General features: G+C 47.0%; 1 protein-coding gene and 1 long non-coding RNA gene across 4 annotated transcripts; one reads left to right on the forward strand and one right to left on the reverse strand.

Annotated features, from left to right (window-relative positions):
• Nucleotides 1-21,425: 21,425 nt before the first annotated feature.
• LOC114591729 (uncharacterized) lies at nt 21,426-28,106 on the reverse strand. Its single transcript, XR_013391988.1, has 3 exons — nt 27,971-28,106; nt 27,633-27,697; nt 21,426-21,547 (listed from the first exon to the last, which is right to left on the reverse strand). It is a non-coding gene; the product is annotated as an uncharacterized LOC114591729 (long non-coding RNA).
• Nucleotides 27,692-44,532, forward strand: GATA2 (GATA binding protein 2). 3 transcript variants are annotated; one of them, XM_077924955.1, is made up of 5 exons: nt 27,692-28,078; nt 29,324-29,941; nt 33,230-33,408; nt 39,687-39,812; nt 40,680-44,532. In XM_077924955.1, exons 1-5 carry the CDS (start codon nt 27,850-27,852, stop codon nt 40,977-40,979), a joined length of 1,452 nt encoding a protein of 483 aa, XP_077781081.1. In that variant the 5' UTR covers nt 27,692-27,849; the 3' UTR covers nt 40,980-44,532. The 3 variants fall into 3 exon arrangements, with proteins under 3 accessions (XP_077781081.1, XP_028575008.1, XP_077781082.1); XM_028719175.2 differs by having other exon boundaries at nt 27,850-28,078; nt 33,263-33,408; XM_077924956.1 differs by having other exon boundaries at nt 27,850-28,078; nt 40,688-40,879.
• Nucleotides 44,533-71,326: the final 26,794 nt, after the last annotated feature.

The following is a 71,326-nucleotide window of genomic DNA, read 5'->3' on the forward strand; positions in this document are numbered from 1 at the left end:
AGTCCAGCATCCTGTTCCCCACACTAGCCGTCCAGATGTCCTTAAGCAAGACATGAGGCCAATAAACCTTTCCAGTGGTTGTTCCCCGGGTGAATCTACAATTCTCTGATTCTATCAGAAAGAGGGAGAGAAGTGCCCTGCCAGTCACTTCCCCTCTCCATTCTCCTGCTGCTTCCCTTTTCTCCACGGACTTTTTAAAAACTCCAGGGTGAATGAAAAATGTGCTTGGGGGCAAATGTGACTTAAGTTGGGGGAAGCAGATTGTTCTATCAATATCATCCCACCCAAGCTGAAGGAGATGATGTGGGGGCACAGAATTTTCTATCTGCTGGCTGGAATCAACCTTAGAGTAGCAATTTTGAGCAGACCGATGGCTGTCAAGGGAAGGGCGAAATTGTCAACCACTGCCCCCAACTAAACCTGAGGGTACCTGTAGCAGAGGAATGCCACTGATCTGTGGAATTCCTTCCCACTGAGAATTGCTAATATCTGAGCACTTCCTGAACGCAGTATAAGGCTTTGATGGCCAGGAACAGGGTAGTATGATGAGAGTTCATGAAGAGATTTTTTTTATACATAATGGCTGCCGCAAGGTTATTGATTGCTAAAAATTGGAAATCAGAAGAAGTACCATCAGTGACAGATTGACAACATCATTTTTTTTTTAAATGATTGAATTAGCAAAAATGACGGCAACAATTAGAATGCAATCTAACCAAAATCTCAAACAGGAATGGAAGTGTGTAGAAGAACACATGACCAAAAGATGCTCCAACAAAAATTTATTGATATGCATAGATTGATTTCACAAAGTTAAGTTAAACAGATATACAAGAATGTATGTTTAATTAAGATACAAAAATACAATCACAATAATAAAGTTATAAAATAAAAACAAGGAAGTCACGCATGGGTGGAGGGAAGACATAGGGCAAGAAATAAGAAGCAAATAAGAAATGACTAAATGTTGGTACATAATGAAATGGGAAAATGTGAATTTACAAATATAATGAATATGTAATACTATGTAAATATTTCAAATACGTATTGCGACATCAATAAATAAATAAATAAGAGTTCAGCTTTATTATTCATGCAAGTTCTGTGTTTTAAACATCTCCATCCTGAGCCTTTGGAACAATCGTGCTACAAATCAAAGGCTGAAACATACACAGAGGCTACTATGGGCCCTGAGACTTGTGGAGATCAGATGCCCTGAATTACTGCATCACATCCTTGACCAGAAAGGTTCTGCAGTTGTGTTCACATAGAACCCTCTTTTCTTTTAGCATTCAGGCCTCTCCTTCCAAGTAAGGCCATCTCAACAGCCAGCAGCCAGCAGCACTAACCTGTTGTCCATTAAGTGGGTCTGTAGAGATTCTCCCACCCATGCATGCACCCTACTCACCAAGTAGAAGCATCTATGGATTAGGAGAAATGATATTTCTTTAGCAGGAATGAACCACCCCAGCCTCATCACTCTCCGTCTCTTATCTGGGCACCAGTCCACTCAATCGCTCATTACACATCAAGCCAGTTGGGATTGGCTACTGGATTGGGGTGATCCAGTAGTCAATGTTTACTGAGACACTTGAAGTCCTGCTTCAAAGACTCCTGTGCAAATATAGCTGTCATGAGATAAGAGAAGCCCTCTTATGGGCTGGTGGAAACTGCTTAAAGGAGAGCAAACAGGATTGGTGGGTGGTTCACATGATGGAGTATAACCAATAGGGTCCCCCAATGCTTTTACATTTATTCATAAGGGATCTGGAAATAGGGGTGAGCAGTGTGGTGGGGGTCAGGTTTCCTGATGACACCAATTTAAATTTAGTGCTGTGAAAGCAAAAAAGGATAGCAAAGAGCTCCAAACAGATGTCTCCAAAGGGCAATAAAGGGCCAAATGTGGTTTGGTGCTATCTGATCGGCCACTGTAGGAAACCATGTGGTGGGGGGTGCTGATGGACCAAATAGCACTTTGATCTTTCTGCATCATAGGGGGTTGGACTAGATGACCCTCTGGAGACCTTCCAACTCTGTAGTTCTACGATTCTATGCTCCGGTGGGGCTCTTATGTGTCTGTATCCGTTGCATTTAACAGCACCCAAAATCTGCCTGCTAAGGCATGTTCTGAAACCTAAGAACCCTTTGAGGCAGTGGTTTTCATCCAGTGTGCCATGGCACTCTGGGGTGCCTTGAATGAAGGTCAGGAGTACTGCAGGCAACACTGGACTCTGTCCCTTGTTCCTTCCCTCCCTCCTCTGATGCCCTCTCGCATCTCTGCCTCCCAAAAGCTTGCATAGCTGCTTGTTGCAGCAGCCGTGGCTACAAACTCCCCAGGCGAACGGTGCCTCTGGGCCTGGCCAGGGGGTGCTTGTTGCCAGGAGCTAAGGTGGCCTTGGAGCAATCAGGCAAGGGGGCCCAGCCAGACAGTCCACCAGCACTTGCTGTTGCGGATGGACAGACAAGTCCCAGGCCCCTGTGGGGCAGTGCGAGAAGGCACCTCTCTTTGGGGCAGGGGAAGCAGCTCAAAGACCGGGGGCATCAGCTGTGGCTGCCCAGAGGGCTCCCAAGGAGAGGGGAGAGGAGAGGAGGCTGAGGGGAGACTCCATAAGGGAAGGTGTTCAAAAAAGGGTGAGAGGCTGCCAGCTCCGCAGGCAAGGGGTGACACAACTGGGCTTCTGAGTCCCACAGGGGTGCCGCAGAAAGAATGCAGTTGGTCAAGGGAGCCATGGACTCAAAAATGTTGAAGACCTTTGCTTTAAGGATACAAAGATGCCACATAACTCATCTTTCAAACCAAGACTGCAGAGCACACACTTCCATCGAGCTTCAGCGAGCAAGTGATGTTTCAGCAGCAACTTGCTGTCATCGTTTGTTGTCTTTTTGCAAGTGAGTAAATTGCAGCTCGGGTGGTGCTGTGGGTTAAACCACAGAGCCTAGGACTTGCCGATCAGAAGGTCGGCGGTTCGAATCCCCGCGACGGGGTGAGCTCCCGTTGCTCGGTCCCTGCTCCTGCCAACCTAGCAGTTCAAAAGCACGTCAAAGTGCAAGTAGATAAATAGGTACCGCTCCAGCAGAAAGGTAAACGGCGTTTCCGTGTGCTGCTCTGGTTTGCCAGAAGTGGCTTAGTCATGCTGGTCACACAACACGGAAGCTGTACGCCGGCTCCCTCGGCCAATAAAGCGAGATGAGCGCCGCAACCCCAGAGTGGGTCACGACTGGACCTAATGGTCAGGGGTCACTTTACCTGTACCTTTAACCCAGATTACCTTTGTTATCTTAGCTCCATATTAAAACTAAAACAAAACAACAAACAAATGAAAACCCACCCCAAACAAACCCCATGTTTTGGAAAACGCCAGTATCTTTTCCAAAGACTGACCAGTAGGTGGCGCTCCCCACCAGGAAATCAAACTGAAACCAATTATATGTTCAATATCACTAGAAATCATTGCTGTTGATAGAGATAAATGGGTAATGCACTACCTGTGTAACAATAGTTTCGTTTTTTTTTAAGGAAAAAGAAAAAAGAAAAATTGAACTTTTCATCAGCTGCTAATCATGATTTTTTAATGCTTTGCTTTGCATTTTCTGGGGAATAAAACCTCCAGGGAGCCCACTCTTTTGTGGGAAATGAAAGGGCATTACAAAAAATGAATGTACACGGATTCTAAATATTTCAGGTTGTATGACTTTGTGTTTGACCTTAGCAGAAGATGAACTAATCCTGCAATATAATAGACTTTCATAGAGATATGGAAAATGGCTGCTTTTTTATCTCAGTTGCCATGGGAACCATCAGGGAGAAGGCCTAGCTGAGATGCAATAGAAGGTTATTAAATGTGCGCTTGTGTATATTGGAAAAATACAGCTTTTTGTCATCCTGTGTCACTCATAGGTCTTTAATACGTAATGTTTAGGTTATTAATAAACGAACACAGGTCCATTTTTAGAGGGAACAACTGTGAATGTAGCTGTAAAAAAAAAGTACAAGTTGAACATTTGCAAAAAAGAAAAAAGAAAACCTCTTTAATAGAGGCAGAAGTGTGCAGTTGGCTCCCCCCCCACCTCCTTTTTTTTTTTTTTTTTTAGCTGTTGCAATTTTACTCCCCCTGAAGTTTTTATGCTTCTCTGTAACTAAAGTAAAGAAAGATGCCACAGCAAGCCAGCCCCACTATTTAAAATAAAACTAAAACCTTTCTTTATTTCTTTTTTGGGGGGAGGGGGTTAAGATCTACAATGGACTGATTTTACACCTCTCCTTCCCTGTCTTTGAACTTGCCACCGGTATTATTTGCATAACACTTTTATCCGGCCTTGATGCATTTGTGTGTGCTTGAGCTTTGCTGGAAAATGGAGGAAGAAAACTTCTCTGGGAATATTTTTCAGCGCCAATGTTCCGTATTACAGCTTAGCTTTTCTTTCTATCCCTTCCTCATTTTCTTTTCTCTTCTTGTAAGCACCAGATCAAGCTGATCCAAATAGTGATACATTCTTGGGGGGTGTGGGGTTTGGCATAAAACGTCTCTCTCCAGAAGACGCAAGGGTTGCCATAATCTTCACCTTTCCTCTAAAATCGTGACTGTGTAGAAGGGACAAGCAAAATCCGGGTCCGTCCATCCCTGATTTGTGAACAGCAGTGATGAATCTCCAACTTTAAACATGGGTTACTGAAACTTCTAGAGAAGGACTCCATTCAACCTTAAAGGAATTTTATGTTTCTTTGCTCAGGAGCAACAACGTGCAGATAAAGATGCTAGGCCTCCAATGTATACACATTTCGACACAGCTAGTATACAAGGAATATAATATTGCTTGTTGGGCTGAACCGGGAGCCTGAGTGAAAAGAGCGAGGAAGCATCGAAAGCCCAGCATACTGCAACAACAGATCTCGTGCAATGAATAGCTCGCCTTCCACCACTGGGAGAGAAAGAGCAGCGAAGGAAACTGGGCAAGAGGACTCAGATGCACACTATGTGCATCGCTCCCCTCTGTTAAAAGACCAAAACATTGAAAGCAAATAAAAACAACAACGGGGATAATGAAAAGTGAGGAAAGCCAAGCAGGGTTCCTTCCTGTCCCCCAGGTCTGACTCTTGGTCCGGCGCCAGGGTTAATCCTGATGCAAAGCGAGCTCCGCAGGTCCCAGCAAAGAGAGGCAGCCTTGAGAGATCAAGGGGGGGACGAGTTTCGAGCCCCAGCTCCCCAAGTGGCGTCTGCGAAAGAGTGAGCTGGAAAGGGATCGAGTGACCCCTTCCTGGGAGATCTCCCCAACCTGCAGACCTCTTCGCTTCCCGCTACCAAACCTGCTCTTCGCCGTGCGCCTGTATGAAACCAGAAAGGGGCTTGCCACGGATTTGGTATCCGCACCGGCCTCCTGCGAATTTGGATTCTCACCGGCTTGCTAGCTTTTCCCTCCCAGGGGCTCATCAGATCCCATCACCTAAGCAGCCCGGGGGGGGGGGGTGAACTCTTCTGCTTCCAAAATGACCGGGGGGAGGGGCTAGGGATAAATTTGGGGCTTCTCTGCCAACTCGGACAAGAGGAGATGAAGAGAAGAGGCTTAAGGTGGGGGTAGAAGGTGACCCACAGCAGAGTCGAGGGTTAGTAAGGCTGTCTCCTTGGAGGGAAAGATGGCCCTGGGGACTCACCCAGCCCCCTCCCTCCGCTCAACTCCAAACACCCCACCCAGGTACCCACTGCTGAAGAAGTGCCAGCTTGGTCCCGCGACCCTGGGTGCCAATGCAGCGTGCATGGCTCTGGCGTCAAAATGTGTGGGTGCTCAGACCCTTTATGGAGAATTTTGTTGGTGCTCGGGCACCCAGGGAGCCGGTACCTATGCACTGCTGAAAGACCAAAAGGAAAAAGCTCTGCGCGCTTTATGGAGCTTCCTGGTGTCCCGTCCACAAATCTCTGGCCGGGCAGACCCCCCCCCCCACCGGGCACCGTCTGGCTGCTGACCAGGAGCCGAGCAGTCCCTTGCAAAGAGTGCAGGATCCATTTTTATTCCCGGGTCTTTTTTTCCTCCCCCCTTTCCCTGCACGACCCAGCAAGCAGCAAACGCCGCCTCTCCCCAGGCGATCCATCACTGCTCGGATTTCTATGAACACCCAGGAGCGGTCCAGATCAATATTTCCTGGCGAGGTTTCCTAAGAAGATCGACCTTACGGGTCTTGGGGGCAGTTCGGTGTGTGGTTTGGTTTTTTTAAAAAAATTCTGCTTTACAAAAAATAAAGATAAAAAAATCCCTCATCTTCCTCCTTTCGTTCTCTGAGAAAACTGCCTGTCGGCCTCGCCTCATCCAGCCCAGGAACCCATAGCAGTTAAGAGGAGATCTATGTATATAATATAAATAAATATACGTGGCTATCCCCTCCGGAGCGCAACGAGGAGGAGACTCCGATGGAGAAGGCGGCTGAAACTGTCAGCCTCACATGGCGCGTCTCCACGGCAGGATCCCCGCAATGCCACTCCGCACGTGTGCACGCGCTGTCCCGCGGAATAGGTGCACACGCGCACTTCTTTGAAAAAGAATGCGATTAGGGGGGGGGGGAATCAGGCATCCACCCTGAGATTTTTTTATTTTTGGCTGTTGCTTATTCCCGCTGCACCCCCCCTCCTTATTTCTCTCTCTCTTTTTCTCAAACCCCCCCCCCACACACACTTTTTTTTTGCCTATCTGCCGATCAAACGCGCGGGGATCTGCTCTGGTAAATGATGCATTAGATGCGGTGGCTGTATTTGTTGTGCGAGTTTTGAAAGGGTCCCGATAATCTGGAAGCGAGAGATAAGGAACAGCATTTATTCAGCAGCACTTTGGAACCAATTTTCAACCCTGTTCAACCCCATTCTCCTGCAGCCTCCAGGAGCCCAGGAGATAAGGATTGGACTATTCATTATCTTCACAAGGAACAAAGATTAGCTAGCAGAGATGAAAAATTACTCCTGGATAGTAATAATAAGGGAGAGAACCTCGGGAGCTGCTGAGCCCAGAGTCTCCAGGCTTTGGGAATACACACACACACACACTTACACAAATACGTTTTAAAAAATCAGTTTCGAAAATATTGGGCTGCCCATAATAATAATAAAAAACCTGGCAGCATTATCATCATCATCATCATCATCATCATCATCATCATCATTAAGCAACTTAATGTTTATCATGTTTTCATATGTAGAATAAGATTGTTGCCGCGCGAGGAGAGGGAGAAAGAGGTGGGGGTTTTCTTTTCTATTCCCTTTACCAATACCCCACGTCTTCTTCTCTCTCTTTTTCTTTTCATAGTTTAAAGACTACATCTTCAGTAGGAAATCTAACCAGGGCAGCCCAGAGAGAGCGAAACACCATCATTTCATAATCATGGGAGAATCGTGGCGGGTGGGGATGAAATGCAGGCGGAGGGAAGACAGGGGCGGCGTGGAAAGTTGGGCGATTGTTGAATTTTGAGGAGTAAAGTTGTGTGTGTGTGTGTGTGTGTGTGTGTGTGTTTACTGACCCCTATAAACTTCCATACCGCTCAGAAAGTACAGACTATTACGATGGGGCAGAATATCAATAACAGCAGGGTATTAGTACTGGTATTGTTACACCACAACACATTAACCCACCCCCCATAAGCCACTGTATCTCCCCGCAAGGTCTCCAGGCTCCAGTCCCACTATGAATTGGCAACACACACACACACGTCCGACTTAACCCTTTCCCCGCCCAAGCTTTGCAAGTGATTCCATTTCACACCAGTTTGTTCAGTGGAGAAGCATTTGCTGTTCTTTCCATGCCTCAGATTCCCAGTACTGTACCTGGAACTGCAAAAAACATGGCGGGGGGGGGGAGAGAGAGAGGGAGGGAGGAGATTTAAAACATACTTGAATAAATCTAGTTATGTATCTCATCTCCTAGAATGAAGAGTGATACAGGAGGGTAATTAAACCAGTTACTTTGGCAATGGGCTGCTTCGGACTGATAAGAATTATCTGCAGCATATCAAGGGGCCCTTTCCCCTCCTGAACCATATCACAAAGACAGACAGAAAATGCCAGCAAAATAGGATTCCACCCCCTTCTCCTTGCTATTGCTCTGGGGTGTGTGAGTGTGTGTGTGTATATATATATCCCACATACCATTATGATGATAATTCTTTTCCATTGAAACTCTTACACACACACACACACACACACACACACACACACACACACCCCTCCTTTTTTTACCATACATGTGAAGTTTTCCTGTTCCTTACTATGAGCATAAAAATATTAAGCGGCGGTGGTGGCGGTTTTTAACTTGTGGGGACCTCGGATTTGAGACCGTAGGCGCAAACCCGAGACATCCAAGGCGTCGTCCCTTAAGCCCCATTGAAAGAAAGGGGAGTTAAGACTACAAGCTATACAGCCGGTCGTCAATCGCACCGTGGTCACGGAAGAAACCCGGCCAGGAAAGGACTGGGGTGCTGGGCATTTGACTTTCTCTTATGGCTGCTTCAAGTTGTTCACACACGCACGCACACACGCGCGCGCGCGCACACACACACACACACACACACACACACTCCTTTTGCTTTGTCCATCCCTCATACTCTTTTTTTCACCCTCATCCTCTGCCGCGCAAAGAACAGAAGTGCCCTTTTTTGCGAAAGGGACAAAACAAATTATTTGATTGGCTGCGATCTGGCAAGGTGATGGAGGAGTGTGTGTGTGTGTGTGTGTGTGTGTGTGTTAGCTAGTAAATGTGGAACAACAAACAAACAAACAAGCCAACAAACCAGAAGAAGATCCCTAGCTAGCCCAAGATATTTGTAGGCCAAACAAGGAAATAAAAAGCTTACGATTTCGCCATCCCTTAAAAGCGGTGGCGTCTTTGACTTCCAACCATTTCCCAACCTATTAGTTCCGGCTGACTAGCCTAATAGGCCAAGAATTTATGAATTTCAAGATCTTTTCTTCCTTTCCTTTCCTCTTCCTGCAACAATGGCTGAAGGGCGGCTCTCGCTGCCTTTTCCAAGCGTCCTTGCGCGCTCTCACACACCTAGACACAAACACTTTCCCAGCTAGGTCTATGAAGTCCAGTTTAGAAGAAGTTAGGACCAAAAGCTTGGGCGATGGGCGGAGGGGGGGAGCAGAGAGAGAAGACAACGTGATAAAACAGGTGAGAGGGTTCAATCGAAGACTTTTCTCCCCAGCCCATGTAAGACCAAGGAGCTGTGAACTGCGGGGAGGGAGGTTGGCAACCCCGCTCCTCCCCGCACCCACCCCCGGTTTAAATCAATAGGAATAATTTTTAAAAGAGGTCTGGGATGCGGGTGATGGGCTGGGGATGTTGGTGGCTTTTTTTGCGGGGGGCTACAGACTTTTGAGCTCCGACCACCCCCCTCTCGCCCCTCTTCCTTGGGACCGGGAGACTTTCTTTTGTGCGACTCCCTGCGCCCCGGAGTGGGTTTGGGGGGGGCGTGCAGAGAGGTGGCGACGGCGGCGGGTGCGCGTCTCTGGAATAATATCAGTTCATTGGGAAATATGAAAGTCAAGTCGCGTCGCCTGTGACAGGGAAGGCAACAAAAGGTGCAAGCCGCAGACAATGCGAGGCGCTTGTACAGATATTGTAATGATGCAAATGAAGGCGAGGGGCCGAGCTGGCTGATTATGTACATAAATGCGCGCAGAGGACGCGCGCACGGGCTCGCCGTGCCATCTCTGAGCGCGGGAGGAGGAGCGGAGGGGGAAGCCGGAGGAGGAGAGAAATTCGCTGCCAGGTTTTGAGCTGACTTCTCTCTCTCTCCCCCCCCCCTCCCCACACCCACCCCAATTCCTGGCAACCGATCTCGCTCGCCTTGCCTCCTGCCCATTCATCAGCCGCTCCTTGCCCCCTGGCGCTCCTTCTTTATTCAGATCCGCCGAGGGGAGCGCCGGGGCAGAGGCGAAAGGGTGGTCGCCGTCGTCGCTCTTTGCGCGCGCTCTCCCCGCCTGTCTCTCTCAGCGAATCCAGATGTGCCAGCTGCGGAGCCCAAGTCCTCCTCGGGAAGGGAGCCTCGGTTAAAGCTGCTCTCCTCCACCCACCCCAACGGCAGAGAAAGTGTGGGGGGCGAAAGGCAAGAGACAGACAGACAGACAGACAGACAGACAGACAGACAGACAGACAGACAGAGACTGGGTGGTGGTGGTGGGGAACCCACACAATCCTAAGGAGGAGAAAGAAAAGGAGCTCAGGAGCTACAGGAGCGCGCGGAGAGGAAGCACCTCGGAAGAGAGCAAAGGTAAGCGCGTGATTCCAAGGCCAGCAACGCAAAGGAGGAAATGAAACACTGGATGGCGCGCAGGGAGAAGCGCTGTATCCCAGTAGCGAAACACCTGCTTGGCATGCAGAGGGTGCCAGGCTGAATCCTGGAGCTAGGAGGGCCTCCCTGCTGCCTGCCTGAAATCCCGGGGAGACGCTGCCGACCAGTGCAGACAGCACTGACTTGGTCTAAGCGATGCCGGAGGGGTTCCGGGCTGACCCACTCCGAGTTGGGCAGCGCAGGGAGAGGGGCTTGGGGTCAGCTGGCGGCAGAGATGCCCCCCATCGAGGCCACCTGGAGAGGCACCTGGTGTGGGGTGGTGGGGAAGGGGGGGGCGCGCTTCTTTGTTCCTGCCATGCACTTGGGAGGAAAGCAGAGGAGGTGGGGGGCGCGGAGATGGACACCGGCTTCCCCCAACTCCACCCTGGGGACTTGTCTTTTTCAAGAGGGGCTAATGCCCGGTGACAACGAACTAAGCAGCTCCGGGGGGCCCGAGAGAAAGAGTTGTCGCCGAGTAAGCGGAATAAAGCCAGCCTTTTCTCTTTGCGTGAAAGGGGCATTCAGTGGCGCGCTTTTTGCTAACCCTTTCGGAAAACAAATAAACAAACAAGTCCCGGGGCTGTGATTTTAAAAGGGGTTTTTAATCAGACGTGGTTTGGGATGTCGGGGGTGGGGGGAGGGCAGATCAGCCAGGTTGGGTTATGCTACCAAAGCACGGGCTACATGCAGGAACCTCTCTCTATGTATTTATAAAGGACACATTTTCTTACCTGTATAAATATGAGCATGTTGGTATAATACGTACATGGAATCTATATTAAATAAGGGACAAAGGTGCTGCATTAAAAAGAAAAGAAAAGAAAGTGGCTAAGAGCTCTCTAGAAAACAGACTTGCTGTTGGTACCTGCAAGAAGTAAATAATTTTCTTCTGCTAAAAATAGAGATTTTTAGACACGGTGACGATTCAGGGAAGGTGGAATTATGGGCTGGGACTCCCGGCCATCGTGTAGTTTGTGCTGTTAAGTGTGCCTGATGAAAGACACCCAGATGAAAGTGCTTTGGGCTTTATGGAGCGGCTTGAAATGAGTTTCTAATTAACAGCGTCTTAAAATCATAGGGGAAATAAAATGTCACTTCTGTCCAGAAACCGAAGCGCATTTTACAGGCTGAAGACCCTTCTAACAGGAAGGGGAGAAAAAAAGATCCTCTTTCTTTATAGTTACACAAGAAAATTTTACTAGGGAGTTCTGGAAACCAAAACACGCTCTTCTCAGCCCATGGGAACCGATGGGAGAGGTGCGCAAGGATTTGTTTTATTCTATTTTATTTGTCACGGGCCAAAGAACAGAAAACAGCCAGAAGGCATCGCAGGGCGACGAGTCCTTTCAGAAACCAATCTTATGAGGCCGTGTATGTTTGTGCATTATAAAAAAAGACACACACACAAACTCGACCTTCCCACTTGGGGAGGGGGGAGGAGAGAGAAAAAATCAGCAAAGAGAGAAGTGGAGGGGAAAAAGAAAGTTAAAAAAAATAAAATACCCCCTGCCCTGTTTCATCTCTTCCCTCCCTCCTCCACAATCACACGCGCGCGGGCACACTTTCCCCAACCTATTGTTCTGAGATTTGTGTGCGTGTTTTAAGAGGACGGGGTTCTTTTGAAGGGGGGGTTGAGGGTTTTTTCTTCTTCCCTGGAAACCCCCGCAGTTCCGAGGATTTCCTCCCACCCTCTCCTGTCTCTGGTCTTTCTGCACCTGCCTGCCCAGGGAGCTTTCTCAGTCCCGGTCCCGTGCAGAAGATTTGCACAGCTTTGCATGTTTTAGAACTATCCAACTCTAGGCGACCAGCCTCTTCCCGATCCCCCCCCCATCCCACCCCTTTTTTTTTGTTTTTTTTCTGCTGGGGTCAGCTTTAAAAATAATTCTTTCTTCTCTCACCGACCCTTCCTCCTCTTCTTCCTTTTGCACCCTACCCTCACCTTCCTCCGTTGTCGGGATTCGAAGTCGCGGCGAATCCCCCGCCAGCGCATTACAGGAGATGATTTCAGCAGGGAGAGGGGAAGGCTGTGGTGGGAGCAGGTTAGGTCCGCAAGACGAGAAGAAGCTAAGCGGAGAGTAACCTATATACCAATCGTAAGGCTGAGGGTGTGTTTGTGTGTCTCTGTGTCTGTAAATAGCCATTTCCTATGAGACGGATGTGAGACTCCAGGCATCACACGTGCCTATGTGTGGCTAGCCAAATAATTAGCGTATACATCTTTTACATAAATAAATATTAAAATAACAACTTTCCTCTCAAGTGTAGTTAAAAAGAAAACCCGCTTACAAGCTGACTACACAGACAAAACGTCTATTTAAAATAAATTAACTATAACGCACTAAACGCAGATAAAAAACGACTCAAATTGTATGCATTCAAATAGCGATGATGATGATGATGAGAATAATAATAATAATAATAATAATAATAATAATAATAATGAAAGCACCAGTGAGCAGAATGTATTATTACTATTATTTTCCTTTCTGTCTTAGCTGACATTTCTAAGTCTTACCAATTTGGCTGCATCCCACAAATTACTCATAAAGGGCAACTCTGCGTCGACTCTCCTTTAGCAGCAACTAACATTTGTATGCAGACTGGAGCAGGATCCCTTCCTCATTTACGGATGCAAGTCCTAAACACTACTAGGGAGTAAGTCCCGTTGAAAGAGTGCGGCTTACCTCCCAGTATCACGCGCGGGGGCTGTGCCGGCTCATTTGTTTCTTGCATCTTTTATATAACCCAAAAACGGTTGTCTCTGGGCCCATGAACGGTATCTTAAAGCAAGTCATTTTAAAAGAAGAAAAGAAAAGAAAATGACCCGCCCATTTCTCGCTCCCCAAAGGATCCATGAATTCACTTTGATGAATAGTCCTCTGGACAAATGATGCATCTCCGTGCTGCAAAATGGCAGGATCCCATTTTGCAAAACACTCGTGGCCTGTTTCTGAAACGGACCAAATTTCCGTCTCCCGCTTGGCTCTCTTTTACAGCCTCCACCCCGAAGCGTTTTTCTCTTGCAGAAACGAGTCCGGGGCTTTGCGTGGGAAAGGAAGGCGGGCGGGCACCGCTGAACCGATGTCAACACGCATTAAAAAAATATTAATTCAGGACATCGATCCCTCCCAGGTTGCAAGAGCCCTTTCAAGGGGGCATTGCACGACCCTTTATGAACCCCCAGGTATGTGGGTCTGAGTTCAAGCCAACCTCGCCTTTTCTTTTCTTTTCTTTTTGTTTTGTTTTGCAAAGTGATATTTGTAAAGCTATTTTTCGATTCTAACTGGTGTGGAATGAAGCGGGGAGCTGGCGAAGCGGCAGAGGGGCGGACAGAGGAGATGGGTTGCGGGGAGAGGGGCGGGTGGCTGGTGCTTAGTGGCTGATAAATTGCAGGTTAATAAAATGTATTTGCAGGCTGAGTGTCAGGTGCATCTGGTGGTTAGGATTTGAAAGGGGAAAAGAGAGAAGACTAGGAAGGTGAAACGAGAAGCAGGCTCAAAAAGGGGAGAATATCCAGTACAAATTAACAAATTGAAGGAAATGGTGGGAGGCAACGAGGTCTTGGAAATGCAGGAGGCTTTCACAACATATACATACATACATACATACATACACGTATGTATATGTATATGTATGTGTATGTGTATATGTATATGTATATGTATATGTTGTCGTTTTTAACGAAGCTTAACCGGACCTCGTAGTTAAGTGGTTGATAGTTTAATTGTACAACCCCGTTAGCACCCATTCAAAAGCAGTGGTATCACTGGCCGTATTTGAAGAGAAACAAAAGGGAGGACAGAAGAAAATGAATAATCGTTTAAAAAACAACAAAAAGCCCCACTAAAGCCCATGAAAGGGGATGAGGAAGCAGGGACCCTGCCTGCAGGAAGCGGGTTGCCCTCGGAAATGGGGCTAGTGAGGAATTTTGGGTGGCTCCATAGACAGACGTGAGAGCTCTCTCGCCCCAGCTGGGCGCTGCTGGCTTTTTCCATTCGCTCGCCCTGCAAGTCAGATTCACTCCTTGCCATTCTCAAGAACCCCAACCGGGAGCTAGATGTGCGCGCCTGATCCCCACCTATATGGCTTATGAGAGGCTGAGGTGAGGGGGCAGCATCTGGGCTGGGAAAGAGGCCCCGAGTTTGCTTTCGGAACTTCCCCCTCCGTTTTCAGTCAGTCTCTACGGCCAAGTCCGAATATGAGCCCGTGATGGCTCAACGAAACAAAGAGCCAGCAATCAGAGAGAGAGAGAGAGAGAGAGAGAGAGAGAGAGAGAGAGAGAGAGAGAGAGAGAGAGAGAGAGAGAGAGATGGTGCTAGACATTCCCGGATCCAGCCCTCGAGGAGAGGACTGCCAATGCCTTGCCCCCCCCCCCCCGCCTCCAACTGCAAATCGACGCTCGCTCTCACTGGGCGCAGCGAGGCTTACTCTCGAGTAAACACGCGCGAGGGAGGGGGCCCCTTCCTGGCTGCTGCCATCCCGCCCAAGCTGCTCTGCTCGCAGGGATTTACTTCCGAGAAGACGTACAAGAGGATTGGGCTGAACAAAACTGAACAGGGAGGGGGGAGGAGAAAAAGTCTGGAATGCATTGATGGGGAAACAAAACGAAACAAAAATCCTACGGGGTGTGTAGCGTGTGTCCCCCCTCCCCGCTCTAAAGCAGTCCGCCCTTTATCTACAGCCCCCCCCCCTTCCGCGCTAGTCCTTTGCAGCAGACCTTTGGAGAGGCGAGTGGCTCTTTGGCTCTCTCGCTACCTGCAGCTGCAGCGCACGACTAACGCTGGGGTGCCTGCCTGCCTGGACGGCTAACCCGGAAGACGAGAGAGCGGTGTGTGTGTGTGTGTGTGTGTGTGTGTGTGAGAGAGAGAGAGAGAGAGAGAGAGAGAGAGAGAGAGAGAGAGAGAGAGAGAGAGAGAGAGAGAGAGAGTCTGACGCCACTTGTACGTGCTTCTATTTCTGTACCTGCCTTAGCCGGCTTGTTGGAGGGCTGAGCGGGGCTGGGGCTGCTGCAGCCTCCGCCTGGCCGTCGGCTCAGCCTGCGGCTCCCCCTCCCCTCCCCAGACCAGCGTTGCTCCTGGCTGCCCCTCCTCCCTCCCTCCCGCGGCTCCTCCGCCCCCTCCCGGCCGCCACCAATATCTTTCCCTTCAACCCCCTGCTGCCACTGAGGCTGTCTGGGATGCGGCGTCCGGGGAGACCACCCTTGCTCGCCACTGCTGGGTGAGTAGCTCTAGATTTCCCTTTTTTGCTTCGGCGGCCCGAGGAAGCCCGTTCCTTTCTCCAGCGCAGCACGCTGCCCTGGATGTGAAGCCGCCTTTTCATTAGGGGTTATATATATTGGCTGCTCCCTCCCTCTCTCTTTCTCTCGGTACCACTTTGCTCTGGTGACTTGGTTACATACAGGCAGGGAGGAAGGGAGAAATGGTGACTGTTGCGGCTGGAAAGGGCGAGTTTGGCGTGTGCGTAAAAGGCAGCGAGGGCTGAGCGCTGCCGCCTGCGGAGTTTGCCGTCGAGATCCGTACGGATCTCCACACAAAAGGTCTGAAGAGACGGCGGTTCAAAGGGTGGCCCGCCCCGTCGTGGAGAAGATCCTAAGGCAGCAGAAGCGAGGCAGGTCTCAGCCCGGGTTTCCCGCTACGAGGGAGAAACGTGGCGGCAGCACCCTTGGGTGCTATGAGCCGCCTTCTGCGGAAAGGGCGCGCGGAGCATTAGGAGAGGTCGCTTGTTTTTATTTGCAGCGAGGTGCAAATAACTGGAATGAAATCAGACTCGAAAGTGTCGGAGCTGGAGAGAAGACCCGGTCAGCTTGTGTGGCAAAAGTTGGGGAGTGTTTGGGGTCAGGAGGAGCCACGGAGTGACACGTAGTGTCCTGGAGAGAAGCAGCAGCGAATTTAGAGGCGATTGTGGACGTGGAGGAAACTGCTCTTGGTGAATATCCAGCACAGGCAAATGCTCTCTGGGGTCAGAGCTCGTGGTGACTATAGAAATGGCTCCCTTCCTATTATTTCCTTTTTTTAAAGTCTCTTAAACTAAGATAAATTAGGAAGGGGTGGAGACCCAGTCTGGGGTGAGGGGAGAGGGAGAGGGAGAAAACGAGCAGCGCGTGTAAATAAACAGTCTTTGTTATGTCTGTTCACAATGGGGGTCTCCCCCTGCTCTTATCACTGGCACAGGTGCCTGCCTACCTTGAAAGACACAATTAACAGTTGCTTTTGTGTGTGTGCGCGCGCGTGTGTGTTGCGAGTGCAAACATGGTGGGAGTCATCTCAGCGAGATGGCATCGCGAGTCCATTCAGATAAAACCACGGAGTAAAATCTGGGGAATCTCCCGTCAAAAGCAAAATTGAATGCGAGGGATAGGGAGCAGATGTGCATCTATAGCAGTACATCATTCCCTAACCGGAAATACATTTATAGTATATTAAAAAGGAGGCGGGTTGTTGTTTTTAATCCCAGGGAATGATTTACCTAGACCAAAACTTTTGCAACTTAAAAACAAAAGGGAACCAAAAGAAAAAGCTAGTTTACCCCAGCGATCTCTGTCCTCTAATTATATACATTGACTAGATTAATATCTCCCTGTCCACTGGTAGGAGGCAGCTGCCAACCTTTTCCTGGCACTAAATATAACCACCCGCGTTCCCTCTGCCTGTCTCGAACCTGCTGCTGTTGTATAAAATGCATCCCATTACATGCATCTGTAAGGAAAACAACGCGGGGTGTCTTAAATTGTCTTCCCTTTCTGAATCTGGCGTTCCCCGGATAGAGTCCACTAAACAACCGACGGCCCCCCGAAATCCTGATGGGAGGCTCGGGGAGAGACGGCGCAGGCTGCTTCTTCGGCCCACGCAGAGATTTGCCAGGGATTGGAGCCGGCTGGCTGCTGCAGTGCCGCCGCAGCCCGCTGCCCATTCAAGCAGATTCTCTCCAGAGAGGACTTTAATAAAATTGACAGAATAGTTGTTTAACCAGCCGTGTGAAGCGGGCTGAATCTCAGCCCCAGAAAATTAGTTAAGCTGCTGCATCCGTGGTCCTTGTGCGGGTTAGTTGATGTTCCGATGAGTGAATTAATTAAATAAGAGGCCCCAACACACGCTCACACACACGCACACACGCGCATGCCTTGCTCTCCTTCGTTTCCTTACTCGGAGTAGTCGGCTGCAGCGATGCATTTAATAGCAACGCGACCTCAGAAAGCGCAGATAGAGTTGCTAGCCAGCGGAGAGGGCTGCTTTTTTGCTTTTCCTTTTTTTTTTTTTTTTAAAGAAACTGGAGACGCGCTGCTCGCTCAAGGAAGAAGGAGCCGAGAGAAACGAGTTAAGGGGGAAGAATTCACAGCTTTCACCCTCGTTACAACGAGGCACGGAGGGAGGTGGAATCCGATCTCCCGTAAATGATCCGGGGGAGTCTCTCCTGGGCAGTCGGGCGCCCTTGCTCCCTTCGCTGCTAGCAAGGATCCAGGAACAACCCCACACTTCGTCCCCAATTAAACCGCCGCAGAAAAGGCAACATTTAAAACAGTGGCGAGGGCTCCTCTATGTGTTGGATTCGAAAGAAAGATTTAGAGATCTGAGCCGAAGCAGGGAAAAGAGACGAGGCGCAAGGCAAAAGCACAAAACAAAAGCCATTCCTAAAATCCCAAATTTAGCCATGCTAGTGGCAGGCACTAATAATAATGCAGAGGATCTGAGGAGAAAGGGGAGGCAAGTTGCCTTTTATGCAAAAGCCTTGAAGAATGGTAACGGGGAGCTGGAGAGGAGGAACGCGGCCGCTGGGAATGTTGCCGCGTCGCTGTTTTTGAACGAGAGTTTTTGCGCGCTTTTCGGCCTGCGAAGGATGCGCGGCGGGGCGAGGCTCCCTCGGCGCGGGCGGTGGGCCGGCTGGCTCTCTCGCGGTGGGGAAGTGGCAGGAGCCGGCTGCAGGGTAACCTGACACGCGGGGCTTCAGGGGAGTTTCCTGGGCAGCCTTAGGGTCTCTCGCTCGCCATAAATCAAGCAGCTTGATTAATCTTTACAATTTGTCTTTTAAAACAAACAAGGCGAATTATCAGCTCGTTAACTGCGATTTTATCACCTGTCTAAAACAAACAGCTTCCTTTAACACCCCCCTCGGAAAAAAAGGGGGAAACACCCGCAGCTTTGCTGAGTGCGGGAAAGGGCAATATTTAAAACGGTGGTTTGAACGCACAGCGCATCATTATGCACGCATTTATGCCAGCATTTCAGAGAGGTACAGGAGCGCATCTAGGCGAGAAAACAATGAAATTACCTTTTTATCCCACAATGCCTCAGTGGAGGGTCTCGATCTGGCCTCTGGGATTTTGGTAATTTGGAAATTTGTAAAATGTTTGCTCATTTATTAATTAAAAACATGCCCCATCTACATACACACACACACATCCCAACACCCCTCTGAAACCTCGACAGGGCAGGCGGAGGAGGGGCGGGGAAGGCTCTCAGGTAAATCAAAATGTGTCCAACTTTATTCCCGAGTAACAAAATCGAAGCTTTTCTTTCCGTCTCTTGTCACTGGGGCTGGGGAGTGAAATAATTCTGCATGCTGCATGTCACTTTAAAATATCGTTTTGTGGTAAAGACAAAGCTAATATTAGAACAGGAGAAAAGGTTCAGATCACGAACGAGGGGGGGAAAGCAAGCTGGTCTCTCCCTCGCTCCCTCCCTCCCGGCTGCCAGTCCTGGTGGAGCCGGAAGCCCTTCACAACGCGATATTGGGGGAATATCATATTTTCTAGCGCTGGCTTGACACTGAACCCCCCACGACCCCTTGACCTTCCTTTGATTTGGGAAGGTCTCCTCCGCGTTCCAGGGCTGCTTCTGTGCTTGGCGGGATCTCTCGCTGCTGCTGCTGCTTCTCCTCCCTCCACAGAATTTTTACCTGGGGAAGGAAAACGTCCGGCAGGAGAGAGAGGAGAGCCCGCGCTTTCTGGTTGCTGCTGTATTGTTTAGATTACGCACTGTGTGCGTGTAGGAAAGGCTTTAGTTTAGGTTTTGGTGAGAAACAGCGGCTTCTCTTGAAAACAAAACCACGCAAACAAAAATGAAGCGGGTTGAAGATCTGAAAAGGCCAGCAGCAACTGGGACCGGCCTGATCGTGGCGCACACACTCCTGGTGGAGATGGGCTGCTTGCCCCGGTCCCCTCTCGTCTCTCCGGGCGCACACTGAGCCTGAAGGACAAGGGGCGCCTCCCGGAGCTCACGTCTCGCTGGGCCAGGGTCTGCTCGCGGTGCGTGCTGGGGAGAATGGCAGAGGCAGTGGGTGGGTCGATCGGCCTTGGCTCCCTGACAAGCCCACCATCTCAGCCCACCCTCCGGCCCCAGGAGCAGAGCGGGAGGAGCCCTGCTGCCCGGGCCGGCTGCCCCCACTTCTCCTCTTTCTTACCCGGATCGCCATGGCTCCCCTCCTGCTTTGGAAGAGGGTGGGCTGGGGGTCTCTCTCTCCGTCTCTCTCCTCGCAACTAAGCTGAAGAGGAAGCCGAGGACTCCGGGAAGGCATCCGGGAGAAAACAAAGACCAAACGAGCGAGAGAAGCAGCACAAGCTGGAGGGCGGAGAAAAGGGCATTGCAAGGGAGCATCGTCCTAACCTCCAGGGCCCACGGGCTGGGATGGGATCCCCGCCGGACCCGGCGCAAAGAGGGGGCAGCAGGGAGAAGGAGAGAGGGGGAGAGGGCTCTGGGCTGCGCCTTCCCGCCCGCCTTGTTTGGGAATCTGGAATTGTTTTGTCTGGCTCGGAAGGTGACAGGGAGGCGAGGGCCGGGGGGAGAGGAGGAGAGGGGCGCAGGAGGGTGCCTCCAGCTCCCCGGAGAGCCCGCGGAGGCTTGGAGGGGGCAACGAGGGGCTGAGCAGGGTGGGCTCTGCCCACCCCCTTTGGGGTATATTATTAAAAAGTTCATTTCCTGGCGAATTTGGCAGCGGCGGGTGACGTCAGAGCCCCGGCGTCTCGGCGACGGCCCGCCTGGCTGGGGAGAAGGAGCCTCCTCTGGCCCAATTACGGGCTGTCAATCTTCCCCTCCCCCGCCCTTCAGGAAAGTGGCCTGGCCTCCCCCTCCCCCTTCATATGGGGCGGGGGAGCAAGGAGAGGAGGCAGAGAAGCCACCCACCCACCCAGATCCCCACCGAGGGTGCTGCATCTGACCTCCGTGCCATTTCGCTCCCCTTGCAGCCTAGCCTTCTTCGCCTGTAAGGTGAGGAGGAGGCGGAATTGTCCCCCCAGCTAGGATGCTGCAAGCGCGTCTCTTTCTCCCTAACCCACCCTAACAGGTATTCACGCTCTGTGCTGTCATTTGCACCCGCCAACAACCCACGAAGAGCGATGATGCAATTTGATCGGGCACACACCAAAGTCTTGCTTTGACGCTGGAAATTCAATTTATATCTCCAGCACTCTAGGAATGACAGTCTGCTCATTATTTTTTATCTCCTCCCTCTCCTCACACAGCGCATAAGGTATATAGTTCCTTGGGCTGGAATGTGTGTGTACGTGGCAGTATTGTCTTATAAGTTGGTGCCAACACCAATTCCAAAAAATCCCTATTAGGGCAATCCCTTTATTAGGCTAACCAGAAGTCACAAAACAAGGTGCAGACTTTCTTGTCCCCCAGAACTCTTGCCATTTAGCCTGATGAAGGTTTCTGAAGCACCCCAAAGCTTGCTTATTGTTTTGAGTAGCATTTTGGTTGGCCTAGTAAGGGCATTGCCCTAATATGGATTTTAGATTATGGGCCGACAAAGCTACCTTCACTTCTTTTTCAAGAGAACCTAAAAGTGTATTTAGAATTCTGGTCCTATACAAGGCAGATGTGGTTCAGGTGGCATTTTTGATTGCATCAAGCATGTATGCAGCGCAGCACCTTTCCCAGTTTTACAGAACCTTTTGAAAGAAAACAATGTGGGTGGGTGGGTGGGGGTTCTGCGCAGCTCTGAAGCTTGCACTTTCTTGTTAGCAAAATAAATAGGTATGTTATCACTTGAAACTTGGGGGAACTTTCTTATTTGTCTTCCTGTTTCACCTACACTGCTTGCACATTATAAATAGGGATCCTTCACAAGCAACAATGACACACACAAACGATGCCCTCCTGTCCATGCTTACACTACCTGGCTGCTTTACAAGTGGATCACAATTCCTCCAGGATGCTCAGCCAACTGAAGTGCCATCATCTATTCTGTTCTGTGGCCTGGATCCTGGGGAAGTGTCAGGAGAAGCAAAACAACAACAAACACCTGGAACGGAACATAATAGCACCTGGGTCAGTCACAGAGGCACTCCTATATTTTCCATCCCAGTAAATTTCACTTTTGGAACTGGAAAGAAGGTCTTTCCTTCCCTCTGACTCACACTTGGTTGATTGCATCCATTCTTCCATTAAATGGCATGATTTTATTTTTATTTTTAAATCTCTCTGTGCATATATATATATATATATACACACACACATACATACTGGAGACAGTATTATACATTGTGGACATCTGGTTCCATTACCTTAGTTAATTAAACAAACATCCACCCTACCCTCACAACCAGGTACTTTAAAAGAAAGGAAAACTCCCATATCTTAAGTTCTTCTTGGCTAAAGTTTTCCTAAGGTGCAGGTAGCTGGAGACGGAACCTTCAAAATGTGATGACTGAATTAACGCCATGAATGAAAAGTCCTGTTGACTTGTTCCTATAGCCTTAGAACAGGGGCTTGAAAGGCAAGGGTCCACCTGGAGGAAGAGAGGCTCCCCACCAGAGGCGGAAGAGCCCATGCTGCTGAACACCTGGAGAGGCTCCTTCAGCCTTGGTGGTGTCCTTAGCAAGGGCTTGTAACTGGCTCCATTCTCCCGCCGACATCTCTTTGCAGGGACACAGAGCCCATTTGGGGAAAGGGGGAGTTTCTTCCCCCAACTCTACCTTGGGGGCTTGTCGTTTCCAAGAGGGGCTAATGCCCAGTGACAGCTGAACAGCTCAGGGTGTCAAAGGAAGGAAGATCTTCTGGGCGTTTGAAATAAACCAGCCTTGCCTTGTTGACGGGGAACATTAGTCAGAGGGGGTTGCTTTTATTTCCATCCCTTCCGAATACTATAAGATAGATTTAGCAGCGTTTGGGGCAGGTGGTGGTGGTAACAAAACGGCGTTTCGAGACGGGTTTATAATGTTTCCTTTTTACGACCAAGGCTGCGATCCCGTGAACTTAGGATAACACAGTGGGCTCTGCGTAAACGTGCTTTAAGATTGTGGACACTAACCTCTCTCATCAAAGAATCTGAGGGGAATTTAGGACCAAATTTGTCCTAAATGTATCCATCCAAGGGGGCTGACCTGTATTACGTGACTAAGGTAAAAAGTACGCAAGGGCCTAAAGAGAAAAATAAATGAAGTGTCTTTGGGTGCCTTTGAGAAATACTTCTTTCCCCCCATGCCCAACCTCTCCACCCCTCAAAAAAAGTGACATTAGAGGTGAATAATCGTTTGAGGAGACTGGAAAGAAGAGGCGGGATGCCCATTCGCGGGTTCCATTGTCAGCCTGCGCGTTTGTGTGCGTGCGCGTTATTAAAGACTCAGAGATGAAAGTGCCTTGACTTTGTAGAAAAGTTTCTCATTAACTGCGCCTTAAAACTGAGAAGGAAAATGACGCCTCTGCTGTTCCTGAACTGATGCAGGCTGGACAGGCTGCTGTACCTTCCGTCCTAATAGGAAGAGAATTGATGGCTAAATTACGGGAGCGCGTCGTGTCTCCCATCCTTCCCCACCCCCACCCCCATTCTGCAGAAAGGGCTGGGTCTGGGTCAGGGGTTGAGGATCGGTGAGGTCTCTTAGCATCCGTGCAAGCGCCTTGGTAGTCCTGGGCGGCTGTGCAGAGGAACGAATAAGGAAGAAGGTCGAAGGAAAGCATAACAATGCGAGAATCCACCAGAGCGAAAGCAGACCGCTTGGGTGTTGAGCAAAAGGGCAGGAAGGGTGGCTGCTTAGCAAGCCTGGCCCTCGACGCAGCGGTTGGCCAGGAGTTTAGGAAAGTTTAAGACGCGGCGCTTGCCTGCCCTGCAACCGGAGTCGCCATCTCTCCTGGCCGCTCTAGTCTGTATCTGGACGCGTGCGCCCGATCCATACCTGGGGGGGGGGTGTCGGGGAAAGGATCACACAGGGCAGCAATATAGTATTGGGGGGGTCCGGAGGGCGGAGGGAAGGGGGCGAGCTTGGCTTTCAGAACTTCCTTTATCTGGTCGGTTAAATCCGACGGCGATCCTGGCCTGATTGTGCAATGCGCAACGAAGAGCCAGAAATCACAGGCGGCAACTACAGCCCAGGGTCGCTTCGGCTTCAGGCTCTGGGAGGAAATGCAGGCCGAGAATGCGCGCAGCAGAGACGGGAGGGCTTACTTCCGAGTAGGCACGCTGCACCAAACTGAAGCGGGGTAGGGGGAGAGTCGGGACTGCATTCGTGGGGACGGCAAACACCTAAGAGAGTGTGTGTGTGGTGTTCCCACCCTATCTTCGATGCCGTCATCTGCACCCCCGCCCGCAGATCAAATATTTGGAGAGACGTCACTTGTCTATAAACCTCCTTCTTTACCTGCAAGAGCAGCAAGAGGGGTCTGGGGCGGGCTCCTCCTAGAGTAGCGAACTCGAGGAGACAAAGTTGGTGAGTGTGTTTCTAATCTAACGCCTCCATTGATTCCTTCACCAGGCTTGGCTAGTTATGGCAATTGCAGTGGGCTGGCTTGTTTTCCTCCAACCAGCCAGGTCAGTCTCTGGTGTGTGTTGTGTGTGTCTCCCCCAGATCAGAGACACAGGTGCCTGCCTCGAATGACACAAGTGAACCGATGCTAAGGCGTGCGCGCGTGTCACCGCAACAACGGGGCATTTACCTGTCCATCAATTTAAAACAAGCTGGGGAGCGAGTCTCAAATCCGGCGAGGGGTGGGGAAATATCTCTTCAAAAGCAGGGTGGCAGAGGGAAAGGGGGTAGTATCTATAAAGTAAGCCTTTTTTAAAAAAATCTACCTTATTATGAAAATAGCCTTACTCCCGAAAACAGATTTAGGGAGATCAAAACTTTTGCCGCACAAAAGGCATGACTATATTTAAGAGTATTCTGCTCCGAGGAGAGAAATCCGCAAGAATATCTCTCTTATCTAGACGCCGTCCATGGCACTGAGAGTTTTCTAGAAACTAGAGACACGCAACTCGCTCAAGGAAGAAAGAGTCGAGAGAAACGAGTTAAGGGCGAAGAATTCACAGCTTTCACCCTCGTTACAACGAGGCACGGAGGGAGGCGGAATCCGATCTCGAGTAAATGATCCGGGGGAGTCTCTCCTGGGCAGTCGGGCGCCCTTCGCTGCTAGGAAGGATCCAGGAACAATCCCACACTTCGTCCCCAATTAAACCGCCGCAGAAAAGGCAACATTTAGTGGCAGGGGAGAGGAGAGGTTTTATTAGGCTCCTCTATGTGCTGGATTTGAAAGAAAGATTTCGAGTTCTGATCCGGAGCAGGGAAGAAACGAGCCACAAGAGCAGCAACGTCTTTAGCAAAAATTGCGAATATTAAAACTCTTAAGGTTAGTTATGCTGGCGATGGGCAACAACAACAACGCACTTAATCTGAGGAAAGGCAAGGCAGCTAGCGCTCGTAGAACTCGTGTGCAAAAGCAAAGTCCCTTGAAATGTTGCTGCTGCTGTTTTTATTAATGCGGAATGGTGGACGGAAGAATGTATCCACTGAATAGTTTGTCTTCTAAATCGTGGGCTTGATTTGGATGGTTTCTTTCCTTTTAGAAATGTTTTTGTTTGTGAGGGGGGCGTTCTTTCAGTCTGCCATCAACGTTTTCTGGGGGTGATTGGATAATTTTCCTTTTCAATTTTTATTTTTTGCTGGGATTTAAATGGGGAGTGAGAGTTGCTGAGCAAGCGGCTAGTTCTCTCCAGCCACCCACCTCGCCTGTGGCAGGAGCTGTTTCAGGCAGCAGGCTCGAAAGCTTCGGGGGCTTCAAACTAACAGAAAGCGGTTTATTAAAAAGTTTTTGAAAGCCCAAGCAGTAGCATAGTCATGGTTTAGATTCAGAGAGTTAAAAGCATATCAATATTTTGAACATGATTGAGAGCTGGTCCTGCTACATCGTTTCAATGCCCCATAAGGAATGAAAAGAGTATACAATAACCTATGTGGTTTGCCTAGATTTTCCTGGAATTGTAAATGTCCAATAGTTATATTGGACACCAAGGGTTCTAAATATGGCCTTGGTTTGGATGGGATTTTTCAGGCGATTACCTAGGAAGACTCATGACTTCCATGCAAAACCAGTGCTTTTGTATTCTTGCTTTAGCCTAAATATCAGATTTAAGAAAATCCAGAGGGGTAGGAGGCTATTGTAATGATCTGGCAGCTATATGATCACTAAATTATACTTCTACCCAGAATTATTTCCAAATTGCCATGCCCGTGGAGTATTAATATAATTAATTCACTTCTACTAAAATTATTTACTATTTTAAACGAAGATTTTAAACTGATGTTAAAAGTGTGACTTGGAAAATGTATTTCTGGGTTTTTTTAATTAAAAAAAATGCAAGTTGGGTATTGGTTTTGTTCATTTATTAAATGGTGAACAAAACAAGCTGCCTGAGAAAAATGCCACATCGACTACGATCCTGAATGTACTTACTGCTAAGAAGTTAAATCAGCTTAGGGGGCTGATCTACTGTGAAGTGAATGGACTGAGCACTAAAGTTATGGTGAAATAACAATTATGTAATAATAGAACCAAAACACTGAACTACAGCGGAAAGAAATAAGGCGTGTAGTTAGAAATAAAATCATTGCGGTTTTAAATACGTTTGGATTCGAATTCTCTGGTACATTAACAGCCACTTCAGTTTTATTTGAGGTACTTCTGGTTTACTCTGCATGTGCCTAGGATCCAACCCACCTAACACTACTCTAATTACAACTGAATCAGCTTGAACAAAACAAAACAAATGCAGGCAATTGTTGCCCTTGTTTTAAAATGATGGGGAACCGGACTGTGGGCCTTGAGAAATAGGGTGTGGGTTTCCTAAGCTGACCATATTTCGTGACCCCATGTCCCTGCCTACTCTGCTTTTAAGTACTTTTCTCTCTCTCCCCCCCCCCCCACTTTCTCCTTAAGTTATTTAGTGCCGTGTAGATTCCCAAATCCTAGGTAAGGAGCATGCTTTACGCTGAGTAAAGTATACACTTTGCAACAAGAAAAAAGCACGATCTCTGAGAGATAAGGAGCTTGCTTAATAATGGGAAAGCTGGAATGGGGCGAAGCGAGAAGTTATGGGAGAGGTGGGGGGCAGCAAAAGTCTAAAAAGCAATGGAGGAGTGGAATGGCGCGTGGGGTGGGGTGGGGAGGGAGTCTTTGGCGGGTTCAGCGCTTTTTAGCTGTTTGGAGTAAATGAGGGGAATGTGGATTTCCCGGGACCAATCGCAAGGCTCGGCTGAGCGCCTGGCTGCTGATTGGCTGGTTCTTAGCCTGCGCGTCGCCCCTAGTTCATGTCTACTGAACTGAGTCCAGCTGGCGCCAGAGCTGACATAGGATGCTTTGGGGATGTTACAAAAAAGGCCAGAATAAGTGGAGCTTGCCATCTGAGTAAGAGCTTCTATCCAAGCCTCCTCTCTCTCTCTCTCTCTCTCTTCGCTCTCCTTCGCCTCTCCCTCGCTCACTCTTTTCTGCATTTCCATCCTCCAAACAATCATCTCCCCTCCCCTCCCCCCTTTACAGCCTCATAAAGAAACTTTTCAAACATTTGGAGTTAGATTCAGTCTGCTTGGAATTTCTCTCTGTAAGTATGTTTGTTAGTGGAACCGAGAGGGTGGGCGGGGGGAGGAAAAGGAGACTGCGCTTATTTTGCAGGAGAAAACGCGTTCGAATCGCTGTTTTTTGTTTTTGTTTTTAAAGCACTCATCACTCCGAGTTTTCTTTTCTTTTATCTCAGTTTGAACTACAAACAAACGCAGACCAAAGGGCTCTCTTCTTTTCCCCTTTTCTTACAGTTCGTCGCTTATTGACAACTGTAGAAAAGTAGATACTATTTTTTTTTTTTTTTGTACAGCGGAACATTAAAAACAAATGTTTTGATGTTAGCCTGGGGACGGTGTGGAAGAATGAATATTTTTGAACCGGGAGGGGGGCGGCGGCTACAGACTGTGATGGTCAAAATAAGGACCCTCCTTCGCTCCCCTCTCTTCCCTCCCCCCACCTCCATCCCGTGATTCAGAGGACAATTTTTACAGGACTGTGTCTGCCGGAATCTAACGCGTACTCTTTGGAGCACATCTTCAAAAGGCACGTAAGGTACTAACCGTTCCTTCCTTCCTTACAGGTGGTGATCCCAGGTGTGTGGCAGGAACCTCTCTCCGCAACTTCCCTGTTTAAAAGAGGGACACACGGTTACCTTTGTCTGCCTTCCGAGATCAACCTAGCTCTCTACCGTTTCAAAACCAAAACCAACTCTAAACCAAAACGGTTTTGGGTTGGAGGGAGGGTTTTAGGGGGGGAGTGGGGGAGAAGCCCACAGGAATGGAGGTAGCCACGGACCAGCCGCGCTGGATGGCCCATCACGCCGTACTGAACGGGCAGCACCCGGAGACCCATCACCCGGGACTGGCTCATAACTATATGGAACCAGCGCAGCTCCTACCTCCGGACGAAGTGGATGTCTTCTTCAATCATCTGGACTCCCAAGGCAACCCGTACTATGCCAACTCGGCCCATGCCAGAGCCAGAGTTTCCTACAGCCAGGCGCACGGTAAATCCCCCCCCCCCTTTGCTCCTTCCTCCCTCCACCCCCGGCCTCCCAGCTCTTCTTGCTTTCTGTTTCTGCCTGGGGCTCCTGATGATCTTCATGGAGATGAGACTGGGAGGTTTCTGGCAAAGGAGCAATAGTAGATGGCGATCGGGTTGGGTTTAATCCTAGAAAAAGGTTGGCGTGCCCTTTTTTTTTAAGGGGGGGAATAGGAAAGGGAAGCGGCGTCTTCGCGTTGGGAGAGGGGGAAGGGGCTTGTTAACTACTGATATACAGTACTGTACTTCGCAGGCACAAGACCGGGCCATTTCCCGGATATGAAATCTAATCCTATTTGAAATACTTTTGGATCAGCATGCATATAAAGGCGGGGTCGGGGAAAGATGAGATGACGCGCACCTTTTTCATGTGTGTGGAGAAAACTTTAAAAAGCATTGCAGTCACTGGGAGAAAAAAATTATCCCAAAACCACCACCACCAACAAAAACAACTCGCTCTGCTTAATAGAGCTCTGTTGGGAGGTGTGCGTGTTGCTTTTAAGACCAGGAAAGGCCCAACTCCTTGACACACACACACACACCCGCCCTCTCCTCGTGTACTTTTAACGGTGGGGCTTTGCTCCCATGCCTGAAGTAGTTCAGCTGCTCGATTGCAGGAGGGAAGATCGCCTGCCTAGCGGTTGCCAAAATTCATTTGACCTGAGCAAAAGAGTGGAGGAGCTGTGGGGTACCTTCCTATCTGGATCCCCCCCCCCCAAAGAAACCCCTGTTCCAAAGCACGGGATCCAGCATGCAGGCACTTTACTCCTGAATCCCCACTGATTTCCAAAAGAAGCCCCAAGTGTCCTTTTTCTTGCTGCTCACTGTTGATTCTGCAAGTTTTTATTTTATTTTGGGTAGGTTATATGGCAGTGCTCACGGCGGCCTCGTTTGCGCTCCTTTAACGAGCTTTTGACCCTCCTCTGGGAGTCAAAAGCGCGTTTCCCTTGAAATGGGAGTTGAATCATGGCTGCTTGGAGGGGCTGGTATACTAATGTGCATGGCGTAGATTCCGGGCGCGGGCAAGGCTGACTCCATTTTGTGGCTCGAGTAGGGGCAAGGCCAAAGGGCTTGAACACAAGCCTTGCACACAAGGCCCGGCCAAGGCGGAGCGGGGTGCGGGGTCGACAGCTGGGTGGCCGGGAGAGGAAAGCGCCCTTAGGCCTCCCCTGACCGTCTGACTGACTTGCCGCCCTTTCCCTGCCCGCAGCCCGCCTCACCGGGAGCCAAATGTGCCGGCCTCACTTGCTCCACAGCCCCGGCCTGCCCTGGCTGGACAGCAGCAAAGCGGCTCTGTCGGCGGCGCACCATCACAACCCGTGGACGGTGAACCCTTTCACCAAGGGGCCCTTGCACCCTTCGGCGGCCGGCGCGCCGCCCGGCGCCATCTCGGTGTACCCCGGCGGCGGCAGCTCGGCGTCGAGCGCGGCCTCCGCCTCGTCGCTCACGCCGGCCTCGCACTCGGGCTCGCACCTCTTCGGCTTCCCGCCCACGCCGCCCAAGGAAGTCTCCCCGGACCCCAACGCCGGCAGCAGCGCCGCCTCGCCCGCCTCGGCCTCGGCCGGCCGGCAAGACGACAAGGAGCCGCTCAAGTACCAGGTGTCCCTGGCCGACGGCATGAAGATGGAGAGCGCCAGCCCGCTGCGCAGCAGCCTCGCCGCCTCCATGGGCGCGCAGCCCTCCACGCACCACCCCATCCCCACCTACCCTTCCTACGTGCCCGCCGCCCACGACTACGGCGGCAGCCTCTTCCACCCGGGGAGCTTCCTCGGGGGGCCCGCCTCCAGCTTCACCCCCAAGCAGAGGAGCAAAGCCCGGTCCTGCTCAGGTAAGCCCCTTGTCCGCCCCGCCCTCTTCTCACAGAATAATGATAATAATAAGAATAAATAATGCACCCCTTTAGGAAGGGAAAATGGGTCGGTGGGCTGCATGTGCATGGATGGGGGTGGAAGAGGAGGCAGCCGGTATGAGTGTTTGCTCAACTTTATGTCTTGTGTATATTCTCAAAAGAGGATTTATAATGCTCCTGCCTTACTCCGAGATAAGCACTGGAAACTGCTACCCTGGCCGCTGCTAATTAACACCTAATAGCAATAACGATATATATTTAAAATGCGGCCAAAGGATTCCGAGGTGACTTGAGGCATGTATCCTTTATGACCTCCTCTCTGAAATGCAGTGCTCGGGATTGAGGCAATTCATGTCATCCGCCAGATAAGAGTTCAGAGATTTTGGTATAGTGGATAGAAGAAAAAAATGAAAACAAGTGCTTAAAAATAAGGCTTTTGTGTTTTTTGCGGGGTGGTTTTCTCAGTACAAATTGCAAAGACCAAACCACCCACATTGAACTAACTATTTAAATTTAAATAGTAGCATTTACCAAAAAAAAGTTGAATGGATCCTGGAAGTTCTGGGCCACTTACGTTCACATCCAGTTTATCAATTCAGTCTAAATTTACTGCTCCTTTGGTTTTGTAATTGCAATAATCAAGGCAGATTAGAATTGCTGTTGGTGTATTAACATATACTGAAAACTGGAACAATTGTTTTTTATTTTAAAACTCTTTAAGCACCTTGATCTTGTGCAAAAAAGAGTGGCTAAATGGGTTAAGGTGTAGGTAAATAATCTGGATTAAGTGATTTCTGTGTTTCATAGGACATGTTTTAAAATGCCCTGCGTCGACCTGAATGGATTCCCCTTGCTCAGTTTTAGTGAGAAAGTGTAACCAAATTGAACTTACTCATACATTTTATGAGGACGGGGGAGCAGCTTGGAACAGCAGGGGCATCTCTAGCTTTCAAAAGTTTAGTTTGTTATTGCTAATTGGTTGTAGGCAAGCTGTCTCTCCCTTCAAGTTCCTGCCGCTGGTCTCTGCAGCATTCGGTCACCGCTGGGCCCAAGGGATGCAGTAATCCGTTAAAAAACCCCCACAAAACTGGCAGATCTGAATTATGCAAATAAGGGTTTATATTGGAAAATCTCTTAACGCAGCAATATAAAGGCCTAGGCCAGCTGTATTCACTGGAAATGTCTGGCAAGATCCTGTATTCCCTTGCCTCTTTTCGCGGGATCTCCACTAAGTTGCTTTTGTTAACTTGTGATAAAAGTTCATCTTTATTAAGCAGTACATTTTGCAAAGAACTAGCTGTTCAGGCTTGAAATTTACAAGGCCATTTTCTTAAAACTTCCAGAGGGCCTGATTTCCTTCAGATCATACAAGGAGCAAAAGTTCAAATATAGTTTACATACCAACGCTGGCTACTAAGGTACCTTGTAAATACTAATTTAAATGAATTCAATAAAACTGGGGGAGAGAAATAAGTGCCACTTATCATGTTAACTCTAGCTCATCCCTGTTTGTTAAAACAAGCAACTTAAAAAAAAATCCCATCTGTCATCACATATAAAATCTTTAAGCCAAAGAGACTCTCTTAACCTCTCTTTCTTTAAAAGCGTACTGTTTAATGAATAATATTCTCATGAATACAAAAGCTAATAATTTATGTTCATATTGCTTCATTTATATTTTTTGCTTTCAAACCTTACTAGGCCATAGTAAATACGTATGGAGTTTAATGTGGCCAAAAATAAAAAAAAATAAAACAGGATATATATGTCTATACACACATCTCTTTTCAAAGTGGCTAGTAATTCAGAAACATGATCTCTTTTATGAGCATTGCAACCCAAATATCACATGTTTTTACTGCTTCAGGATCTCCACTTCAAATTGGTCCCTTTCAAGAGCGAGAAAATTCACATTTTCCCCAGGACCCGAGATAGATTACTGTCTCCAGTACATAGAAACAGAATGCAATTTTAAAAATATCCCACACCACTGTTACTTTTCTAAAGTGCTCCAAACTAGATAAAACAGTCACCTTGGAAAATTAAGTCTCAGCCCCTCCTCCCCTCCTCTCTCAGCACAGGGCTTTTTATTAGATGTGAGTTTTCCTAAGTGTTGTAATGGAGACCCTGTCCTGTAGATGGAAGTGGGGAGAGTTCGTGACCATTTAATGTTTTTGTAGAAAAACCAAGACTCACGACAAGGCGACTCCTGCAGCTTCCTGCCCAAGGAGGGACAAAAGCGAGGAACTCAGCTTCACAGAGTTCCCTCATTTTTCACTCCAGCCTGTACTGTTTAAAAACCACCCACTCCATAGATTAAAGGAGACATAGATGCAGCAGAACTCAGCCTGCTCGAGTTACTGGCCAAAGTGTATTTCCTCTGCATTAAATACTGTATGATTTGCATAAACTGTGCTAAAAGAATTTCCTCTATTAACTAGACTTTTTCACAGACAAATGAACTTTTAGTAAATATCCTCCCCCTCCTTTTTTTATTTTTTAGAGGAACAAGCATGCACATATCAGAATCTTTCAAGTTAGGTCAGTCCTTAAACATATAGCCAGTGAATATTTATGTATGATATGAACAAGCCAGCAACAAAGAGCATACTCAATCAGTCAGAACTTCCTTATGAAATTGTAAACCGCAGGCTCAAAAAGTTAAATGTATACTCATTCAAAGAATAGATTTCAAGCTGTTTTCCCTCCCATATATTGAAAACCCTTATTGAACTATTTCAGATCTTTGCCCACTTTCAAACTCTGCTTAATTCCAGAGAGAGTAGTATTCACAGGAAAAACAGTTTGGATCTGGTGGTGGTGGGAGAGTTGCCATTCTGTTTAGATAACTATGCTAACTCGGCAATGCAATCCATACAATTGTTGATGTTCCTACTTTGCTTTTCTTGGGAGCCTTTTTTGTGGGGGGGGGGGAGTGAGGGGAGGAAAGAACAGTCCCAAATATGCTGTGGCCATAGAGCTGCATTAGACTGGAGAAGCAAAGCAGGACATTTTCTGCCACATTGTGATTGATACCAATGCAAGTTCTACTAAATATAATTGCTTTCTGATCGCTGCGTACGAAATTGATGCTTGAAATTTGTGCAACTCTCCTGGATTTAGACCTTTATTGCATGCACTGTAGATGTTGCCATTCATGTCTCTCTCTTGTTTTCCTCCCCTCTGTTTTGAATAATGTGCTGTTTTGATTTCTGGAATCTGCCTAAAAGGACAATGCAAAAAGCTTTTGTGAATTTGTTTTTAAAGAAAGAAATCCGGTTTCTTCGTGTTTCCATTTAGAAGGCAGAGAGTGTGTCAACTGTGGAGCTACTGCCACCCCTCTCTGGAGAAGAGACGGTACTGGGCATTACCTGTGTAACGCCTGTGGGCTCTACCACAAAATGAACGGTCAAAACCGACCTCTCATTAAACCTAAACGGAGACTGGTAGGTGTCTATTTCTCTCTACCAGCTTTGAGGCTAAAATGATTTAATGGGACCACACACACACACACACACACACACACACACACACATGCGTGTATGGTGACGAGAGGGCAACTTGACCCATCTCTGTGTGCTTCAGAGCCTGTATGGGATCTAGATATTGCACTGCACACGAGACCCATGTCACTCAGCGGTCACGGTGTCGCTTAGAGACATACTTTCTTTTTTGCAGGGGGTCCTGCCCGCAGAACTTTGCATGCCAAGTTACAGAACAATAGCAATTTTGCTTGTGGATATACATCACACATTTAGTATTTGAGCGGCTTCTCTCCCTCTCCCCTCCCCATCCATTGTTTTATTGTAGCTCTTAAAATGATCCTGTAAGGTAGGTTAGTGCTATTATTTCCATTGTGCAGGGGTAAGGACTGAGGCCGAAAAAGGGTGGGTTGCCTAAGGCTACAGAGTTGAGTTCGCTGCGGAGGTGAGATTCAAACTCTGAAGCTGCCAATTTGTGGCTCAAAGACACTAGCCAGTGTGAAACCACCAGCTCACCTTCTCCTGTTCTGTCTGTATTTTCTGTAAAGTTCTGGCTGTTGAAAGGTGTGTAGCCAATTGTGCCTGCCTGTTTGTTCCTGTGGCTGCATTCTGTCCCTTTTATCCAGAAAGGACAGCTTTAATTCATTTGACCTCTTGGACAGTTCAGAAGTAGGCTGGAACTGAAAGTGTTAGTCATGTATGCCCTTCCAGCCCAAAATTCCAAAAAGAGATCCAAAGCAGAAAGTGTAACGGGGAAAAAAAGAGAGATTGGGAAATCAGATGCGTCAAAGTTGTTGCTATCTGCTCAGTAATTATTTTGATAAAGTAATTTTTGTACTCAGAGATTCCATGGTAAAACTAACATTAACTCTCTCTTTCTCTTCTCTCTCTCTCTCTCTCTCTTTGGGCAATTCTCTAATTGCCTTTTTAAAAGAACTGATTATTTTTCCATGGAGTCACCTATACTGTGTATTTTCATTTGAGTGATTAAAAAAAAAAAATCTAGGCTCCTGGTAGTAGTTTCCTATCCGGATATCTGTACTCTGAAGATAAGGAAACTTTGTGTATCTGTTTCCTGACTCTAAAAGCTTTAAAGAGTTTCTATAGACAAGCCATGCCAGTCAGGCTGTCTGTTTTGAAATTGCGAATATGCTCCACTCTACAAATGCTTGTAAAAAAATATGCTAAGAATAATAAATATTTTTCTTTTTTGGAGCAATGTGGTTTGTGGGGTTGGGTGGAGGTCCTAAAACTCTCCCTCATCATTGGGGGGGGGGGCGTTTTTTGCCTCAGCAAGAACTAGGAGGAGACTAGTAATCTAAAGCTAGGATGGGCTACAGTGGGGGTCGGCTGTGAGTCAGAATTTCAACAGGGCGAGCTTCTTAATAGGCTTGCTTTCCTTCTGAAGTGAGTGACACGTCTAGAAAAATGTTAAGACAACAGTGTAACATTATCGTCTCTCGCAGGCTAAACTCCATGCCAGACTAAATGGGACAGGCCATGGAGTTAAGCGGCAGAGTCTAGTATCAATAAACTATCTCAAATATGCAAACATAGCTCTCTGCTTTCATATGTTTGGTGGGAGACTGCAAGTCCTTAACTCACTGCAAGTTTCTGGAGTTTGTGCTACTATATATTTTTTATTTGTTAGATCAAGGAGTGAGCCAGGACAATCCAAATTCTAAGAACTTCCCAGTATTATAAACAATCGGTATTGAAAAATCACCACTGTTGTTCAGTAACAATGATATTAATTTTAAAATACTGCACCACCTTTTTTTTTACCCACTGAGACCTCCAAAAAGCATTGCAAAATTTGGAAGTCTGGATAAAAGATGAAAATGTTTATAAACTGTGCCAGAAAGCTGTAGCTGTATAAGAGATAAGAAATAATCTTGATCCAGTGATAGGGATCTAAACATTGCTCGGCTGCAATGAAAGCATGATGGGGCGGGGAAGGCTAGCGTCAATCATTCAGCCTGAACATCTAGCTCTATTTAAGGGTGTTGTTGCTGTGTTTTTTTTGGGAAGGGGGGGTGTCTCTCAGTCCTTGCAGGCCAATAGCAGATTATGCTGTGATGGGCTTTTGAGTGAAGCCCTTCATAACACAAATGAGCTGATAGGCAGAGTAGGAACACAGGAAAGCGCAGGACTCGGTTTGAGAGCCTTTGCCACTATTCCCTCACCCCATCTTATCATCCAGAAGTCCCTTACAGTGCTGGGGCCTCAGTGGGGGACGGGAACACCCAAGCTATGCCCCAGGGATCCCCTTTTCCCAGCTCTGGTCCTACTTGAACTGATCACAGCTGTGAGAAGCTTCTACTCAGCAGCCTTCATCACTCTTAGAACCAGGGGCAGTTACCTGGCCTTCTTTTGCATTCCTAGTTCTTTGAATGGGACTCAGTAAACTTGGAATAAGTCGGGAGGGGGGCCTTAGCCCAGTGGAAGAGTATGCATGTGCTTTTCCTGCAGAAGCAATGGTAGTGATTCACTTTCTGGCAAGTAACAGGTTAGTTTATTACAGGATTTCCCAAGCTTGGGGCTCCAGTTGTTTTTGGACTACAATTCCCATCATCCCTGGGCACTGGTCCTGCTTGCTAGGGATGATGGGAGTTGTAGTCCAACAACAGCTGGAGTCCCAAGTTTAGGAAACCCTGGTTTAGCACATTATTTGGATTAGCTGGTATAGAATGTGGAGGACTTGCTTTGACCCTGGGGAGCTATTACCAGTCAGAATGGACACTACTGGGCTAACTGGAAAACAGCCTGATGTAAAAGAAGGCTGTGTCTTATAAGGAGCTTCTGAAAACAACTTCGGTGAACAGAATAGGGTAATTGCAGTGGCACATTACATTTTCATGCCTTACACAAAAAACTCCAATGGCATGCACTCTCCGATTCCACTACCACGCTTTTTCACATAGTTCCCATTCATTTCAATTGTAGAATCTTGTCCCAATCTTGTAGAATAGAACTTCTTGGAGGATTATGATCCAGGGAGCAGATGTGCCTCTGCTGCACTTCAGGGCAACCAATTTCTACTACCTGAATTAGCCTCTTAATTTTGTCTCATGGTATGGTCAACTCCAGTTATAATGATTTTTTCAATAGTCCTTTTATAATATTGCTTTGTTTCTGAATGTGCTTTCCTTCCATTCATTTTGTAACTTTATGATTCAGATATATTTTTTTCTGCAGCTCCTACCACGTTCTTGGTGCCAAACGTAGCAATAGCAGCAGTTGTAAAAATAAATGTATGCTTCTCTCTCTTTCTCTTTCTCTTTCTCTCTCATTTCTCTACTCCTGAGAGCTGGCTATTAAAGACAAACATGCTTAGTTGTGAGACTCATGATGAAATTGTGAAAATTGGTAAACACAGTCATGAGCTTTTTAGTATACAGTGGTACCTTGGTTTATGAACTTAATCTGTTCCGGAAGTTCGCTCTTAAACCAAAACTTTTCTTAAACCGAGGTGCACTTTCCCTAATGAGGCCTCCCACCGCCAGTGCCCTTTCACTGTTCAGCTTTCATTCGTAGAACGAGGTAAAGTTTGCTAACTGGAACGCTACATCCAGTTTTGCAGAGTTCGTATACCAAATAGTTTGTAAACAGGACTGTTCTTAAACCGAGGTACCACTGTACACTGAAAGGCTTGGGAGAATCGGTGACCGTTGTGCACAGTCAAGATGGTTAGATCATTTGTCCTCATACATAAGACATTCCCAGCATTGTAGCTGAAATCAGATGGAATAAGAGCAGTGGTAGCACCCTATGTAGATAGGCACATTTTTTTGGTATAAACTGAATCCAGAGTAGAGGTCTGTCCTATATTCTGCCATAGTGGGGTGCATACTAGTGGGGTGCACATTTTGTGTCAGCTTCAGAAACTGGGCTTGTAGAAATTGGATCAGTGTCACAGGTTGAGCCATAAGGTGCTGTCGTAGTACACATTTCATTTGCTTGGATGGTGCAATAATGTTCATGGAGCTTTTGAGGATCAGCTCATCCATGCTTTTTACATATTTGTATATATTTCCCTGACACACTCATTAGGCTGCGCCAAACATAGTGTACTGAACATATTTCCTGGAGCAGAATACCTTTGAACCCTTTGTATGAAGGATTCTTTCCTAAAAGAGAGGGTGCATTTCCTCCCCCCACTCCTAAAATTTTCTGAAATGACCCCATTGTTTTCAGGGTTATGGGTCACTCAGCCAAGTGCCAATCTAGGGGGGAAAGAGTTTTCCCCCCTGAATGTAAATCTTACTTAGGTTGCCTTCATGTTGAGGAGCTCCCTCCCTCCCTACTCCTTGGGGGCCCAAGCAACATTATAAAACAACAGTAAACACTAAACACAATCCACAAGAGCTTTTCAATTCAGTCTGGTAGCCCTAGAGCTCATAGCTTCCAATTTAGCAGACTCTGTAGCAAGGCTGAAGTTTAGTATGTTTAATGCTTAGCAAGTCAGAAGGACTAGTTTAATTTTGCATATTCCAATGCAAATTCAGACATTTTCAGAAGTGTATAGATGTGGTCATATATATTGGGTGCCAGTGCAGTATTGCACATCTTTATGTTACTGCCATGTCACAGGCAGATTACTCAGCCCAGTTGTTTAGGGTCCGAGGGTTAAGCAAAGCATTGAGTTTGAATTGACTAGCTGCCTAAATACACTAAACCATCAGGTTACAAATTAGAATCAAATGCATAGTTTTTGTCGTGGTTAGAACTAAATGCACTCCTGCTGCATTTAATACACAGACAAGAGAACGGTACAAACTCATTTTATTCAAGTGACCTGGATGATCAGAAATGTGGATAACTGCTGAATATACCTCATACTTCATGAGGGATGGGTGCATTAGTTAAAAGAGTTTGAGGGAAACATTGGTGGTGCTATACAATGTGTCATACAAAATGGCAATAAATATTCTTTTAAGGGCAAGGAGTTTGAGATAATGAGAACAGGGAATTTTTAATTTTTTTTTTTACTGTTCCACAAAGTTCTGTATATGGGTAATGGGCTATAGCCAAATAACTTCTTCTCAGAGTAGATAAAGTTAATGAACCAAAGTTAGTTATATATGTTAGCTTTAATGGGTCTACTGAGTAGAACTAGCATGGGAGGTTGGGTCAAATTAGACACCGTGAGTAAAGCAGCTGGGCAATCAGTGATTTTTTTCAGGGGGTGCTTAGTACTGGCATCTCTTTTTGTTGTTAAAAAGTGTGGCACTTACTGTAACAACTTCACGGTGAGTACCGGCACCTATTTTTCTAGAAAAAGGCACTGTGTGCAAGAATGTGTGGGCAAAGGCTTCACATGGAAAGGTGCAAACCTTCTCTCCCCCGCTCCCCACCTTCCCTTTCTGTGCTCTTCTGTTTTAAGACACTTTCTCCCAGTTCTGGCTCAGGTGACGGAAGTGAAACAGCCTAGAAGAAAGTTGCTTAAAGTAGTGGAACACAGCAAGTTACGGGTTTGGGTGATGTTCAGTCCGTTCTCCTGCTCCTCTCTTGCTTTACAGTTGTATATCGGTTCCCAAGCGATCGAAACCCGGAAGTGAGTGTTCTGGTTTTCGAATGTTCTTTTAGAAGCCGAATGTCAGACGGGGCTTCCGCTGATTCCGATTGGCTGCAGGAGCTTCCTGAAGCCAATCAAAAGCCGTGCTTTGGTTTTTGAATGTTTTGGAAATCGAACCGACTTCCAGAACAGATTCTGTTTGACTTCTGAGATACGACTGTACATACATGGATAACATGACAATTCACATGCAGTTTTTCCACACGGTTCATACAGCCCAGAGCTCCAGGTGCATTTTTGATGCACACATTAAGCTCTTGCACAGTTGGAATTTTCCATTTAGTTCTCTGGCGCAGAAGAATGAGAGGCCAAGCAGGTGGGCAAGGAACTACTAGACTGGTGCACTAATGCACATACACCCCCCCCCCCAATTTTTGAGCTATGGGACCAAACACCTTCAGGCATCATAATATTCCAGGTTAGCTACCAAATACATTTCATAGAATAATGTACCACCCATTAGCATTACATCCAGGTTTACATTTTCAAAATAGATGGGGGTGGGGGTGGAACATAGAAAGGGGTTTCCCCCCCTGCTCTGTGTGTGTGTGTGTGTCCTCATTTATTTCATTAAAAATCTTGCTTCTTAAAAATTAAATTATATTGCACGTGAACCATTGAAAGAACAGATTGTTCAACATATACTCTCCCCCCCTTTAATTAGTCAGCAGCTAGGAGAGCAGGAACTTGTTGTGCCAACTGCCAAACAACCACCACCACCTTATGGCGACGTAATGCGAATGGGGACCCAGTGTGCAATGCCTGTGGACTGTACTATAAATTGCACAATGTGAGTATTTGCCTGCCATGTGTCACCCTTTTGCTTGCTTAGCTGCGATTGATGCCTCAACTGCATGGCGTCCTCCAGCCCCTGTGTATTCACTGCAGGGAGTCCTTTTAATTTTTTATTTAAAGAGAAAAGCTTTTTAGGGTTCCCCTGGGAAGTCACGGCCATTCTTTGTTGGCATAGTGATGTGGAATTCAGTGACATTACAATGTATTAGCTTGGCTTCTAAAGCACACGGGTGATTTAAGCAAAATAGGGTTAAGGACTTTTGGTTATAACCCAAACACTGCATGGTTCTCTGCCTTTCCCAGAAATTCAGAGGACATTTCAAATGGATTCATGTAAAGTTTAATTCAATCGGGGTATCTTTATATAAGTTTGGCACTGCATGAAAGAAATGTTAGAATGCTCTGATCGGTTCCAAATTTTATATATCTGAACATAGAAGTAGTGCAAACTTTCTTCTTTTTAAAAATTGAAACACTCCAGCTTTAGAATCTGGTGCTGTGTGTGCCTCCCCCCTCCCTCTTTTTTTTATTTTAAAGGAAATCTTTTTTCTTTCTTTTTTAAATTAGGAAATGAATGAAGGTTAAGGGCTAAGGCTAAGGAAAGGAGGGGTGGAAACTGCCAGTATTTGGTCCAACTTGCTTTTTCATGTCTGAAGTTTTCCAGTGTGGTTTCATTAAACAAATCAAATTTTATAAACAAAATCTGCGGGGAGGAAGGAGGAGACGTAGGCTTTTCGTTTTGTTTTTTGGCCTGAAAATGATTTCTGTCCAGGAAACTCTCAGGGGCTGTTTAAATATTTTTATTTTTGTACACAAGAAGGTCATTTTGCTTGCATGAGCCTGATTTTCTCATTTCTTGCAGGTGAACAGGCCTTTGACTATGAAGAAGGAAGGAATTCAGACCAGAAATAGGAAAATGTCTAACAAGTCGAAGAAGAGCAAGAAAGGCTCTGAATGCTTTGAGGAACTTTCCAAGTGCATGCAGGAGAAATCTTCTCCATTCAGTGCTGCTGCCCTTGCCAGTCACATGACACCAATGGGGCATTTGCCACCTTTCAGCCACTCTGGACATATCCTGCCAACGCCTACCCCCATTCACCCATCTTCCAGCATCTCATTTGGACATCCACATCCATCCAGCATGGTCACAGCCATGGGATAGAATCTGAAGATCCTAACAGAGAACTTGAAAACACTGGGCTTTGCCTATAAAGACGACAGCAAGGGAAAAAATCTGCCCAGAGGAGAGAATGTAGGGAAGGAAGAGGAACGAAAGGGGATCTCATTCCAGTGTGGTTCGACTCCTAGCGCTAGACTAAAACTTTGCAGTGATGGGTCTTCTGCAGAAATGCTTAATGGTGCCTGTTATGCACTTTGCCCCCTCAGGTAAATGGAGAAAGAGGAACTCACCTGTCTGAAATGATACCTTCTGGTCCCAGCAGAAAGAAAAGGTGGCTGAAGCAGTCGAAGAAGCTGGAGCCAGCTTTCCTTTCTCTTTGTTAATTACTGTGAATATTGTAAAGAGATTAGCAGCCTCCCAAGGCAAGAGGAAGCTCAGTGGTAGCCGCCCATGCTGGATTTCTATCACAGACTTTGTGTTCAGGGGAGGAAAAATGGACAACTTTATAAAAAAAATAAATCTACTTTTTAAGAAAAGAAATCAGATACAGGAAAAAAAATCATTATTTATTTTGCTCTTGTGTTCCAGAAAGAGCTTCAAAACTCTTGCATGTTCTTGTGGATCTTATTTTATTTTTTTATTTTGTTTAAAGAAACGTCCACCCAGGTAAAGTTTTTTTTAAAAAATCTTCTTCTTATTGCTTTAATGGCCACTCTTGATTCTCTTCATCGCTGTTAGACTTTTAAAAAATCTACTAGGAAGGGGCAGTGTATGTGAAAGGGGGAGACATTTGGCGCTGACCTAGGTTCCAACAGCCTCAAGGTGCAGATTATTTTGACATAATTTCTTTATTCATTTTTGTCAATGTGAAGGTCTTTTTTTTAAAAGCGTGGCATCCTACAAGAAGACCAAGATACACTGGACAAATGGCTAAAAGGTTTTTCCATACTGAACAGTCCTGCATTGGCCGGAGGGCTAAAATGCACAAAATCGGCATTTCTTCCCCATCATACCTCTCTGAGCATCTAGTTGGTTGTAGAAAGTGATAACAGGTGTACTCGCATCCCAGGCTGCCCTTCTCTCTTGCTCCTTCCCAACAGCAGGTCTGAACTGCATCTCCTCCAGTCATGGATTGTGTTGTTTTAGATAGAGCACACCAGTCCACTAAGTTCCATGATTTGCTCCATCCGCCTAGCTTGGGGGTTGCCAACTTTTTTGGGAACCCATGGGCACATTCAGAAAATGGGCACAACACACACACACACCACAGTCAAGCATACATTGCAATCCATTCTATTGACCGCAATAGAATGCTTCTTTCGTTGTCTGACATCAGCGGCAGGAGGGGACCCCCTGGGCGCCAAGGGAGACTTCTATGGGCACATCTGTGCCTGCAGGCACTGCGTTGGCAATCTGCGATCTAACTCCACAACCTCTGTGCCCTATCCGCTCTCAACCTCCCGGTCGGTGCAGGGCTGCCGCACTGTTTCTATCACTCCTGTTATCTGTGCCTTCTTTCCCTGTTCCCCCGTCTGCACAAAGACATGCCATTCACACCAAAAAGCCCTACTAACTCCTGGCACTAGGAGCCCCCAGAACCTAAAAACGTCCCTCATCGCAGCACCACCTTTATGCATTGCTCTTGTTCAGTCTCCAGTCGCTCTGGTGGTTTTTGTGTAGAGTTCTTGTTTCATATGAACCTAGGAAGCTGCCTTATACCAAGTCAGATGATTGGTCAGTCTAGCTCAGTATTACCTACAGAGACCAATGGCAACAACTCTGCCATCTTTCCCAGCCCCACCTTGAGGATGGGAGGGGGGGTCTGCCCTGTTTGTGCTGCAGCACAGGCAGTTTGGTATAGTGAGCCACCCTAACACTGATTCAGATCCTCCTTGTATCCTGCTCAGTACAGTCTGCTGAGATTGGAGGTATGGCAGGTGGTCTCCCAGGTCTCGGGCAAGAGTGTTTCTTTTCTCAGATGGTGATGCCAGATGCTGAACCTTTGACACATAAAACCCTGGAGCTGTAGCCCTTGCTTTAGTGGTCTGTGCCCCTGGATCTAACACGCAACCCTTAATTTAGGGCAAGGGAAAGAAAACCATATCAAGGATCTGCCATGATTCTTTTGTTTTGTCTGTTTGATTAGCAGACCTTGCCCAAGATACTAAGAAATGTTACGGTAGCTAATTCCCTACTAGATGTTTTAAATAATGCGTCCAGAGCTGGAGTTTGCCATCTGTAGGCATGCATGTCACACAGCACCTTTCCTTGCTGTGAAACTGGTGAAGGGCGGAAAATAGGTGAAGGTCTATAAGGGAGAGTGGTGGAAGAGAGAGTCGTCCAGTAGTTCAGACATAGCAACAGCTACTGAGTGATGGGAGAGTGATCTGCTACTGGGGAGCATAGACGGGTATGCTGGCCGTTTCCTATAGCACATATATGTTTGTTTGTTTTTTGTAAGGAAAATCACAAATGTTGAGAAACAGAAAAGAAGTTATATCCCATTCTGAAACCATATTGTACGTAAACAACCGAAAAATAAAGCTCTTGCCAGTGTGAAGTGTATCCTCCTAATTGTTATGATCTGATGACTTACATGATCACAAGGTCCAGTATAACATATGATGTACATATTTAGCTATATTTCTGATGAGAAAAAAGCCCCTGTGAGCAAAGGGGTTTGATAATGTAAACCGCATAAGCTTAATTCTGTGACGAGCTTTTTCTTGTTTGTTTTTTTAATGGTTTTTTTTTAATCAAGCCAATTGTATCTTAACTGCAAAAGTCTGCTTAAAACAAAAAACAAAGGTGTACGTTGGTTTTGGTTTCTCTTTCCTGCCCCCCCCCCAAATATATATAATTCAGCTGTTTTATAAAGAACGAAGGACCAAGCATCCAAAGTGAAAAGTTGCTTTCCTCCCTTTTCTGGTTGGTGTGGGCATATATAGCTGCACTTTGTGAAGAAGTAGAAATAATCGTCAAAACAAATGGAAGAGAAATTCTGTCTGGGAGAAATGGCATCTTCAATTGACAAACTGGGAAATTAAACTACCTTTTATATTTAAGGGAGGCGGAGGGCTTTAAAAAAATAATGGTACAGTTATACACGATTTGTAAATCAATTCAAATTCTTTAGGGGTGGGAGTGGCTGGGTGAGAGCATGAGAGGCTTCATGACATTGGGGGAGAATAGCCGCCCAGTGCTGCTGCTGCTGCTCCACAATCTTCCTTTGTCTCTGTGGGGTGAGTCCTCGACAAGCCCCGCTTTGGTGAATGGAGATTGTGCAGCAGGAGTGCTTGCTGGGCAGGGTCCACACAGTCGACAAAGTGCAATATATTGTCAGTCACTGCAGCGTATAAGAACCGCAGTCAGGATTTAAATTATTTTGTACTTGTATCAGCATAAAGATTTGGCAGTATTTTCTGTTTTGTTTTTTAATTTTGGCTTAATTTTTGGTTTAGTGAACTAAGTTATTGTTAATTATGTACAACATGTTTATATATTGTCTGTAAAAAAAAGTGTATGCTTCCCTCATATTCCTTCAAGGTGAATACTGCTAAGAATAATAATAAAAAATACCCCCTTTTTTGTGAAAGCAAGTTTTTGCGCTCTCTGTACTTTAGGTCTCTTTGACTTTTTCAGATCTGGGACCCACTTTGAACCCAAATGTGCATTTGGGGACCTGTTTCTTGATCTTTTACTGTATATTTGTATGCTGATAGTGCTATTGTTGGAATCCACTTTGGATCAGGCTGTGACGCTAGGGGATCCTGACACACACCAGTTGAAGAACACTGGTCTCTAGATGATGTTGCTTCATAGGGCAGTGTGGTGAAAGGATGATACCTAAGCTATGAGTTTCTGGAGTCGTCATGATGGGGCTTGGGTGTTTGCGACAGTATTGGAAGAGAAGCCATGGGAATTTTACTCCTGCAGCAAGCATTAGGCGCAAAAGCATATCTCCTGAGCACACAAGCTGCCCTGGAATTTCCACACACAGGCATAAGTTCCTTATGCTATAAGCAGATGTTCCAAAGAATCTTTTGAGTTTGGGGAGTGGCTTTTTGAATGCACAAGCTGCTGCTGCAATTTGGACCAGGTGGGTCAGAAGATCCACTTCCCATTCAATGTTATCAGTGCTTTTTTTCTGATGGTATTCAAAGGTATGAAGACAGTGCAGCTTGATTTGGAAGAGGGAGGTGGTAGAAAGAATTGCCATAGCAGTTAACTTGAGAATTTAGATTTAAGGCCATTTTCATTTGTAATCCCAAAAAGTGCCCTTGAGCTTCTTCTCTATTTTTGTCAGGAGTGAAGGATGGAAATGCAAGACAGAAGATGAAGGGCGGTCAGTTTTAAATTTGATAACATTCCACCTAATGTAGGTTTCACAATACAGACCTAACAGTTTCAGTTTCCTTTGTGAAAACTCACTTTGTTTACAATCACACACTCCAGTTTTTGGGCACTGAGCAATAACCACCAACAATGCCAGATTTTATATTGTAACACATTTTAATACAGATATTTTCTCTGTTAATAAGTTTTAGCAACTATTAAATGAGGGCAGAAATAAATCCCCGTTGCAGTAACATTCATCTGGCACAGTGTCTGTGACAGCTAGACCTGATTTGGTGGGTTTCATTACATTGGTTTCAGTAGCACTTTAAAGCATGCTTAACTTTCTCTGGATTGTGTCTGTAGGGTGATACGCAATGAAATGGAAGTGAGCCTGGGGCTTAGAATGCATACGTATAGTTTGGTTATAGGATGGAGCATCAATTCTCCCCTAACCTCCAGTTGCCCACATCACTGTTGCCTACTGGGATGATGAGGACAAAGCCAATTCATTCCCACTGTTGCATTTGCACTGTGCTGCCCTCGCTGCTGCCATTTCCATCCCAGAATGCAGCAGTGATGCAGTTGAGCGGAGGTCTGGTTAGGACCCACAACACCGCCATCTGCTATTGCTGTTGTGTTAGCAAAACATACTTCCCCTTGTGCTTCTGCTTGTGCAACAGGATGTCAGAACTGACTGGGTCACCCACCCAGACTGTGACCATTAGACCTTTCTGGGCAGGAAGGAGTAAAAAGGGCTTCTTTTTCCAGATAAGCCATACTTGAGCAACAAGGTCTCTTTGGACACTATTCCGCTGCCTTCTTTGGTCTGTGCTCCTGCTTTGTCCTCTAGTCCTGCCATGCTCCCTGGTCCTGTCTCCTAGCTTATTCCTTGAGCCTGATGCCCCGTTTGTCCTTCAGTCTTGCCATACCCAATGGTTCTCATCTTTGGCCTGTATCCCCAGCTTTTGGCTCACTTCAGACTGTTGCCCACAGCGTAGCCCTAACACTCTGGAACATGTTAAGTAATAGCTGGGTGCCTCTGCAGAATATCTTTTCCTCACCACTGAATAACCACAAGGAGTTACCACATCTAGAAATAGGAATAAGGCAGATCCCCATCTCGAAGGGAATCTCTTCTGGTCCAGCTTGAGTCCTGGTACCATCCACAAGACACAAAATGTCCCACAGCTCCACTAGAGGCATTTGATTGTTACAACCACTACATAAAAGAAAACTATATTGTTTACATAGTTTTATTATCTGTAAAAATAAATAAATAACCAAGCTGAATATTATGTGTGTCTGCAGATACTGTTCTACAGCATCTGAAAAATCAACCAGAATAAGACTTGGGGCAATGTCTGTCCTTAATTGCAATGATAAAGCACAGAGGATATCTCAAACAGTATGATTTATTTAAAGCAGGTGCGGGGGACCTTCTTAAGACTGAGGGTCACCTTCCCTTCTGGGTGACCTTCCAGGGGCCACATGCCATTGGTGGGCAGAGCTGGGCCAAAAGTGGGCAAAGTAACAAAAGTGAATTTTATTTTGTGTACAGTAGTACACAAACTTTCTATTTTTTATCCAGGCAAGCAAGAAGCATTATCAGAGTTCACGCACACATTCTGGGAAGGCAAAAGCAGTTGAGAAGGGTGCAAATCAGGGCTGCTAAGGCTCTGGAGAAAGAGTGGCCAGGGAAGACTCCTAAAAGCCAGCCAAGCAGGCCTGGAAGATCACATTTGGGTGCTGGGCCTAAGGTTCCCCATTCCTGATTGAAAGCCTGCATGCAGCTTTGTTTAAACGAACATGCTGCTTTTCTCAGTACAGTGGTACCTCGGGTTACATACGCTTCAGGTTACAGACTCCGCTAACCCAGAAATATTACCTCGGGTTAAGAACTTTGCTTCAGGATGAGAACAGAAATCATGCTCTGGTGGCGCGGCGGCAGCAGGAGGCCCCATTAGCTAAAGTGGTGCTTCAGGTTAAGAATAATTTCAGGTTAAGAACGGACCTCCGGAATGAATTAAGTACTTAACCCGAGGTACCACTGTATAAAGAAGAACAGCTGCCTTTTCTTTTATTGGTAACATAAGTAGCAGTGGATGGTGGGGTGGGGCAGTGGTACTCATCTGCCCCCTGTTCACCCATGCTGCTGCATCTTGGGACAGAAAGGGCTGAGCCAGTGGAGAGGAGAGGACAGTATGGTGCAAATGCAGCAGCAGAACCAAACCGACCCTCCTGCCAGTGTGTTTGCACCATGCCAACCTCATTGCCACCTCACTCTTCCCTGTCTCTGTGCTCTGGTATGCAGCAGTGGTGTGGACAACCAGAAGTCAGGCGAGCACCACCACCGCACTCCACCAAACACAACACTAAAACTAATAAAACATCATGCGCTTGACACAACTGACAAAATTAATAGTAACAATGCAGAGATATGGACAACCAGTCAAGAGGTAATAAAAAGTCTGGAGGAAGAGGCGATACAGATTTCAATCAAGCATCTCAAGTTTGCAATAGAGCATGCCTGGTGGATTTCTTTAGAGAAGGCATTCCACAACACTTATCCACCACTGGACATGCTCTCCTCTTAGTAGGGGACAACTTCACTGCCAGCAGTGGTGAGTCTTGAAATACAGTAGTGACTCCTCATCACCCTACTCCAAAGGATGGGGACTGACCCATATACGGGAAGGTGATCCCCAAGGGATTCTGAACCCAGGCCACTTAGGGTGTTCTAGGTGCCTAAATTCATTTGCAACTCATTTTCTCCACAAACGCTGAGAGAGTTTCTCGTTGGTGGAGAGTCCTGACATTACTTGTCTTTGGATTCTGTTGTTAGGATTAATGTTTTAAGCCATGCTTAATTGTCATGTCTCTAAGGCCACATCAAACACCTAGAAGATTAGGTTACAGGCAGCGTTTGATGTCAAAATACAGGGGAAAAATAGATTAAGAGCAAAAGAAAATAGTCTACCTTTTTAGATTTATTTATTTTTTGCCGAGCTTTTCGACTGGCACATAAAAAGAATGCTTTTTAAAAGGGTAGTTCCCTCCCCCAAAAAAAACCCAAATCTCTTTCATCCCCCACCCCCCACCAGCAAAATGCCATGGTTTTACCTATTGTGGCTTGAAAGAGTTAATGCACTCCCTCTTGGGTAGTAAACACAGCATAATTAATGCAAACTTCTTAAGCTATCTGGGTGACCTGCAGATGGCCCTTGAGAATTTTGTCATTTACTCCCTTGCCAAATATGTACCACTTACAGCTTGAAAAGTAGACAAAAGACGGCAAGCCACAACAACAAAAATAGTTCTGTAACACAGTTACAGAATATACAAATCTAGGATGGGGAAATACATGATTCTGCTTCTCCTTCCCTCTTGTTTCTTAAATGATGAAGGGTGACAGATTTTGTTAGTCTTGCAATATATATATATATAAATTGGGGGGGGGGGAGAATCATTGTAGGGTGGCCAATAGTCAGACCAACTTCCTGTGAACAGTGACCCTGACCTGGAGTGTTGGAAAGGAATGTAGACACTCAGTTCCTGGCCTTTCCTCAGTCTCAGAGTATTAAGGAGGGGGCCCATTAGAGCTGACCTTATGGAGTAGCTTTGGGGAGATGAAAAAAGTAAGTTAGTGCCTCTGTTGATGCATTCAGACAAACAGCTAAAATGGTGAAGTGCAATTTATGCATGTGAGTATATTTAGCAAAGGGAAAAAGGATAAACGAAAGTTAATCTTCACAGGTTTCCGGTAGGAATGCTGCCCACAAAAAAAGAGACCAGAATTCTGAAATGTGTTGGGCACAATAAAACATTTTGGCACTTTGAGAGCCTGTTCTCCCTGGATTTCCCCCGAGTCCAGTGCCTTCCGCACTCACCCCCCTATTTCTTTGGGTTTGCCAAAATGTGCACAATGGCAGTGGTTTAAAAAGGGTGCCGCCATCACACAAATCATGGCTGCCTGCAAGGTGAATTCTCACATGTTCTGTGCAAGGGGTCTGTTGCATTGGACTATATATATATATATATATGAATGCATGCTGAATTCACATCATTGCAGGATTCTATACTTAGTAATTAAGCACTCCAGAAATCCTATTAATCAGTTGAAGTAGGTCCTGTATTGCCAGATTTCTTTAAATTTACCAGGGGTGGCCAACTCCCAAGAGACTGCGATCTACTCACAGAGTTAAAAACTGGCAGTGATCTACCCCCTTTTTGGGGTAAGTTGTTAAGCTTTTTTTTAGGGAGGAGGAAAGTCCCGTTTTTTAGGAGGGCAGCAGGGCAGAGCTTTTTTTTTTAGGGAAGCCAAAGTTGTTGAGGTTCTTTGGGGTGAGCCAGTGATGTACCAGTGATCTACCACAGACGTCCAGTGATCTACTGGTAGATCACGATCTACCTGTTGGACATGCCTGAAATATACTATCGAACAGGCAAGGAAATGAAAACATAAAATTTACAGAAGGGAGGAAGGGCTGGCTTCTAAATTCAAGGACGGTTCATTGCTATGTGGTAAATACCTTTACCTTGCAAATAGCCCCTCCAGCAGTGAGTAAATAGCAGGGCTGTTGTGTAATTCCTTGATAATAGATAGGATAAGGAGAGGTTGCCCTGCAGTAAGAGTGTCATGTGAACAGGGCTAAGAATCAAGAAGGAGTGAGTCATCAAGTGACAGTATGCCTTGATCTTCAACCTAGGCTGGATAAGGATGCGGGATCTTAAAGTGAAATGCTTCATTATCCCAAAGGTCCAAGGCATCCAGACCCTGTATGCAGCAGTGATTTCTTAAGTGGTATTAAATTATCACCATTAAATAGAAACAAGGTTGGATCTTAGCTGAACAACAGTTCTGCTGCTTTTAATCCATTTATAAACTTGATTCACATTATGTTTCCTTGTGTTGGATTCTAATGCCAGACACACAGCTATTAAAATGATGTGCTACTGGGTCTCTAGTGGGTTTAGGGGAAGCGGTGTGGGAGAAATCAAATGTCGGAACCCCAAGTTTATTCCATTTATTTTGGGTTCAGAATGAGTACAGTATTTATGCATTATGTATTTATGTATTATGTGCTTTTCCAGTCCAGAATTGCTCAAAAGAATGAAGGGTCATCAATAAAAATGGACCCAATCCTTATACTTTTTGAATGCTTAAAGTTCTGTACATTACCTCAGTAACCCAGGTGACAATCTTTCGAGGTAGGAACCTATTTTGGCCGCCATGTTACAAATGGGGGTGGTGAGGGTCAGAAATAGTCACTTGCTTCAGGACCCCTAGTGAGTTCATGGCTGAGGTTAGATCTTATCTGGACACTCCCTGCCTCATAATTCTTGTCCACTATCTTACTTCAGCTTAAAAGACACACAAAAATACCTCCTACCCAAAGTACTTTCCTCCTTCATCTTAACAACTCCAACCATCCTGGCAGCCTCAAACAAATAACTTTTCCAAAGGTTCTTTAATATTATAATTGCCATTATAACTGAGGGAAAGCTTGATAGCAGAGCATCTTCTTTGCCCATAGAAGGTTCCAGGTTCAATGCTGGCATATCCAGGTCAGGCTGTGAGAGGCTTCTTGTCTCTGAAACCCTGGAGAGCCACTGCCGGTCAGCTGAGACAGTTCTGACATAGATGGACAATTGGTCTGACTTGGTACAAGGCAGCTTCCTATGTTCTTATGTTCCTATCCTTTTTGAGGTGAGGCGACCAGAGCTGTACACAGTATTCCAAGTGTGGTTGCACCACTGATGTGAATAACGGCATTAAGCTATTGGCAGTTATATTTTCAACGCCTTTCCTAATGATCCCTAGCATGGCACTCACCTTTTCCACAGCTACCATACACTGGGGAGACATCTGAATGCATGGGTAGGCAAACTAAGGCCTGGGGGCTGGATCCAATCGCCTTCTAAATCCAGCCCACGGGTGGTCCTGGAATCAGAATGTTTTTACATGAGTAGAATGTGTGCTTTTATTTAAAATGCATCTCTGGGTTATTTGTGGAGCATAGGAATTTGTTCATCCTCCCCCCATTATAGTCCGCGCCCCTCAAGGACTGAGGGACAGTGGACCGGCCCCCTGCTGAAAAAGTTTGCTGACCCCTGTCTTAATGTAAGAACATAGGAGCCTGCTGGATCAGGCCAATGGCCCATCTAATCCAGCATCCTGTTCTCACTGTGGTCAGCCAGATGCGTGTGAGAAAACCAGTGAGCGGAAAATGAGCACAAGGGCACTCTCCCCTCCTGTGGCTTCCAGAAACTGGTATTCGGAAGCATTGCTGCCTCTTCACTGAGCTATCCACTACAACCCCAAGGTCCTGCTCCCAGCCAGTCCAGATCCCATGAGTGCATCATGTTGGGAAATACTTTTCAGGGTAATAAGGTTGAATGATGGAAGCTGTAATAAATCTGGATGGGTACCACTTTGGCTACCCTTGCCTTGTTTTAGCCTACTACACTGCGGCATCTAAGACAGATACAGACTTAGCAACGGTCCCAGAGTGGTCATGAAGAGGAAGCAGCTACTGCACCGTTCTTCTTGACCAAAATAAGCTCCATTATAAAGAGGAGCAAGAGGCTGAATTCAGCTTGACTTGCAGCTTTGTCTGTTTCAGCTTGTCATCAGAAATGTTCTTCTGATGGTTTAATAAATCCTGCCGCTTGCATCGTTTTATGATTCTTGGCAGCGCTGGAACTGCAGCATAGCTGTGGTAATGAATTGGTTTTATATTTGACCATATAGAGTCAGCAATTGAATTCAGTTAGCTGGTTAAGCTTATGTTTTCTATTTCAACCAAGTCTAATGTTGATTTCAACTCACAATGCACTGCGCTTGACAAAAACCCACATTCAGAGGCCACACTCAGGAGTAGTCTTATTATTGTTGTTATTTAAGAATTTATTTAATTAATTTTGTGCACTGTCCTTCATCCATAGATCTCAGGGCCATTCACAGCATAAAAAACACAAGAAAAAAATACAAAATATATAATAAAAACAAGAACGACAGCAGAAAAAAACAATAACTCCCCTCCCCCAAAACAAAAGGGTATAGGATGTTAAACAGCCCAAGGCCTAGCTGAAGTGGAACATGTTCACCTTGCACCTAAAGGCACCAGCCGAACCTCCCTAGGGAGAGCATTCCACAAGCGGGGAGCCACCACAGAAAAGGCCTGTTCTTGTATTGCTACCCTCTGGACCTCTTGTGGAGGAGGCACATGAAGAAGGGCCCCAGAAGATGATCTCAGGGTCCAGGTAGGTTCATATGGAAAGAGTTGGTCCTTGAGGTATCACGTTCCTGAGCCGTTTAAGCCTTCCCAAAAGGCAAACACAACCTTTGTGCCCCTTTATGAGAAGCAGTTCTGGGCCAGCCCTTCAAAACTGAAGCACTCTGGAACACAGGAGGCAGCTTAAGCTTGGCCCATCTATATTGTCTGCATTGACTGGCAGAAATTCTCCAGGGCTACTGAGACAAAGAGACATTCCCAATTCTACTGGGAGGTGTTGTGAATTGAACCACACAAGATAGCCATAATGTCACAGCAGACACATTAACAATATGGAAACAAGGAACCTTTTCTATAAGATGCCACCAAACTCCTATGCTTCTGAAATTTTGTAAGTCTTGCAGTACAAAATGACTCACCAGTTCACAAAATGCTTTTAGGGTTGCCATATTTCCCCCCAATAAGGCTCTAGGGCCTTTAACATTTGCATAGCACCCGGAAATGCAACTGCTGCAGAACTGCTGCATCCTTATGCTAGGTTGTTGTTCTTTTTGGCTAGCAGTTGGGGTCTCCATGACAGCCACAGACCCCAATAGTGACTGCAGGCACTGCAGCTGTCCTGCTCCAGCTCCTTCCTCACACAGCAAACAGCTAGCTGAGGGACGCTTGCTGGGACCCCTGTTAGGGGAATATTTATTATATTTAATGCAGAGGTCTTGCACAAAAGTTAGCACAAGAGTGCTATTGCCCAAGACCTCTGTATTTTATTTTATTTATTTCTGGCTGATATATACTATGGTTCTGACATGCAAGCAGCACGCAGCAATTGGTGGAAATAGGTATTGTCACATTGTTTGAGCTGGCAGAAACAAAATAGCTAGACTGTGCTCGGTTGAAGAGCAAACAGAAATAGGGGTTGTGACAATAGGGAACACCCACCAAAATGCCACCACACACGTGACAAACCATTCAAACAATGTGATATTGCAGGGGGTTGGACTAGATGACCCTGGTGGTCTTTTCCAACCCTACAATTTTATGATTCTGTGGCACCTCGACAGGAACAGTGACTGCAAATGTATCACAGTCCATTTTTACCTATTGGATTATTTGGGGTAAAGTTCAAGAGTGCTCAGGGGTATGCAGTACTGGCACCTATCTTTTTTTAGAAGAAGAAAAGCACTGGTTAAAAGTGTAGCACTTACAACTTCATGGTGAGTACTAGCACCATTTTTTCTAGAAGAAAAACACTAGGTACAGGGAAATCTGGATTTAATGGGATTAAAAATAGACCTTGGCATTTTGATGACCATGTGTGGGTGGTGTGAAAACCTTGCATTTATAAGCAGCACAGATCCAGAATAAACCCCTGTCTAGAAACACCTTTAATATGCCTCAAATTTCTCCTCCTCACCCCATTTTGTTAACACTTAGACTAAACTGTACAGCAAATCGAATCAAAGCCTCCCCAGAACACGGATTGTCTAAATACAGAAAACAGGAAGTGAGTAACTCCTGACGGAAATAGTTCGCCTAATGGAAGCTAAGACCCAAGGTCCAGTGCCTTTGAGAACTCCTTGGAACAAAGCCAGGCAATGAGAGAAATCCTAGCAGAATGGATAGATCAGATTTCACAAGAAGCAATTGTTTGTGGAAATGTTGCTTCTCTCTGTCAGGGTGCATTAAAGGGGTAATGGATGATTTTAATATTGAGATTCATTTCAAAAATGAAGAAAGGTGTCTCTTATTAACCAAGGAGGTGAGAAAAGAGAGAGAGAAAGATAGCTTTGATAGGACTAAGAGGTTATTGCTTCCTATAGAGGTAATAAAAGCCAAAACAATAGGGACAGCTTTGGTAGGATGTTTCCAGGATGCAATGGTGGAAAGTCTGGATTTTTTTAAAAAAATAAAAACTCAAGACTGAACGTCTAACTCTAAGGCAGATATATAACAGCTCCCCCCACCCCTTTCATTAGGAGCTACACATACAAAAGCTACATCCTGAAAATGCAGACCACTGGAATGGAACACAGCACCTCCATAGCAACAGGAAGCACCACGCTAATAAAACTCCCAGGATGCTTCCCCTGGCTTGGACCAGAATTATTTGAGCTGAAGTTGGGTTTACATCAATATTCTGGCCTTCTTCTGCTCTAGAAAGTGACCAAGAGAAACATTCATAATGGTCCATTTCTTCTCTCCTATCCCTACCCCTGAAGATACCTGAACATGCTTTGAAATATATTATAAAACCATACTGTGACATTACTCAGTAATGGCACACTGGCTGTGAAATGTTTCTCTTGGTCACTTTCTAGAGCTGAAGAAGGCCAGAATATTGATGTAAACCCAACTTCAGCTCAAATAATTCTGGTCCAAGCCAGGGGAAACATCATGGGAGTTTTATTAGCATGGTTCCTCAGGCACCATGGTTCCTCAGGCACCATGGGTGCAGCTGCCCCCCTTTAATCAAGTAAATAAATAAAAATACTTAACTAACTGACCAATTGTGTCACAGATAACTTGGTTCTGCCCCCCAAAATAAATCCTGGCTATGCCCATGTCGGGGACGCGGGTGGCGCTGTGGGTTAAAGCCTCAGCGCCTAGGACTTGCCGATCAAAAGGTCGGCGGTTTGAATCCCCGCGGCGGGGTGCGCTCCCGTCGTTCGGTCCCAGCGCCTGCCAACCTAGCAGTTCGAAAGCACCCTTAAGTGCAAGTAGATAAATAGGGACCACTTACTAGCGGGAAGGTAAACGGCGTTCCGTGTGCTGCGCTGGCTTGCCAGATGCAGCTTGTCACGCTGGCCACGTGACCCGGAAGTGTCTGCGGACAGCACTGGCCCCCGGCCTATAGAGTGAGATGGGCGCACAACCCTAGAGTCTGTCAAGACTGGCCCGTATGGGCAGGGGTACCTTTACCTTTACCTTATGCCCATGTCAGGCATTGCATCTGGTGATCTTCCAGTGCCTGTTAACCTGTTGTTGGTGGAGATATTGCATGCCTGCCCCATTGGATCTATGTGTTTTAATGCTGGGGATAGGTGTGGTGACCTTCATATGTTGTTGGACTACAACCCAGACCATTGACCATGCTGGTGGCGGCAGATGGGAGCTGCAGTGCAACATCAGGAGAGCTACAGGTTCCTCACTAAGAAAGACCCTGAACCCCTGGGAAAAGCTGAATCAGAAGGCTTTCAATCTGCTGCATGTACGGTACGTTGTGTTGCCCTCTTCCTCCTCCCCATAGCTAGGTTCCTGTGCCTTCAGCAGCTATATGACAGGCAAAAAAGCAACAAGTGTGACTTTTCCTGGTATGGATCTGTTCCAGGACTCAGCCCTGGCACTGGAACTAAGTTGTTCCAGGGCTGAACACCTGGCTCAAATTAAGCAGGTATAATCACCATCATTGGGTTATCGCCACTTGCATCTTTAGTAATTTCAGCACAAATCATTTTGGCTTATGTGACTGGAATTAGAGAATAAAAACTGGTCTTTGTTCTTTTTTGTTGTCGTTCAATAGATTGCATTTTTGAAAATAAACTGCTGGTTATAGTTATACTTTTTTCCTTTTTTTAAGCACTGCAGAATCTAGTGTGTAAGAAAGGAGGGATTATCTCATCGGAAACCCTTTCTTGGGGGGTGGGAAGAATCTACCCATCCCTATCATTGTAACTTTCCCCATTGTTCTTAAGTAGGCAGGGCTAGTCCCATCATTGCACCGGAGGACGGGCCCTGATCTCATTAAAGCTGTCTGATCACTGGAAACGCACATGCAGACAAGCTTCCTTGCACTCTGGGATAGTATGTTTGTCTTGATTCACTGGCGAGTGAATAATAGAACTGGTTATCACCAGCAGATCCGGGATTTCGAACAAGGAAGATGCAACTGCCAGGAGCTGCAGCTGGCCTTGCAACAATATGACTGCCAAGACGGCAAGGCCTACCTCTGAGTGATGCTTGATGTATGGCTCAGATGCCCTTCTCAGGCTGCAGTCAGTGCCTACCTGCAGCTTTCCTCAGTAACCCCCTTTTCATTCTCTGTTGTCGTTGGAGATGTTATTTCCACCTGCATTTTGTACAGAAACAAGCTGACAACAAAGCGTGGCTGGACTGGATTCCTCTTCCCCTTCCTTTTTTATTTTGCTTTCAGGCTAGTTGCCAGAAAGGCAAGGGGGCAAGGCTGAAGTTGGTTTTCTTTTGCCTTTCAGTCTTTCCTTTTCCTTCTGTCGCTGTATGTACACCTTATGCAAATAGTCTTTGCCCTTCCTAATTCTTCCCTGAATCTGCCAAAAAAAATTTAATGATGGGCTCTCTCCCTCCCTCCCTTCACCTCTGGACCTGATCTGGGCTTTGTTCCCAGGCCATGACCAGTTGCAAGTTTTGTTTTCAAGAGCTGGCAGCTCTAATTTTAGGCCCCTCCAGACATCCTTTCTATTGTGCATCCCTGAGGATTTGTGCTGGAGGTGATATAGGGCCTTTGTTTGATTTGATTGACATCCTCTGCCCTTTTAAAATGTGGAGTTTTTTTGGGAGGGGGTGATTGGGTTGTTGTTGTTTTTTTATTTTGATTGTGTATTTTGTGGTTTTATATTTTGATTTTATTCTGTGAACCGCCCTAAGACCTCCAGGTATAGAGCGGTATATAAATTCAATTAATATGCAAATAATAATAATAATATGGTGGTCACGTGCGATCCTGCTTTCTGTACTTTTTGCACCTTCAAAAATGTTGGGGTGCTTCATATCGCATAACATCCTGCTGAAATCCTGTACTTTTAAAAACATTATTATTTTATTATTTATTACAGAGCCAGTGTGGTGTAGTGGTTAAGAGCAGTGGACTCGTAATCTGGTGAACCGGGTTCACTTCCCCACTCCTCCACATGCAGCTGCTGGGTGACCTTGGACTAGTCAGACTTCTCTGAAGTCTCTCAGCCCCACTCACCTCACAGAGTGTTTGTTGTGGGGGAGGAAGGGAAAGGAGATTGTTAGCTGCTTTGAGACTCCTTAGGGTAGTGGTAAAGCGGGATATCAAATCCGAACTACTACTACTACTACATTTGTATACTGCCCTTCATGTGTAGATCTCAGGGCAGTTCACAACATAAAAATACAAGTTAAAAAACACAAAATACTGTACATAATAAAAACAAGAATAGAAACAAACCAGTAACCCCCCCTCCTCCCCACAAATGTTCTATCCAACACAAATGTCCTGGTTTATTTTTCTCCTGCATTTCTTGAACTATAGCTCCTTCAGACAGTGATAATGTGGTAGCATGGGGGAAGCATCACAGAACAAATGTAAGTAGAAAAAATCCACCACTGTCAGGGGTTCAGGAGCAGAGGGACAGGAAAGGGAGGAAGTAGAGACCGAGGGAGAGGAATCTGAGGGAGAAGTCAGCGAGGGTAGCCATCCGAGGTCTCTAAGTCTCTCCAGTGAATCAGAGGATTCACAGAAAGGGGCCCCAGTGGTCAGAGCCAGGGGGTTGCCAGAGGGAACACCCCAGGAAGGAGGGGCCAGAGGGGACTCAGAGAGCAGCAGCTGGAAATCGGGACCAGCTTCCCCACCGGAGAGCAGTAAGGGGGAGGAGTCCCAAACATCGGCAGCAGGCAGCCTTCCGTCAGCGGAAGGACAGGAGTCAGGGTTAGCCACGCCTGCATCAGAGAGCGAGGTAACGGTCAAAAGGAAGGTCAGGGGCAGCGCGCGCGCGCCAAGTTCGAATGTACAGGAGGGGGGCGCAATGGGCAGTCCGGAGAGAGAGCCGGGTCCCAAAGCCCGCCGGAGAGAAGGGGAGGAGTCCGAAGGGTCCGCTTCCGAGGCATCCAGGAAGGAAGGAACCCAGGGGGGTAGTAGGACCCAGAGGAGGAAGGAGAAACGTAGAAGGTGGAGTAAGGCTAGAGTCTTAAGCTGGTGTACAGGGGGCGGAGACTCAGACGAGGCTTCGCTGGTCTAGGGTCTAGACGTAGAGACGCACGCTAGTGCTTGAAAATGGAAACTAAATGTCAATAAAGACTTCTGTACAGTTCTAATGGCTAGCGTTGGTCTTCTGTGAGCTGAGACCGGGAGGCAGTCTCTGACAGTAAGCCTCGTCTGACAAGTATCATCGGTTTTCTTCGCCTCAAGCATCGCTAAGGAAGCGAGGCAGGGAGGGTAGAAGACTGGTGCCTTGCGAGCTCACAAGAGTCAGGCAAGATGACTACAGAACAGAAAATAGCTTCCCTGCAAGAAGCGGTGACACTACTCAACGCTGAAATAATCGCTTCCAGGAAGAGAGAGGAAGAAGCGGCAGCTGCCTGCAGAGATCTTCAAGCCAGGTTGGAAGGGCTTGTAAAGCAGGGGATCCCAGTACCCAGATCCGAGGGGATCGGTTTGGGGAAGAGAGGAGGCAGCATTGTATCTCATTTTGATGGGAATTTGCAGCAGTACCCCAATTTCCGAGCAGATGTGCTGTTTGCGCTGCAGCTGCTGGAAAGAGACTTTAGAGATGAGCGGGAGAAAGTGGGGTTTATTTTGTCTCATTTGCATGGGGACGCGAAAGCATGGCTGCGCAACCTGTGGAGGGATAAGGATCCAGCGCTCCAAAGCGCAGATGCGTTCATTAAGGCGATGGACTCCTGTTTCTTATCCAAAATAGACCTGGACATTGCCCGGAGGGACATATTTGGGCTAAGACAAGGGAAAGCCAGCGTAAGGCAGTATCATTCCCGGTTTTTTGCATTGGTCAACGCGCTGAATTGGGATAAGGATTCTCCGCCGGTTAGGGACCTTTTTTGGGAGGGTCTGAATGCACAGATCAAGGATGAGATGGCAAGGGGAGAGAGACCCACAACCACTCAACAAGTGGTTGAAAGAGCGTTGTCTATTGGGGTGAGGCAGGAAGAACGCCCGTGGAGCAAAGAAGAAGGGCGTTGGGGACGCTCACCAGCGAGAGTGCCCTCCCTCTTGCCCAGAGAGGCAGCGCGTGCGCAGTCCACGCCTCCACAGGGAGGGGGCGAGGAGCAGATGGAGATTGGCGGTGCTAGGGCTCACTCAGCTACCAGAGCCTTAACGCCGGGAGCAGTAAAATCGAAGCTGCCTAGAAGGAACAGGAAGTGTTATATATGTGAGAGTGCAGAGCACATGGCGAAAGAGTTTCCCCAGAGGATTTTCAAGCACACTGCAGCTTCAGTGACAGTATTGGAAACAACTCAGCAGAGAGCACCACAGCAGGGAAACGACCAAGTCTGGCTGGAAGAGGAGGCACTGGGGCCCAGCCAGACGAGTCAGTGAGGAAGTCCCCAGAGATTTTGCAGCCCACAGACCCCCTCCCGCCCAAGCCAGTGGTGCAGCTAACCGCATCGCTTCAGCTGCCCAATGGACTCACCTTAGAAGTGCCTATTACAATTGACTCTGGCAGTAACGCAGACTTTATAGGATTGGAGTTCATTCAACAACACAACGTAGCATTACTGCCAGCCACACTGCCCCTGAAGGTTGTCACGGTGGATGGCAGGGAACTGCTAGGGGGGCAGGTGGTGCAGCAGACGCCGCCTATGGTGATGCAAATTGGGAATCACCGGGAAGTCATCAGTTTCAATGTCACCCAACTGTCCGACACGCCTATAGTATTAGGCATGAGTTGGCTGCACAGACACAGCCCAGCATTGGCGTGGTACCAGCGCCAACTGACTTTTGGCTCCTCCTACTGTGCAGAACACTGCATTATACCCAGCCCGGAAGGGGAAGAGGAGGACCCGCAGTTACAGTTGGGCACGCTGCAAGCAGTACCCCACAAGTATGCGGAGTTTTTGGAGGTATTCTGCGAGAAGGAGGCGGACAAGCTACCCCCTCACAGACCCTATGATTGCAAGATTGACCTCCTGCCGGGGGCGACGCTGCCAACTGGGAAACTGTACTCCATGTCTGAGGATGAACTGCAAGAACTCAGGGAGTTCATAGATCACAATTTGAAGCGTGGGTTCATCCGGGAGTCGAAAGCGGTGGGAGGCAGTCCCGTATTCTTTGTGAAGAAGCGGGACACGCCCCAACGGAGGCTGGTGGTGGACTTCAGAATCTTAAATTCGAAAACCAAGCCCTCAGCTTTCCCCATGCCCAAGATAGACGACCTGCTCGCGACGGTGCGGAAAGGACGCGTTTTCACCAAGCTGGATCTACGTGGCGCGTACAACCTGATTCGCATGCGCGAAGGCGACGAGTGGAAGACGGCCATGTTCACGCCACTGGGCACCTACGAATACAGAGTTATGCCCTTCGGATTACAAAATGGCTCTCACACTTTCCAAGCCTTTATGCATCACGTGCTGGCGGGGCTCCTTTACAAGAAGTGCGTATGCTTCCTGGACGACATCCTGATTTTTTCAGAATCGCGAGAGGCGCACGAGAGGGATGTCAGGGAAGTTCTGCAGAGACTGAAGGAGCACAGGCTGTACGCCAAACTAGAGAAGTGCCAGTTCGACGTGACGGAGGTGGATTTCCTGGGCTACAAGTTGTCGGACAAGGGGCTCGCCATGGACAGCGCCAAGGTTCGCGCAGTTTTGGACTGGAAAAGCCCACGCAATCGGAAGGAAGTCCAGCGGTTTGTCGGCTTTGCCAACTTTTACCGCAAGTTCATCAAGGGATTTGCCATGCAGACAGCGGCCATCACCGACACGCTCAGCTCCAAGAAGAAGAAATTCATCTGGACGGAGCAAGCGGAGCAGTCCTTTCAGAAACTCAAGCGTCTCTTCGCGTCCGAAGAGCAGCTGCTGCATGTGAATCCCAGCAGACCCATGAGGGTGGAGACAGACGCCTCAGACAGAGCCGTGGGAGCTGTCCTGTTGCAACAAGACCAGCAGGGGGACTGGAGGCCGTGCGCCTTCTACTCGAGGAAGCTCAGCAAGTCGGAGCAGAATTACACTATCTGGGACAGGGAGTTGCTAGCCATACATGCAGCATTCAAGGCATGGAGGCACTTCCTCATCGGAGCCAGACATACAGTGCAGGTCCACACGGACCACAAGAATCTGGAGTACTGGCGCACGGCTAGGTTCCTCAACCAGAGACACATTAGATGGGCAGAGTTCTTCGCGGACTTCGACTCAAGATAGAGTACATCCCAGGCGACAACAACGTGATGGCGGATGCATTGTCCAGAAAGCCGCAATACCTGGAGGAGGCGGCACCGTCGGCGGCCAAGCACATTTTCGCACCGGAAGCGTGGGCATGCGCGTCGGCAACCGTGGACCTGGACGCTGTACGTCGCGCGCTGCGGGAAGACCCCTTCGCACGGGCCAAGATGGAGGAGGTGCACAGGGGCACAGCGAGGGCCGACGAGTTCCAGATTCGCGATGGGTTGCTCCTCCACAAGGGAGCACTCTACGTGCCGGGAGACGACCTCCGCGCAAGGGTCCTGCAGCAGCTACACGACGCTCCCACTGCAGGGCATTTTGGCAAAGAAAAGACTGTCGAACTCGTAGCCAGAGACTTTTGGTGGCCCAAGATGCGGGGGGAAGTAGCGGATTACGTCTCGAGATGTGACACCTGCCAAAGGGCCAAGTCAGTTCACAGACCGCCGGCGGGACTGCTGGAACCGCTGCAGACACCGTCTGAACCGTGGGAGAGGGTGGCCCTGGACTTCGTCACGGATCTGCCCAGCTCGAGGGGAAAGACAGCAGTGCTAGTGGTGGTGGACATGTTTACTAAGATGGCACACTTCATTCCGTGTGCGAAGGTAGCCACGGCAGAGCAGACCGCCAAACTGTTCATAGACCACGTGTTCAAAGTCCACGGTCTGCCACGGTCTATTCTCTCCGACCGGGGGCGACAGTTCATCTCGAACTTCTGGCAGAAGCTGATGGGCATTCTGAACGTCAAAGTCAATTTGGCGTCGGCGAGACACCCACAGACCAACGGACAAGCGGAGAGGGTCAACGCCGTCATGCAGCAGTACCTAAGATGCTACGCCAACCAGCAGCCCACGACATGGGTGGACTACCTGCCGCTCGCCGAGTTCGCTTACAACAATACGAAGCACGTGTCGACGGGGGTGACGCCGTTCTTCGCCAACAACGGGAGGCATCCCAGAACCTTCCCGGGTTTAGAGAGAGTGGGGGAGGGGGAGCCACAGGCAGCGGAAGCCTTAGCGTCGGAGTTGCAGGAGGTCCACGAACAGCTCAGGAGGCAGTTAGAACTAGCAAAGCACGCATACAAGGTGCAGGCCGACAGACACAGAAGAGTTGGGGAAGACATACAGGTGGGTGACTGGGTCTGGTTAGCAGCGCAAGCAGTGCCGACCAGATCATTAGCTAAGAAGAAGCTAGGACATAAGCAGCTAGGACCTTACCAAGTCCAGGCGCAGGTCAATCCAGTGGCCTTCCGGTTGGCTCTTCCGGAGGGTTCCAGAATGCATCCGGTGTTCCATAGATCGGTGCTCACGCCCTACAAAGCACCTCATAGGTTTCAGGAGCCAGACACAGCACCAGACCAGAGCAGAGAAGGGCCCAGAGTGAGGGGGTCGCCTAGGAGGGGACACATCAATGAGGTCACAGAGATTTTGGACTCCAGATGGGGGGAAGAGGGAGTAGAATATTTCCTAGCCAGAGAGGGTACCCCGGCCAGTGCCAATAGCTGGGTACCGGACTATGCCTTGGAGGAACCGCTGCTCAAAGAGGAGTTTCATGCCCTCTTCCCGCACAGGCCCATGCCAGCAGAGTATTTCGACGACTGGCTTTTCACACCCACTCTTTCAGCCAGCACATTCCTGGGGTTCGACTCGGACGAGGAACAGGCACCAGTCCCCAGCTCCCAGGTGGGTTCGCCACCGGGGTCTGCCTCAGACCACTCGTATTGGTGGGACGATCAACCAGAGGAGCAGTGGCGCAGGAAGTGGCTGAGGGGTCCTTGGATGGGACCACCCGAAGAGGGGGAGAGGGGCGAGACGGACATGGACGTGTTGGGGGACAACGTGGGGTTCGAGCACGAAGACAGAGAGATGGAAGCAGAGGAGAGCGACGTTGACGAGTACATGGGGGACGAACTGTATCCTGCAAGCACCCCCGCTACGACGGAGCACCCAGTACCCGCACCGGAAGGAGGGGAGGGGGGAAGGGGGGGCTTCGAGGGGGGGATGGATGTCAGGGGTTCAGGAGCAGAGGGACAGGAAAGGGAGGAAGTAGAGACCGAGGGAGAGGAATCTGAGGGAGAAGTCAGCGAGGGTAGCCATCCGAGGTCTCTAAGTCTCTCCAGTGAATCAGAGGATTCACAGAAAGGGGCCCCAGTGGTCAGAGCCAGGGGGTTGCCAGAGGGAACACCCCAGGAAGGAGGGGCCAGAGGGGACTCAGAGAGCAGCAGCTGGAAATCGGGACCAGCTTCCCCACCGGAGAGCAGTAAGGGGGAGGAGTCCCAAACATCGGCAGCAGGCAGCCTTCCGTCAGCGGAAGGACAGGAGTCAGGGTTAGCCACGCCTGCATCAGAGAGCGAGGTAACGGTCAAAAGGAAGGTCAGGGGCAGCGCGCGCGCGCCAAGTTCGAATGTACAGGAGGGGGGCGCAATGGGCAGTCCGGAGAGAGAGCCGGGTCCCAAAGCCCGCCGGAGAGAAGGGGAGGAGTCCGAAGGGTCCGCTTCCGAGGCATCCAGGAAGGAAGGAACCCAGGGGGGTAGTAGGACCCAGAGGAGGAAGGAGAAACGTAGAAGGTGGAGTAAGGCTAGAGTCTTAAGCTGGTGTACAGGGGGCGGAGACTCAGACGAGGCTTCGCTGGTCTAGGGTCTAGACGTAGAGACGCACGCTAGTGCTTGAAAATGGAAACTAAATGTCAATAAAGACTTCTGTACAGTTCTAATGGCTAGCGTTGGTCTTCTGTGAGCTGAGACCGGGAGGCAGTCTCTGACAACCACGAATGCAAAAAAATAAAAAATAAAATAAAAAATGTGCTGCAGAATACATCTGCAAGAAAACACCATCTGGAGGGGCCCATTTATGTGGACAGCAGAATTCAGACCAGCACCAGTGCCTGTACCACTATGGAATAAGGACCGTAGGGTTTTCGTTATTGGTTATTTGCAACCAGCCTACCCATCCTACGGAAACGTCTGTTTTTCTCCAGCCACCTCAGTCTAACCTTTCTGGAAACGGGGGGGGGGGGGGGGAGAGGGAGACTTGGAGGCATCTTTCATCCAGAACTTTTGCAATTAATTAAATAAATAAAATAACATGAAGGAATGCAGAATTTGGTCAGGCAAAAATAGGAGTTTAACAGAGTGCCTGCAGGGTTGTGGGGGCCTCTTTACATGGCTTTGTGGGTCACAAGTTGTGTAGGCCTAGTTCAAGAGTATAGGACTGTTTTGACACCACATTTTCCTTCCAGCACTCGAGTTCAGTGCACTGGGTCTTGCGTACCAGCCAGCTGCTAGCTAAGGAGCTCTCTGACGCTAAACCATCATACCGATACAGTACAGTGGTACCTTGGTTCAGGTTACATACGCTTCAGGTTACACACTCCGCTAACCCAGAAATCGTGCTTCAGGTTAAGAACTTTGCTTCAGGATGAGAACAGAAATCGTGCTTCGGTGGCCCCATTAGCTAAAGTGGTGCTTCAGGTTAAGAACAGTTTCAGGTTAAGAACGGACCTCCGGAACGAATTAAGTACTTAACCCGAGGTACCACTGTAATATATTATGCCAAGCCAGACCTAGAACAAATGGCAACAGAGACAAGGAGTTTCTTTGGTGCCACCCCTCCATTTGTTTAAGTTTTGCATTCCTGTTTTCACTGCCTTTGTAGGCTCTTCGTGACTTTGATGCATGATTTTCCTGTGTGATTTAACCCTATTCTATACGACAATAAATTGGCACACATGGATTTAACAATCATCACTCCTGTGCATACTATTTGTTCAGTGGGCACTGATGATGTAATTTGTCCTGTGAACAACAACAACAACACATTAACAATACAATGGTGTTGTCAGCATTGAAGGTTTATACAAGTTGTTTCAGCAGCTGAGAGGATAGCTGAGTAGATAACCCCGAATACTCAGTAAGAATCAGGAGCAAATAAGACAAATTTTGTACAATCGATAAGGGTTTGCCAACCCTCTGGGTCTAGTGGGCACATAGGGAATTTTGAGAAGGGCTTTGGCACCAGTCACAAAATGGCTGCCACATCTGAAACAGCAGAAAAAGAGACAGGGCCACAAAACAGTGCAGGCATATCCACCCCCATCAGCCACCCCATCAATGAGAGAAACGGCAGTTGCTTCTACATTTGCTCATGGAGAGAAGGACCTTGAACCTCTCTTTTGTTCAGAATGGATGAGAGGGTGTCCAGTCCTATCAGCCAACGGAAGCTGGGCGTATTTAAGGAGGTGCATTCAATGCAGGAGAATATGAGCCAGTGCAAAGAGGAACTGAGCAGGAAGAGCAAACAGTCTTTCATGCATTGTGGATTTTTGAGAGGGTATTTATTAAGACCTTCCTTTGGCATCATTGCAGGTACTTGCGGGCACACCAGAATATATAATCCCAATGCTCACACTGGAAAACACATCTGTAGGTGGTAATTGAATATTTAAAAGTAGGAGCTGAGCTGACCTCCTGGAGCAGGGCGTTTGACATGGGCGGGGGGTGGGGTGGTACCACAACAGGAAAGGCACTAAACATTACAGTGTTCAGAGACATAGGTTCACCTCCACCCCCAAATATAGCCCTGCTTTCCTCCCTATGCACACTTACTTGGGAGGAAACTCCATTGCAAAAGTACAACACTAACTCTTGAATAGACATGTACATAATTGTACTGCTAAACATCCCATTGGAGAATGATTCTGTTTTCATAGCAACTAGAACCCTGTTTTCTTGCCGGGTCCAAGGCCACCAAATGTGTAGCCTGTGCCTCTTGCTGCCTTTGTCTGGAGATGTACAGCATCATCTGAGAGACAGTAGTACACATTCAGTCATAAAGCTCATCCTCTCTCACCCTCACAGTGTCCAAGAGAGCAGCTATGCCTAGGAAACCCCACTATTTCAGCTCCAAAGGCTGACTTGTGGTACTGACTCCCCTGTTTCCCTCCATTCGTATTTGAAGTGGGCTCAGTGCCCAGAACGAAGTGAAATAATTAAATTTAGGGGGGTGGGGGGAGAGAGAAAAGATGGCAAATTTATTTCTCTTTCTCTGCAGTCCAGAATTCTGAAATGATTCTCTTTTTTTGTGTGACGGTCCAGTGTACAAGGCAAAATGGGGAGAGAAGTCAGAACAAGGAACAAGGTGGGTGGACCACATCTGCTTCTTTCTGGGAATTCTGCAAGATGTATCCCCTTCCTTTCACATGACAGCAACCTGATCTGCTCACCAGGCTAAAACTCTTGACAGGATTAGTCTACCAAAAATTCAGGAAACACACAGTGGTAAAAATGCTTATTTGCTGTTTACCTGTCAGGCCTTTTCAGCCTTTGTTACCAAAATAATGTGGACAAAGAAGTGGGGTCTTTATTGCCATCGCAACCCGCCCAATTACCTCATGGACCTGTAGGGGCTTTGCTGCTCCCCTGATCACATTAAAGCAGCAGAAGGGGAAAGATGAGAAGCAGGAGGAGCCCTGACCCGGGGATGTAGAAAATGATCCAATTTGCTTGCCTATCTCTCTAGTTGCAAACGTGGAAACAAACAAACAAATAAACACCCAAACCACCCCTCTCGTGGACACAGAAATTCACAGAAGCAGTAAGGAGGACAGATTCTTCTGCTTTTAAAAATTTTTTTAATGGAGATTCACTTAGTCATGCAAAACATAGTGGTGTTTCTCTGCCAGTCTGGTCAGAGTGCTGGACTGGGATCTGGGAAGCTCAAGGTTCAAATTTCTACTCTGCCATGAAGTTCACAGATGACCTTGGGCCAGTCACTGTCTCTCAGCCAAACTTACCTCACAGGGTTGCTGCGAGGATAAAATAGGGAGCGGGCGAGAGCCAGTGTGGTGTAGTGGTTAAGAGCAGTGGACTCGTAATCTGGTGAACCAGGTTCACTTCCCTGCTCCTCCACATGCAGCTGCTGGGTGACCTTGGGCTAGTCACACTTCTTTGAAGTCTCTCAGCCCCACTCACCTCACAGAGTGTTTGATGTGGGGGAGGAAGGGAAAGGAGATTGTTAGTCGCTTTGAGACTCCTGAAGGGGAGTGAAAGGCGGGATATCAAATCCAAACTCTTTTTCTTAAAAAAAAAATTTAAAAAAGGGAGCGGGCAAACTATGTATACTACCTTGAGCTCCTTGGAGGAAAGGTGGAATAGGAATACAATTGAATTTAAATAATACATTTGCCCTGATCCAATGGAACATGCAGCTATGCCTGGGGGGGGGGGGAGCAGGTAAAACACAACCAGTCAGCTGTTTGGGAAAATAGTGAGGGAGGGTATGAGTCCTGAAATATCAGCATGAATGCACCCTAAAGCGGAGATATTCCAGACCTCCTAAATCCTTACTTGGATATTCCTGTTTTTAGTGTCTGCAGCAGTGTTGTTGTGAAAATGAAATGGGCTAACTCCAATATGTGCTGCTCCTTGACTCAAAGGTAAAACAAGTCCTTAATAAAATGAGTAAATAAATAAAAGTGAGCAAGAAGAAGAGGAAATCAGGAATCTTAAACGATGGAGTAGTTAAGTAAAATGGAGAAAGGGGGAGGATGAAGAGAGGAAGATAAAGGGGGTGGGTGAGAGAGTACAAGAATTAAGAATTCGCAAGAGACTGCTCCAGGATCTAAGAAGATCAAAAAGAAAACTTGCCCTGGAAACGAAGAACAGGAGATGCAAGTAAACAGGAATATTCAGTCAGTTGGGGCTTGCAGGGGGAGATAAGGGCAGGGGAAAATGCAGAGTTAGCTAATTATAGCCAAAGGGATTAAAAGGAAGAAGTGGCCTTTTACAAATATATCTGGGGTGGGGTGGGGTGGGGTGAAGAACTTGGCTGAAGGGTAGTGTTGGTTGGAAGTAAGGGATGAAAAGAAGGAGACGAGGGATGAAAAGAAGGAGACGAGGTGGACATGGGAGTCTCAGTGTAACATGGCTATCTCTCTCTGTACTGGAACTCCTTGGATAAAGGCTGGGACAAACATATTCTGGGAATAAATGAATACATGCATGCATGCATACATAAACAAGAAAGAAAGAAAGAAAGAAAGAAAGAAAGAAAGAAAGAAAGAAAGAAAGAAAGAAAGAAAGAAAGAAAACTTGTCAGAACTTCCAAATAAATTATTAATAGCAAATACAGTATGGAAAAGAAAAGAAAAAAAAGATTCAAGCCTGGTTCAGAACTGGAACTAGTTTCAATGCTTTCACTTGCCTTAATGGCAGAAAGGTTTTCCCTTCAGTTTCAACCCAGTATGTGGTGCCTCCATATACAGTGGTACCTCAGTTTAAGAACAGTCCAGTTTAAGAACAATTCAGTATATGAACTCCGCAAAACCAGAAGTAGTGTTCTGGTTAGCGAACTTTACCTCGGTCTACGAACAGAAGCTGAACGGTGGAAGGGCACCAGCGGTGGGAGGCCTCATTAGGGAAAGCATGCCTCGGTTTAAGAACGGTTTTGGTTTAAGAACGGACTTCTGGAATGGATTAAGTTCATAAACTGAGCTACCACTGTAGATAGGGGAAATCAGATTTTTCCTGCACTTGGACAGCAATATATATTTATTGTTAAGTCGCATTGGGATGTTTTACTAGAAGCAATTAACAAATGAAACAAGAATATATAAATAATATTTTGCTTCTAGACAATGGAAAAATGCCCTCCAGCGGGCATGTCAATTGCAGCTTGAAAAAGCTTCATGGGCAACTGTTAACTAGCAATCATGACATCAATGGAGCTGTGCAACACTGTCCTCACAACATTCGTGTGGCATACTGAGAAATCTGTACAACAGTTTTTAAATGTTCTTTATTTTCAGCTCCTTTGAACTCCCCGCTGTGGTATTGCACTGAAATCCTTTTTTAATATCATGCGGCTCATCTTACCAACTGCTTTTCTTGCTTCTTTTCTCTCCCTGATTCCAATATCCTCACGTCTCTTGCCCCTTCCCCATTCCTTACTTGCGGCCAGGATATTGCACTACTATAACCCTGTTAAGGATTACCTTAAAATGTAGGACAAAAGGATACTTTTGACACCTGGAAGAGCCGAAAATATATGTGATGCACATCCACGTTTTGCTCACACATTTACATATAGGTCCATAAATGCATATGCAGATTACTTCCACCTCTACATAATTATCTATATATATCTATACATTAGATAGATAGATAGATAGATAGATAGATAGATAGATAGATAGATAGATAGATAGATAGATGATAGATAGATAGATAGATAGATAGATGATAGATAGATGATAGATAGATGATAGATAGATAGATAGATAGATAGATGATAGATGATAGATGATAGATGATAGATAGATAGATAGATAGAGAGAGAGAGAGAGAGAGAGATAGATGATAGAGGGAGAACCAGGCAGAGGGCCTTCTCGGTAGTGGTGCCCACCTTGTGGAACGCCCTCCCATCAGATGTCAAGGAGATGAGTAACTATATAACCTTTAGAAGACATCCGAAGGCAGCCCTATATAGGGAAGCTTTTTAAGGTTTAAGGTTTGATTATGTTTTTATATATGTTGGAAGCCGCCCAGAGTGTCTGGGGCAGCCCAATCAGATGGGTGAGGTACAAATAATTGTTGTTGTTGTTGTTGTATAAATAAAGAAGATTGATAACCTAGAATAGCATATAGGATTTTCTAAAGCAGGAATTGGGAATTTATGGCCCTTCAAACATAACTAAACTCCAACTCCCATCAGCCCCAGCCAGCATGCCCAGTGCTCATGAATAATGTGAGTTTTAGTTCAGTAGTATCTGGAGGCTGGCAGGTTCCTCATCCAAAGCATAATAATTATGAAGTCAAGCATGCGTCTTTATTACTCCGGAGCTAAATTGCATGATTGCTCTGTTGTAGCGTCTTTCAGTATGAGTAAAAAGGGGGTTGTTCCTTATTATTATTATTATTATTATTATTATTATTATTATTATTATTATTACATTCTCTCCATTTCTTCTCCCTTCCCTCCTATTCCTCTGCTTGATTGGAACTTAGTGCCTAACAGTGCAATCCGTTGTATGTCTATTCAAAAGTTAGCACATTGGGCGGTATTCAATAAGGTTTTACTCAGAGTAGACCTATTGAAATTAATAGATCTGACTTAGCTATGTTTATTCATTTTAGTGGGTTTATTCTGGGTAAACCTTAGCTCAAGACCACCCATGGAATTCCATGGGGGCCTGCTACTAGGAAAATGTGTATTATATTGCAGCCTATACACAATTACCCTGGAGTAGGTTCTACTGAACTCAGTGGGATTTACCGGTACTTCTGAGCACACATATCTAGGATCACACTGCCATTCCTCCCACTCCAAGTTTTTTTGGGGGGAATTGGCAAAACAGAAAAAAAATAATGTTAAATGATGGAAATTTTAGCAATGCAAAAATTAGCTTGAAAATGTGACTCATTAGGTTTGATCCTCTGGTAATATGTTTTATGATGATTAATTTGTTGATTTCTAGGAAATCAATATGTTGATTCCTAAGAAACTTACAGAAATGTCTCTCAGAAAAGAAGGCGAGGAAACCAGGAAATTTAATGTGAGAGACTATAAAGTGCCTTCTCACATCCATCTATGTACCACCTAGAAGCTGCTGACCTTAAATGTAATTCAACTCAGTATGCTGTGGAGGATTTGGGTTAAGTATATAGCATTCTCCCTGAAAGTCAGCACAGCTTCATTGAAATGTATGGGCTCC

Source organism: Podarcis muralis, chromosome 2 (genome assembly GCF_964188315.1).
Source record: "Podarcis muralis chromosome 2, rPodMur119.hap1.1, whole genome shotgun sequence".
NCBI lineage: Eukaryota > Metazoa > Chordata > Lepidosauria > Squamata > Lacertidae > Podarcis > Podarcis muralis.

Coding starts and splice junctions, on each gene's coding strand:
- GATA2 (XM_077924955.1), top strand. CDS start 27,850: ATGGAGGTAGCCACGGACCAGCCGCGCTGGATGGCCCATCACGCCGTA. Junction 29,942..33,229: donor CAAAGCCCGGTCCTGCTCAG/GTAAGCCCCTTG, acceptor TTGTTTTTAAAG/AAAGAAATCCGGTTTCTTCG. Junction 39,813..40,679: donor TGTACTATAAATTGCACAAT/GTGAGTATTTGC, acceptor CATTTCTTGCAG/GTGAACAGGCCTTTGACTAT.